This window comes from Balaenoptera ricei, chromosome 8 (assembly GCF_028023285.1).
Source record: "Balaenoptera ricei isolate mBalRic1 chromosome 8, mBalRic1.hap2, whole genome shotgun sequence".
Lineage (NCBI taxonomy): Eukaryota > Metazoa > Chordata > Mammalia > Artiodactyla > Balaenopteridae > Balaenoptera > Balaenoptera ricei.
The window spans coordinates 14,486,314-14,545,860 of NC_082646.1; the positions used below are offsets into that span (position 1 = coordinate 14,486,314).

A 59,547-nucleotide genomic window follows, 5' to 3' on the forward strand; every position below is an offset into this window, starting at 1 on the left:
TATAACAAGCTGTCTCCTCTGTCCAAGTCCCAGGTCCCAGAATTTCTTCACTTTTCATATAAGGAGGGAGCTGGGAGCCTTCTTTGAATAATTCCTCCTAATTACACTGTGTTGAGTGGAGAGAGTCCTGGAGCTGAAATCAAAGCAACTTGGAGGTACAAATTCCAGCTCAGCCGCTTGTTTGGCTCTGTGGGCTTAGGCAAGCCAATCTCTGTTTCCTCATATGTGAGATGGGTGTATCTAGGCCACACGTTGTTGCAGGATTAAGTGGGAGGATGCATGTAAACACACAGGGCAAAGTGACTGGCATATTAGGACCTCTCAACAAATGTTGAGTTTGCAACAAAAGGGCCAGATCCTTCACCTCCGTTATCACTTCACCCAGTAAGTGAGATAGGAGAGGGAAATTTGGAAACAACTCCAGGACTTAGGAAATTTGCCATTTCTCTCCATAAACTTTCCTCTTAGTCTCATAGCAATGGGCTGATCTTCCATGGAGATGACACTACCATCTGGGGTAGATGGCCGTCCCCTACGGGTGGCTTCTCTAAGTCATGGAGATGCACTGAATTGAGCTCACTCTGCTCTCTCATCACTTATGGGACCAGGATGGATTCCTGTCCCTGGCCCTGCTCTGGTGGCATCTGACTGCTCAGCCAAAGGAGCTGACAGTTCAGGGCTGTGAGGGGACACACATCCTCGTTCCCCATGGACTCCTCCATCCACGGCCATCTGGCTCCTGCCCCATCATGTCAGTGAACTGCCATGTTGCCAAATCTGATGGAACATTTTTAGCCCTCATCTTACTGGCACTGCAGCATTTAACTATTGAGTACTTCCTACTTTGTGAAATTGCCACGGCTTCTGTGGCACCAAGCTCTCCCAGTTCCCCTCCTGACCGTCTGGCTGTTCCTTCTGTCTTCCACAAGCTCTGTAAATGGTGTCCCCAGGACACCAGCCTCAGCTCTCTTCTCAGGATAAATGGTCACCCTGGGTCATCTCATCTATCCTTGGGTTTTCCAGCTAACTTCGGTAGAGCCAGTAGGAATTTGTTCCATGTCATTAAAGTATAAGAAATGTCATCTTTCTCTTTAAAAGCAGATTAAAATCTGACTTTGAACTGCTGCAGCCTGGCTGGAAAACATCTCTCATCATGTGCTTTCCCAGGAAGCTCAGCCCCAGGAGAGCCTGTCCACCGCTCTCCAGGCGGGGTGCTCAGCCTGCAGCCGTCACAGGCACCCTCAGGGGGTTTTACAGGTAAAGGGAGTAGCTCACAAACTCGCTGCTCTCTGTACCCCTAGTCTCAGGAACCCCACTGTCCCTGGGTCAGGCCCAGGCTGCTCCCTTCTCTTCAACCCCCAAAGCCCTTCTCCTTGCGGACAACTCAGGCCTGTCTCTTATGAACACTGTACAAAGGCCAACAAATTCTCTCTAGGGTCAAAGCCATTCTTTCCTGATGAGATCATGGCAGAAATCAAGATAAGCATAGATTTCAATGATCGTGCACAGATTTTCATGTGAACCTCAGTTTTCATTCCTCTAGGACAAATTACTCTAGGTGAGATTATGGTTACCATATGTTTAGCTCTATAAGAAACTGCCAGGCTGTTTTCAGAGGGGCTGTACCATCTTGCACTCCCACCTGCAATAGGAGAGTTCCAGTTGCTCCGTATCCTCACCAGTTCCTGGTATTGTCAGATTTTTTATTGTAGCCCCTCTAATAGATGTGTAGTGGTGTCTCACTGTGGTTTTAACTTGCATGTCTCTAATGACTAATGCTATTGAGCATCTTTTTATGTGTTATTTGCCATCTATCTAGCCTCTTGAGTGAAATGTCTGTTCAGATTTTTTGCCTGTTTGTTGGGTTGTTTCTTATTGTTGAGTTTTGAGAGTTCTTTGTATATTCCAGATACTAGTCTTTGTTGAATATGTGATTTGTAAATATATTCTCCCCATGTGGCTCGTCTTTTCGTTCTCTTAATTGTGTCCTTACAGAGCAAAAGTTTTTAATTTGGTGAGTTCCAATTTATCAATTTTTTTTCTTTTTGGATTGTTCTAAGAACTATTTGCCAAATCCAAGCTCTAGAAGATTTTTTCTGATATTTTCTCTTAAGAATTTTATTGTTTTATGTTTTACACTTGAACCTAAGATCCATTTGGAGTTACTTTTTGGATACCACTGAGTTATAGATTGAGGTTCATTTTTTGTTTGTTTCTTTGTTTGCAGATGTATGGCCAGTTGTTCTAGCACCATTTGTTGAAAAGACTGTACTTTTCCCATCCAATTGTCTTTGCATTTTGTCAAAAATCAACTGAGCATATTTGTACAGGTATATTTCTAGACTTTTTATTCTGTTCCATTGATCTACGTGTCTATCCTTCACCAATGCCACCCTGTCTAAATTACTGTAGCTTTATAGTATGTCTTAAAGTTGGGTAGGGTGAATCCTCCAATTTTGTTCTTTTTCAACATTATTTTGGTTATTCTAGCTCTTTACATTTCCATATAAGTTTTAGAACCGTCTTGCTTATATTTATAAAGAAGCCTGTTGGAATTTTGATTGGGATTGCATTAAATCTATAACCAATTTGGAGAGAATTAACATGTTAACTATTGAGTCTTCCAAACCATGAACACGATATGTCTCTCCATTTGTTTAGATTTTCCTTGATTTCCTTCATCTAGGTTTTGTAGTTTTTAGTATACAGATCCTGTTCCTATTTCATTATATTTGTAGCTGAGTACTTAATGTTAACAAAAATAATGTTTTTATTGAAATAATACTTTTTAAACAGAAAAGGGAGAAGAGTGGCATTGTTTTACATTTTTGCAACTGTCTTTAATGTCTGGCTGAATGAAATAGCTGGATTCTCATTTTTGTTTCAGTGTTCAATCTGTTGTGATATGTTGTTTTGGTTGAAATATATGAAGAAAATTCAATATCACACAGATATAGAGTTGGAAAGTGGAAACATAGTTTATTAGCCTTTTCAGGTAATTGTGGATACTTTTTTTGATACTTACTATACTCAAACTTGACAAGTGGCAGTTTTGTAAAGGTCAGTTGCAATGTGGAATCTAAAACCTGTCAATGAACTTTTTTACTCAGTTACATTAAAATCTCTTGGTCTGTGTTGCACTCCGAATGGGTCTTTTTACCCACGCCTAATATTGTAACATCATGCATTCGTCATTTGGAAAATATTGATTCTGAGTTATGAACATCTTCCACATGCTGACACACTTCAGTATGCAATATCAGAAATAATATGTATTAACATTACCACTGATCTCAGGACTTCCCGGGTGGCGCAGTGGTTAAGAATCCACCTGCCAGGGCTTCCCTGGTGGCGCAGTGGTTGAGAGTCTGCCTGCCAATGCAGAGCACACGGGTTCAAGCCCCGGTCCGGGAGGATCCCACATGCCGCGGAGCAACTGGGCCCGTGAGCCACAATTACTGAGCCTGCGTGTCTGGAGCCTGTGCTCCGCAACAAGAGAGGCTGCCATAGTGAGAGGCCCGCGCGCTGTGATGAAGAGTGGCCCCCACTTGCCGCAACTGGAGAAGGCCCTCGCGCAGAAACGAAGACCCAACACAGCCATAAATAAATTAAATAAATAAATAAATAATTAAAAAAAAAAAAAAAAAAAGAATCCACCTGCCAATGCAGGGGACACGGGTTCAAGCCCTGGTCCGGGAAGATCCCACATGCCGTGGAGCAACTAAGCCCGCGAGCCACAACTACTGAAGCCCGCACGCCTAGAGCCCGTGCTCTGCAACAAGAGAAGCCACTGCAATGAGAAGCCAGAGCACCTCAACGAAGAGCAGCCCCTGCTCGCCACAACTAGAAAAAGCCCATGCGCAACAATGAAGACCCAACTCAGCCAAAAATAAACAAATAAATTAATTTTAAAAAATACTACCACTGATCTCTTAGAAAAGTATTTAAGGATTGGAAATCAGTCAAGCTCATGGGAAGGATGCACATTTCCAAAATTCTAATTTTCAATTGAGAGTTTAAATTCTGTCCCTAGCAACAAATATTGTCTGTTGTTTTCCTTGCTGTGACAAGCTCATTTTGTTCATTTTTGAGAAAATGATTGCCAACTATCAAGTCTGAATAGTCATTTGTATGTTAATCTTCATTCAAGGAAAAATGGTATTTCACGAAAAAAAGTGGCTAGTTCAGCTTGCAGCTCAAAAATATTGGGTTGGCCAAAAACTTCGTTTGGGTTTTTCTGTAAGCTGTTACAGAAAAACCCAAACAAACTTCTTGGCCAACACAATACAAGGCTTTTCCTCAAGAAAACCTTAGTACTTTGGAATGCAGCAGAAGTGCTTTGTGCATACTTCCCATTTTTTCACACTGAATGTTAAAAAGACATTTATTCAGGATTGAGATTAAATAAAATGAATACTTTTCAATAATTAATAATTTCTACCACTTCATCAAAGATGTTCTTAAGTGAAACTGGCAAGAGTGTGCTGGCGAAGAACACAGTGACTACACACACAGTTTGGTGCCGTGGCCTTGATTCATGGTAAGGAGCCTTTAGTTTTGCGCACCATTGCTTTTGTACCATTGGTAAATGTCAACACAGTGAAAAATGCAAATGACATCATAGCATTATTATGAAAATAGTTTTGACCCTGCTGATCCCCTGAAAAATGTCTCAGGCACCTTCAGGGGTCCTCAGACCACACTTTGAGGACTGCTGTATTAGACCACACAGCAAGACAAAAACAGGGAAATCCGCAGGTATTGATTTTGGATAGGCACTTTCTGGAAATTCTACTGGAACCGTATCTTAATCTTACCTTCACTGCTCACTCTGAGGAAAAAGTGAACAATCTCTTTCGTGAAGGGGGCTAAGGCTAGTCAGCTTTATGTGGTGATGTTGGGTCTTGTTGAAGAAGACGGACGTTAATTTAATTGCAGTTTAATGAAGAGCTCAGTGGGTGGGAGAAAGAAGAGTGATTGGGAATTTGCATTTCCTTAACTTCCTGGGCTTGATGCATCCCAGGTGAGTGTGCTCTAATGTTAGAAACACTTCGATCATTCTGCCCGGGACTGGGGAAGCATGGCCAATAGCTTCAATATTGCAGGTGAAGTCTGTGTGGGGTCTGCTTTGGGGTTGGAACTGGAGATTAGAACTCCATCAGGTTCTTCTCTGATAATCCTTCTAATTGGACTAATAGATGCCCCAAATTCTGTTGAATTCAACAAATTATGACAAGCATTCACTAGTGCAAGGACTACATTAAGTGCTGGGAGCAGGACTTGAGGTTGGAGTGGAGGACACACATCTATATCATGGTGTTCCTTCCCTGCCCCTTTCTACTCTGGTCTTTTTTTAAAAGCTTGACTGTTTCTGTAATTTTGTAATTAACGCTCACTACAGGAGCATCTGAAAAAAATCCAAACAATCCTGAAAACTATAACAATAATATAAAGGGTACCATTTATTTGCCAAGCATAAACTCTCCACATCATCACATATTTTATTATCTCATTTAAATCTCTCAACAACTATTACAATAGTAGGTACTATTGCAAAGAAGAAAGTAAAAATCACTTTAAATCCCACCACCCAGAGGTAAATATTATTAGCACTTGGGTAAAATCTTTCTAGATCTCCATGTATCCATAGAGAGAGGTCTACAATTTTATATGAATGGGATCATATTATACAGATTATTTTGTATCTTGATTTCTTTTTTCTCAACAATAAGAGATAAACACCTTCCCCAGGGGCATGGATGTTATCATCTTTAATGGTTGTAGAATACTCCATTGTGTAGATGTATCGATTTACTTAATCTGTCAGTGGACGTTTAAGTAGAGTAGTTTTCAGATTTTGATATTATAAAAGTTAATGCCATAGATTTCTCTGTGCATGCTTCATTCTGAAGCAATGATCTCCTAAGGGTAAATTCCTGTAAGTTGGGTTGTCTACATATTTATCCAAAATGCTAAACTGTTTTTCAGAAGAGTTTAATTAACTTCTACACCTCCACAGTGTCTAAGTCTGTTACCCCATGCTTCAAATGCTAAAGGCAGACATAAAAGTACACATGAACGTGTTCTTACATGAATACCTGTGTGTCTATGTGAGCGGTCCACATGCATGAGGGGTTCATTTATTCATTTAACAAATATTTCTGAGCATCTACCATGAAGCAGGCACACAGCTAGGGATGGAACTGTGAGAAACTCAGCGTGATCACAGCTCTCACGGACTCAAACATACATTTTTTAAATATATGAAGAAAAATTATACAAAGATATGACCAATGTTGATGAAAAATTAATCAGTAGTCAATCTAAGAAAGAAATGGAAAATTTTATTTGCACCAATCTGGGGATTATAACCTAGGAGACAGTCTTTCAAAAAGTTCTGAGGACTGTTCCCCCCCCACCCAACACTGCTATTAGGCAAAGGGTTATATGTCAAAGGATTATACATCAAAGTAATATACTGACAGTTTACACAGTCCAGCAAGGTGAGTAGTTGGTCATTGTGACCCCTTACAGGATTAAGGAAGGAATGTTATCTCCTAAGGAGTTACCTCGCTGGCATGAGGAGGAAATTTCTTTTCTTTTTTTCTTTTTTTGGCTAATAAGCATTCCTGTGTCATCTAAGGGGATCTAGTTAATGTATAATGCAGATGCACAATGCATACTAAAGAGGGAGTGGTAGTGGCTCAAATAGCAGAGACAATTTTATGTTAAATTTTTTTCTTTTCTCCTGACTTAAAATAATTTAATTTTATCACCACCTATAATTAGACTCTGCCCTGGTCTAGTGTTGGTGGTGGGAGTGGTAGGGGAATCAGGGAAGGCTTCCTGGAGAAAGAGATGTGAGAACCTAGATCTGAGGAGTGGGTAGGCATTAACTAGACAAAGAGTAGTGAAACCGAGTCCCCCTAAAACTGAGTTTTCATACCGAGTTTAAGATTCATCTCTCTATCCAAAATTTTATTCTTTTTTTGTCCCCTCTGACCTCAGTTCTATGCTAACTGAACACTAATCAGAGTCAGACTAAAATTACTGCTGTCAATAACATAGTATACTAACATTGTTATTGGTGTTACTGAACCAAACCTGGGTCTGCTTGCCCACTGTGCAGCAAAGCCAATCTACTGACACCGGGTTGTGGTGAAGGAGAGTACAGTATTTATTGCAGGGCACCAAGCAAGGAGAATGACAGCTTATGCTCCAAAGACCTGAACTCCCTAATGGTTTTCAGGGAAGAGTTTTTAAAGGCAACATTTGAGGTGAGGGTTTGCAGCTCGTGGACTTTCTTCTGATTGCTGCTGGTGAGGTGAGGTATTAGGTGGTATTCAAGGAATCTTAATCATCAACCTTCTGGTTCCAACCAGTCTGAGGTCTACATGCTTGTGGTCAGCATGTAGTCACCATCCTCAACCCATGTGGGGGTTTAGTTTCTGCAGAACAACTCAAAGACATGTGTCAGATTGTTCTGTATATCCCTTGAGAAGGAACTAGGACTCTGCTCTACTGCTGAACTGTTGTTTAAGCTATCGTTACTTTTCTTGCTTGACTGCTTTTCCTTTGTTTCTGCATTCCCTCACTTCCCTAATTAGGACATACTTCAGTCTGTTCTTTGGAATTCAGGGAAGGCCTAGGAGACTAAAGCCTTTTTCTACAAACAAGAAACAGGAAACACGGAGGGACTTTTGAGGAGGGCCCCACAGGATCCTGCTCGGTTTCATTGCCCATAATGTTAATATACTAAGATTGCTATTATAGACATCATCATTAACATACAAACTCAGGTTGCTTCTCCAGGGCAAGCTGAGCTAACAGACCCCCAAGCCATGGACCACCTGGCCAGAGAATTGTAAACCAGAGGCATCCTGACTCCTGAAACTATGATTATGAAATATCACAAGACGATGATTAATCTCAGTCTTTTTGTTCTCCTTTTTAAAAACCGCTAGCTCAAAGGTCAAGTGGAAGTGGAATTGAGGCTTGTCTCCCACTCCCTTGCTCAGTGCCGTGCAATAAATCCTTACTTTGATGCAAACTCCCACTGTCAGAGTTTGGCTTTCTGCACCACAGACACACAAGCCTTTGCTCAGTTTCAGTAGGAGAAAGTGTGTTCCAGGCAGAGAAAGTTTTGTCTTCTCTTGTTCCACCCTCAGTGAGAAACATCTTGCCAGGATAATCTACTGCCATTTCCCACTGTCGACTGAAAGAAAAAAAAAAAAAAAACACACAACCTAAAAGTTGAGAATTATGTTTTATTCCGCAGACTTGCTGGGGACTTAAGCCCGGAAGACAGCAAGGAGCCAGGATATATAGGAGTTTTTGCAAAAAAAAACCAGGCAGCTGGAACACCAAAAGATTATTGTTAATTAAAGAAAAAACAAACAACTAAAGTTAATGAATTTAGCACTTTTCTATGTATGGGAAGATGCAAAAGTCTGGCTTAATGAAAGCATTCCTTTGATATGCACCTCCACTATCTAGGGCCGGTATCCTGTTCTTTTCCACCCTGAATCCCCTCAGTGTACACCGTCGGGGGCGGCTACAGTAGCTGATGGTGTGGTGGCAGGCAGCCTGTTTGTCTCCATCCCGAGTTCCCTCAGGGTGCACCTTCAAGGTAGCTGCAGTGGCTGATAGCTTGATGGCTGCAACATCCTCTGTTTGCTGATTCAGCAGGCAGCATTCTTGGTCCACACCTGACCACAGCACACATGAGCGTTTCTGCTTTGCTGCCTCAATTTATTGCTCTCCTACCTCTTTTTCCTCCTGAGGCAGGAGGAGCATGGCTTGAAGAATGCAGAGAAGACTGGAGATACTGAAGCCCAAAGATTGAGGGGGAGAGTGGGGCCAGAGGATGCTGAAGAGGTGGCAGGACCTGTGTCTGAACACGTATGTCTGTGTGTGTACTTGCATTGGAGCACACGTGTGAGTATCTTAGTGCTGTTGGTAGAGGCATTATTAGTGGGCTGGTTCTCAAAGTGCGGTCCCCTGGGGGCGGGGCCCAGCACTCTGTTTTAACAAGCCCTTCTGGTGGTTGCGGGGCTCGAGTCTCACTTACATTCGTGAACCCCTCCTAGAGGACGTGTTTGTCTGAACACACCTGTGTGCACCAGGCTTTGGGATATTTGACTTGCAGGTGGAGATTTGCATGTAGGCCTCCTGGCAGCAAGAAGTTCACTCCATCTTTCTTGACTTTGTCCTCTCAGAGCACTCCCGAGTCTAGGGCAGGTGCTCTGGGGCACTTAGCAGATACCAAATGATGACAATAATGACAGCAGCCAGATGTGTCTCCAGCCAAACCCTTATTTCTTACCAGTCTCTGGCTAGAGCAGCCACAAGGCACCCTTCTTTGATCACAGACAGAAATCTAATCTCAACAACACAGAAAGCAGGAAGTTCACGATGGGAGACCCAGGGAGATGGCCTATTCAGAGGGGAAAAAACTTCCCAGCACTTCCCCTAAACAGGTTGCTGGACAAAGAAAGCAATTTCCTGCCTATCCCTGGCTAATGGCTTCTGGCATGCAGAGAGGGCAGGGGTGGGTGCCAGGGCCTCAGCCCAACACGGGGCAGGGCTCAGGGGTGGCTGGTGGCTATGAGAGGGTGTCCTTGTGTCACAGGATCATGCATTATGGGAGCCCTGGGGATCGGGGTCTTCTCGTGGGGAGAAGGGGCCAGGAGTGCAGAACCCCTGGAAGCTGTGAGCCAAGGTTGCATCTTCACCAAACAAACCCCAAACAAGTACTTGCTTTGCACCTGGATTTGGGTCCTGGCTCTGCCACTGATCAACTGAGCAACTTTGGGAAATCGCATCATTCTTTCAGGCTCAGTTTCCTTGTCTGAGAAATGGGGACAAAAATAGGATCTGCATCGCAGGGCTGTCGTGTGGATTAAATGAGGGTGAGGCAGGAGATAGATGGGCTCCAGGCTAGACATTTACAACTGGCTACCTGTTCACACTTCTTGGGGCCGGAAAAAGATGGGCTGCAGGCCGGACATTTATTACCAGCCTTCTGTTTATATTTCCTGAGGCAAGAGACAAGTGGGCTCCGGGCAACATATTTATGACCAGCCTCCTGTCCTCACTTTGAGATCTGCACTTTGATATAAAAACAACAGGAATAGGGTAAATAGCCAGACATAGGACAATTTTATGGCAGGAACAGAGAGGGACTAAACCCTGTTTAAAAGATCAAGAGGTCACGTATTTCCCATCCTTGGGGCAAGGGAGACACGACACACGTGCAGAAAGGCTCCGTGGGGTCAAAAAGGCAGGGGACGCCAGACCATAATTAGTCTTGCCATCCCCCTTAGACGTCCTTGCGCTGAAATCCATCTTGGCTGAGGGGTCCTTGTGCACCTAGGGGAGGGCCCTGAGACAAATTAGCCATGGGGTCAAAGCAAGACGACTGGCCAAGAGAAAAACAAAGACCCAAAAGACTGTCCCCTTATAAAGGATCTAAACTTCCCAAAGGCATGACTCTAGCTACTCTCTCATTGAGTTCACCCATGCATCTTTCCCCATGTATTCTGCTTTTCTAATAAACGCTTTACTTTCATCTATACCTTCCGTCTCCTTGTCAGATTTTTCCTCTCAAGGCAGACAAGGACTGGGGATTTAGACCCTAGACGCTGGCCCCCATGGTCTAGCGGTTAGGATTCCTGGTTTCCACCCAGGCGACCAGGGTTTAATTCCTGGTCAGGGAACTAAGATCTCTTCCAGCTGCTGCTTACTGCAAGCTGGTGCTCCCTGCTGCGTGCACCTGAAATGAAGGGGATGTATGTGAACTCACCAGTGCTGTGCCAGGCCTGTGGTAAATGCGCAGAGGTGGCTGTTGGCATTTGTATCTCCTGCAGAAGCCTCTCTCAACCAGAGAATGGTATTCAGTTCTCTTGGTCACTCCCCGAGCCAGCTTGATGAGTTAAGTTGGATCGATCAGGGTCCCCCAGATATGGACAGGGTCAGCAGAACTTGGCACTTTCCTCCTTCGTGGAGCACCCAGTTTCCTGGCGACGTGCAAAGGTCCACAGGTCAGAGCAGGGGGCGTGTCCCTCTGTCCCTACAGTCGCTACTGTCTTGCATCTCTGCATCTGCTAGGACTTTTTGTCGCAATGGTCTGCTGCAGGGTGGAGTTCACAGGAAAATGGGGATCAGGAACACCTGGCACTCAAGGTTGTATGAGGAGGAGTGGGACATGCCTAGTTCCCTGCCTGGCACACGGTAGGTCCGTGATAGGTGTCAGTTAAAGTTCTCTGTTGGAGCTGGTCAAAGTGGGCTTGGTCAGTACAGGAAATCAAGAAACAAATGTCTATTGAGCAATTGTCATTGCCAGGCACTGTGGTAGGTATTTTACACGTGTTTTCTATACCAATCCTCATAATAATCCCATGGAATAGAGACTATTAATAATATGTCTTCACAGGTGAGGAAATTGGTGCCCAGAGAAGTTAAGTAGCTTGCTTAAGACCAACAGCACTCGATTCCAATCAGTGATTATCCATGTTTATTCTACGACTGGCTCACCGCCTTCCAGAAGAAACTGTTCTTTGGCATGGCGTTGTGGATCTCTCCGATGAGCAGGAATTATTTGCCGAGGAAGTAAATTTACCAACCTCGCTCATTTTGCCCACTCTGATCACAGGGGAGCTCTTCCCTCTATGGGCCTTGACCTCTCCTACTACAAGCAAAATCCCTTCTCTCTTGTTAAATCTTGGGCCAAGGGCAGTCGGGAACATATAAATTGTGTGCTCCATGCCTAGCAGTTCTTAGGAAAGAATGGGAAACTGAAAAGAAACTCATTTGGGTGGTGTCTCTGAGGTCTCCCCTAATGATGAAGGGGGGCTGGACTTTCAGGGGAGAGGGGGGCAGAGAATGGAATTCTGACACCAAATTCAGAAGCCCACGGCCTCACTGAATTAGCTCCTGGGGCTGGTCCTCTCCCAGGCCCTAATCAGCTTTCTTATCAGCACAGCGTGGGGCTAGATAGGGGTTCAGGAAGTCTGTGTCCAGGTCCCCCCACTTGGGCACCCGCCAGGCAGTCCTATCTCTCCTCCACTGGTGGAGGAACCAGACAAGAAAAACAGGCCCTAGATGGAAATTTACAAACCCCGGTGCCTTCCCGGCAGGGCTTCTAAATCTGCCAAGTAGATGGCCTGCACCTCCCTCACATCTTATTCCAACCTCTGAGCCTCAGCCTGCTCTCCCATCCCAACCCCCATCCCTCCTCCTTCAAAGCCCAACTCTTCCAGGAAGGTGGCCTTGATTAGTCCCACCTCTTATTCTGATCTTTCTCTTGGATGCTTTTGGTATTTCCACCTTAATTGGGACATTAATAATAGGCACTCAAGTACACAGCTTCGTTAATATTTTAAAATATTTTCCATGCATTTAGGAAAGTGTGAGTTTTCTCAGCTCCTCAGTTAGGACACAGAAACCCCGAGAGATGGGTGGGGCAAGGGAAGAAGGATAGGCCAGTACTCAGGAGACCTCGCTCTGGTCCCCACTGGGCCACTAACAAGCTCTGTGACTTTGAGCCAGTCAGTTCCCCTCTCTGGGCCTTGGGGTCCCAATTTGCAAAATGTTCTTTAAGGTCTCATCTGGCTCAAATATTCCATAGCTCTGTTTCCTTTGACTCTCCTCCTGTGTCTAGTTCACAGCTTCACACACAGAAATCTCTTGTGCCCTGTTTCTTCAAGACTCTGTATTTCTGAGTCTGTTTGATCTCTCTTACTCTGTGTCCCTGGCCTGGGTTCCTGCAGCTTTGACCCGCTGAGTCTGGGGTCACGGATGAAGCGGCCATGGGAGGAGTAAGGGGGAGACAGAACTCTCCTTCTCGGTGCCAGGGAGGGCCGGTAAAAATACAGATGCCCAGGTCGATCCCTGGAGAGTCTGATTCATGGGCCTGCGGGGGGCCCAGTCACCTTGTTTTAGTCAGCTATGGCTGCAAAACAAAACGTTCCCAAATTTTCTGTTTGTTTATTATTTACTTATTTATATATTTATTATTTTTAATACCTGGAAGACCCATGTTTCCTGGACTGAGAATCAGCGTTTTGGGCCTCAGCGTGCTCTGCAAGGGCTGTGACCTGAAACTTTTTAAAGAACCATCCACATTTTGGGGTAGCATTTCTGAATTGTCCATCACCAACCATTTCTTCTTGGATACCATCATGAAACACCTGTTTGCCAATTGGAGTTGTCCTTCAATTTGATGCACCTCTGGATCAGAATGAAACGTTAAATTGTCTTCCTTCTCCATCAGGCGTACAGTTTTTAAACTATCATTGGCATTTCAAGTCTTCTGAAAACAACATGGCAGTCTATGCGCCAAATTTTCTGTTTAAAACAACAACCGTTGCATTTACTTGTGATCTGAGGAGCAGGAATTCAGGCAGGGCGCCACTCAGTGGTATGTGGTCAGCATCGCTCAAGGGGCTGCCTTCAGCTCGGCTGGGCTGGGAATGTCCACGTGGTCTGTCTGTCTCTCTCTCTCTTTCTCTCTCTCCCTCTCTCTCCGGGGGGAGTCTGACTTCTTCCAAAGCAGATGGTCTCCAAGAAGTGGCATTCCAAAGGTCTAAGGCAGAAGTTGCAGATCTCTTAAGGCCCAGTCTAGAAAGTTACACGATGATAGTTCTGCCCCTTTCTGTTGCTCAAAACAAGACATAGAGCCAGCCCAGACTGAAAGGGGGAGAAAATAGACCCCACCTCTCAGTGGGAAGAGTGGTGAAGTTTCACTGTAGAAGAGCCTGTGGGATGGGAGAGGCCATCTTTGGAAACACAATTTACCATAATTTAAAAAATAGTCTCCTGGGACTTCCCTGGTGGTCCAGTGGTTAAGACTCCATGCTCCCAATGCTGGGGGCACGGGTTCAATACCTGGTCAGGGAACTAAGATCCTGCATGAAGCCAGGCACAACCAAAAAGAAAAAAGAAAGTCTTCAGATGAATCTGCTGTGCCCAGCGTCTGCGAACCGCGTCTCAGGGAGCCTGCTTCGCATCTCTCCCTTCCTCCTTCCCGTCAGACAAGGCACAGCTTCAGACTGCCTCACAGCGCCGACACAGGGGCTAATTATCGATGCGCGGTGGTTTTCTCTGTCAATATCATTCCTACCATTTGCATTCAGTAAATACTGACCGTACACTCATTATATTGGTGAGTGGGGAGAGGGTTAAAAACATAAACCAGACTCCCCTCCCATCTTCAGATCACTCACCATGTAAAAGTAAACAACTTCGTCTATTCCCTGGGTGAAATCATTGCATCCCTTCTCCTGATTCTGAAAAAGAAAGTTCTGAGTTAAATTTAGGAAGATGATTGAAGATTCTCTTTTTAACAAGGTCTCGGGAAAGAGTTGTGTGCCAAGGGCTATATAAATGTTTACAATTAGAGTGAATGGCCAGAATGGTGAGCGTTTTATACCTATCACCTCCCACCAGCTACATCTAAGTTTCCATACAAGGCCTGAAAAATGAAAATCAATAGAGATAATGCTTGAAATGGTGGACATCAAATATGCCTCTGGTCTGAGAGGCAATTACTTGAACAGCATCTTCAAAGAGACAAGTGAATTACAGGAGGGTTGAGAGGGACAGAGCAGTCAATGGTCCCAGGAGTCCAACATAAACAGACAGAGGCAGCGCCTCCATGACCACAAGTGGTCTGCTGACCTGCTCAGGATGCCAGGCTTCTGGCTACTGCCCTGCCCGCCTCGGGAAAAATGCAGGTTTGTCTATAGGCACCCGATTTTGCTCTGTAGGGAAGTTCCTCTCCTCATGGTAGTTAATCTGCAGGCTTCATGTGACTTCTTTTTTTTTTTTTTCACACACACACACTGTATTTTATTTTTACAAGAGATAAATAGACTGACACCAAGCATTGTACATGGATGACCACAACAAAAGCAACAATGATTGCAATTACCAAACATGAAACACACTCATACTATGTCATCATGTGACTTCTTTATACAGAAGTTCAACAGTCTGCCAGCCCCGAACCAGTTTTATTTCTTTCCTGAACTCCAGCTTGGGCTTTGGGGTGGCGGTGGGGGAAGTTGGGGATGTGAGAAGTAATAAGTGCAGTCAGATCAGTCTTACTTGCCCAGCACATGTGCCTAGACTAATGGGTTATTGTCTAGTTGCAAAGCTGGTTTAGAGACTGAATGGAGGTGCCTGCTGGGTCACTACAGTTCTTCCTGGCCCCCAAACTCAGCTACAGCCTCTGTTCTGAGCCTGGATCCAGTGGGTTGGAAGAAAGTGTATGATGATACACAGGTATCTCTCTCCATGAACGCTGGCTCCAGGCACTCAGGGAGGGGCGGGGAGTTCAGCCGCCTACTTATGCTAACAGGCTGTCAGCTTCTCTGTGCATAGGGATAACAGAAACACGAAGCTATTCTGGTCTTGTCTAGGGAGCCATTATGTATTGAATTTCCAAAGTTATTATCTCCAAAGGGCGACATCACTCAGTTTTCTCCCATTTGCATTCACTGGGAAAAGACAAATGGGTGCATATTTGCAGAGTGGAAAGGCTGGGGGTGGGGGGGAGTGGTCATGTGCTCTAACTTGGATAACCAGAGGCTCTGGAAGAAGTGTGCTCATAATTAGAGATCAGCACCTTGAGGTGACATTACACGCTTACAAGTTTAATTTAATCAGGCAGCAATTGGTTTTCCAGACTAATGGGATTGGGGTGAATTTTTCACTTAGAAACAAATCTCACCTATGCTTTGGCATGCCTTGTTTCCTGACATACGTCATAGTTTTCCTGTGGGAAGATAGGGAGAGATTTTATTTCAGACTTCCCCCGCCCTGACTGCCTTTGCTTTCTTCCTTTTCCAAAAATCAAGACCCAGATAAAGATAGCTAAGGAAAGGGACCATGCAGGAAGCACTCCACAAAGAGTGATGCTGGGATTTGTGTTTCTGATGTGCTGGTGTGTGTCAAGTGTGTGCCAGTGGGGCTGTAAGTGGCAGGTGTAGGTTTTCTAGGGGAGGAAGGCTTGTGCTGAATTTCTGCTTTCTCATGATGAAAGGCTGCTCTCCCCACTTGTATCCCTTAGGGGTGTGTTGGCTGCGTGGGACAGAAAACCAACTACAGTCAATTTATGTACTGGGGGGTACAGCCGGTGCCACCTCTGATAGACTCGGCAAGAAGAGCCGCTGTCAGCCTCAGCGGCCCCACCCCTTGGGGGCTCGGGCCCAGGAGCTTACAGAGGGAGGGGTGACCTGGCCTGTACAAACTCCTGCCCCCCCATCCCCGTGTCCTCATCTTTAAAAAAAAAAAATTCTCAGCCTGGAAAAAAAATTTATGTACTAGGAGCTGAGTTTTCTCATGTAACAAGAACTCTGGAATGAGGTAATTCAGATGTTGTTGATGGCTCTTTCTAGCTTGCTGCCCTGCCATCCTTAGTTGCAGACTTCTTCATGGTTGCAAGATGGCTGTTTCATCTTCAGGCATCCCATCCATGTTTCTGACAAAAAAAAAAAAAAGAAGGACAGGACATAGAAAACAAACTTACAGTTGCCAAAGGGGAAAGGGGAGAGGAGGGATAAATTAGGAGTTTGGGATTAACAGATACACACTACTATACATAAAATAGATAAACAACAGGAACCTACTGTATAGCACAGGAAAACTTATTCAATATTTTGTAATAACCTATAATGGAAAAGAATCTGAAAAAGAACACAGATATATATATGTATAACTCAATCACTTTGCTGTACACCTGAATCTAACACAGCATTATAAATCAACTATACTGCAATAAAAAAAAAAAAAGGAGAAGGGGGAGGAGGAGCAAGGGCAGGAGGAAGAAGAAGAGGAACAGAAGAAGGGAGAAAAAGAAAAGGGCAAAGGGCAAAAGGGACATATTACTGTGTCTTTCTTAGAATTCTTCCTGAGTATAATTCTGTTCCCATCTCCTTGGCCAGAACTGGATCATATGGACACCCCTAGTGGCTGGAAAATCAGTAGTTTAAACTGAACACATTGCAGCTGAATTAGAAAAATGTTCTGATAGAAGGGAAAAGGAAGGTGGGGAAGGGAGAAATTAGGAGTTTGGGACTGACATATACACACTGCTATATATAAAATAGATAACTAATAAGGACCTACGGTATAGCACAGGAAACTCTACTCAATACTCTGTAATGGGCTATATGGGAAAAGAATCTAAAAAAGAGTGGATATAAGTATATGTATAATTGATTCACTTTGCTGTACCCCTGAAACTAACACAACATTGTAAATCAACTATCCTCCAATTAATAAAAAAAAGAGTTCATTGATGAGGAAATGAAGAATTAAGTGAATTAACTAAAATCAAATAATAAATTACATTCTAAGGGAAAGAAAAAGAAGGGAAAAAGAAGAGAACGGACCTGGTCTAGGGAACCAGTGGTGTCTGCCATCCTACCCAGTCCCTAGTGCTCCACCCACAGTCAGAGAAGTCCTGCTTTTCAACCCCCAATGTCAGTGTCAGGGCTGCCTGCTCCTCCGCTCCAGGCAGTCTGGCCTGGGAACCCTCCTCTCCTCTGCCTGGGGCCTCAATAGCACCAGCTTCCTCACCCCTTCATCTTGGGAGGAGAGAACAAAGCAGCTGCATCTCACCTGCGTGGTCTGGGCCCAGGGTACCCGTGCCCAGGGAACCAGTTCTGAAGACCCTTTGGTTAAGCTGAGAGGTTGCTGGCTGGAGAGAGGGCATGGAAGAAAGTGTTCGGAATGCACCTGGAGAGGTGGGCTGAGGCAGGATCATGTAGAGTCTTGTGAGCTGCAATTCACTTAAATTCAACCAGTTGTAAGTGAGTCACCATGCAAGACACTAGGGCGTATAAATGGAGTAAGATGCCTGGCTGATCCCAAGGAGTTCCCATTCTACTTGGGCCGCACACACATGCAACTAAACACAGTAAAATTCAGACGATGATATGTACAAGCACAGATGAAGAGACGCAGTGCAGTTCATGACAGTGTGGACAAAACAGCTTTAATTTCAATAAGGTGATATCTGAATTTCACTTTGCATGGTAGGTATGATTCATGTAAGTAGAGAAGGGAGGGAGAGGATATCTTAAGCAGAGAGGATTATATGAGCAAAAGTTTGGGGGTGGGAAAGCAGGCAATGTATTTGGATAATTGTGAGTGGCCCTCTTGAGCTGGGGGACAGCGTTTGCAAGGACTGGGGTGACCAGAGTGATGAGATGGGGAAGGCAGGGCAGAGAATGGGTCGGAGATGAAGCAGAAAAGGTAGGTGCGTGTCAGGTGGTAAAGACTGAATGTTGGATTTTAAGAAGTTGGATTTTAACTTGTAGAAAATAGGGAGCCTTGGAAGGTTTGAATCACATCTGTGTTGCGGAAAATTATTACCAAACAAGAGTTACTGTGGGGTGGGGAGACTGAGGCAGAGGCACCAGCGGGAGGCTGGTACCTAGAACAGAAGCAGTGGGGGGAGAGGCATGAGGACGGTACACACTTTTCTGGATGAATAACTGAGTTGGAGCAGTGCCATTTCCAAATTCAAGGAAGATGCGGGAGGAGAGTCAGCTTTGGGGGGTCAGATGATGGATTCAGTATGGGCACTGCTGAGCCCCTGGAGATTACTCGTCTGGGTCTCCAGGGTAAGGACCAGGCTGGAGAGCATGGGGTCATCAGCCCTAAGTGGGTGGCAAAACCATGATTGTGGATTGGACTGTCCAGGAACTATGCAGAGTAGCGGACAAAGGGCCCAACACAACTGGTTGAGGGAGAAGCCAAGGAGTTTGAGAAAGAAAGATCAGGAAGGGAGGAAGGGATCAGGACCAAGGAGTGCTTTCGAAGTGAGCAGAGCTCATTCAGCGAGGGGCTTAGCATTCGCCCGAGGGTGGGAGAGAACACGCTTTCAAATCCCTGCAAAGTAAAATGAGTATGAATGGACCCAAGGTAGCAATTGGTGGACAAGGTCTGCTCTGCTTCTGCAGTCTGCACCCAAGGATGAAACAGCACCCAAAGCTTGCTGTTTCTACTAGGAACTGCTAGGAGGGGCAAGGTCTCCTCGGGTGACTCCTGGTCTTGCCCCTTTAATTTTCCCTGCAGGCCCTCTGCTTCCTGTCCATAGCTGTGTGACCTGGGTACTGACTTATTGCAGGTCTGTTTTTGCCACAGTACAAGGGAACTGGGGCAAGTGTTATCCAGATGGAGTTTTAGCTGCACAGTTGCAAGATACTTCGCTCAGCACAAGTCCCTTAAGCTCCCAACAATTACACTATCCTTCCAAACCCTACGTCTTGGCATGGATCTTATTCTGGGCATGGGGGGGGTGAGAGTGGGGAGGGTTTTAGAAATGGTTTCTGTGCTTTCGCGCCCTATGCCCACCGTGGCTGGGCACCCCTACCCCAGCTCTCTCTCTTTGCTCCTTGGCCTCTAGAGAAGCAGGCTTCCCTTCAGTTGGGATCCAAACCGATTTCTCAGCTTCATATGAGCACTGCTCTCCTGACAGCTCCTGATCCTTGACTGTAGGGTCCCCCACACCATGGAGCCAGCAACTCCCCAATTCTTGCTTGCAGTAGTTTTCTTAATGCCCTTCAGTGGCTTCCCATTGTCGGGAGAATAAAAGCTGGACTCACCCAGGAACCACCAGGTCTGCCTGGTCTGGCATCTGCTTCCTTCTCCAGCCTGTCTCCTCTGCTCCAGAGCCACTGCAGCTCCTTTCACTTTCACGCCATGCTCCTTCTGCCTCAGGGCCTTTGCGCGTGTGGCTTCCGTTCCCGTGTCAGAATCATTTCCCAGCCCTGCCTGTCACTCCAATTCCTGGCTCCTTCACCTCATCTCCTTAACACCTCCTGACCCTTCAGCTCGCTTCTCAAACGTTACATCCTCAGGGCTCTGAATCCTGTTTTAATGACACACTTGTCCATGGGATTATTTGATCAATCTCTGTCTCGCCAATTAGCTCTAAGGGACCATGACTTTCCTTTCACTGTGGAGCCTGGAGCTTGGCCCAGGGCTCACTGCCCAGTAGCTCCTCATGCCAATAAATGTGTTGAAAGAATGAGGCAGCTGGTGACCTTTTTTACTGACGCCCACATGTTTCATAGGGGCTAGATGTGTTTATTCCTCCCCTAGAAGGGAGCCAGGACTCCCGCTAGAACAAACTTGTGTGTGACTTCACAGCTGTGTCACCCCAAACTCCCTCAGCTGTGCCTCTGGATGGACTGGGAAAGAAGCACATTTGAAGGCCAAGCCAAGGTCCTTCCGCACGTGAATGTAGCTCCTGCTGCCCCTTTGCAGCCTTTCACTGCTAAGGGGGCATCTGAGTAATTTGGCTAAACACCTTGGAATTCTCTGGCAAGACAAGGGCTGGTACTAACAGGTGACTCGGCTTTGGAGTTCTGACCCCTGACCTGTCTTTCTCAAACAGACTTGCAGACCTGGGTTTGAAGTGTCCTCACCGGGAGGAACTCTAAGAGGCAACACAGTGAGATGCTGGCCGGCAGCCCTCAAGGGCGTCTGCGAGGGACTGATCTACTTGCCCAAGAACATGGGCCTAGCGAGTGATTTTCAAAGGCACCCACGGAACTTCGGGACTGAGCCAGAGAGACGTCCACTCTGTCCAAGGTTCTGTGCTCATGGAGTCCAAACTGTCCTCTCGAGGGTTCCCCACTCTTTCTCAGTAGCCATTCATGGCTTCCACATCTGTGCGAAGCCTTCTGGAATCCATGTATATTTCCTGTTTTGGGGTTTTGAGACTGGACCATTTATTAAAATAATTCAATCTAGGGTTCGAGCTGGAAGGGGCCTCTGGATTATCTAGCCCATGTCCTTCATTTCACAAATGAGAAAACTGAGGGCCAGGGCTTGGGGTGTTGAGGTAGGGCTGGGTCTCTTCCTGGCAGTACCCATCGTACTAGGGTTCGGGGTCTGTAAGGAAGTCCCTGCGGCTCCTCTCGGGCTTGGGCAGTTACAGCCTCTCTCAGGAACCGGCCCCCTCTCCCCCACCCCCAATCCTGTCGATCCCCCTCCTGGCTCAGGCTGGGCAGCCTCATGGCCGGCAGCATGGCTTCCTGGCTACCAACCGACTGGCCAGCCCTTGCTGTGTCCGTGGTTTCTGCCAGTGGCTGGCCTCGGGCCCTTGCTACAGGCCCTGCTCCGCACAGCGACTGCCGGCTTACGGAGCGCTCACTCTGAGCTCAGCTCCCGGGGGTCAGTGTTCTCACCGCCGTTTCACATGGAAGGAAACTGAGGCTCAAGAGTTCCCTTCAGTGCTGTGCTCAAGGTCACACCACAGGTGCAGTTGCGGAGCTAGGATTTAAATCTTCTCATTCAGTTTGTCGTCTCGAATTTGGACCTGAGGAGTGGACTGGGGAGGGGGCGGTACTGTGACCCGGCAGGAGCGGGACGAGGGGCCCTGATGAGGGGGATCTGGGCAGCAAATCTGTGGTTGCAGCGAGCCCCCGCCCTCAGCAGCCCCCCTGGCTCTTGCTGAAAATGACAACTCCGGCCAGAACCGGCTCGCGCGCCCACGACACAGCCATTCATGCTTTAGGTGCGCATCCCACTTAATTGTCAAGACTTCCAATTAACGTGGGTCTCTGTGTCTGGTGCTGGGCTATTTTCTCGTATTTTTCCGTCCCCCCTCCGCACCTCCCCGAGTTTACTATTTCGGAGAGACACTAGCTCTGTCATCGTGTTTGTCTCGCTCCCTCCCCACCCTCAGCAGAGGAAAACCGAAAAGCCACAGCTGGCGGCGGATGCGCGCCGGCGCTGGCCCGCCCCCCCGGCGGCGGTCTCCTGTTGCTTCTCGGAGCGGCCTGCGCTTTGAAAAAGAATCTCTCCCGCACCCGGGAGCAGCGGCGGCGCGCTCCGAGGAGCCGGCGGCGCGCGGCGAGCAGGAGAGGGTCTGCGCGCGGACGCCAACCGGAGGTCGGCGGACGGTGACCTCGCGGTCCTCGGAGCCCAGCCCCGGCTGAGCTCCCGCCCACCACTCCCCACCCCTGCAGGACGCGCCTCTCCAACAAGCCCCAACCCTTCCCAGCAGGGGAGGCGGGAAAAAAGCGAAAGCCTCGCCCACAGCCCTGCCCCCAGCCCCGCCGCTCCCAGGCTCCTCCGGACTCCGCGCACCCTCCTGGGATTGCCTCGGAGGGGACCGCGCCGTGCAGGTAAGGGGCTGCGGTGGTGGCAAAGTTGGGTTCTTCTTCCGGAGAGGGAGAGAGGCTGGGGTGGGGACCGATCGCGGGGCGCCGGGATGCTGCCAGGGTTGGTTTGTTTCGGTGGGTGTGAGCGGTCCTCGCCGGGCAGCTGCCGCCTGGGCCGCGGAAACCGGGTAGGGGATGGAAACCCGGAGGTGGTCGTCGGAAGAGAAGAGGAGCTGCCGAGGGGAGGCAGGCCGTGGCGGTGGGAGTGAAGGTGTTCTGGAAAGGCGCTTGCCGCCTACCTGGAGCTTGGGGCTACGGTTTTGGGAGAAGGGGAAAGGGCTGCTCTCCGCTGTGTCCAGGGGGTTTTCCTTTGTTACTTGGAAGCTTGGACTCTTAAGTGGAGTGTGCGGAGGTGAAGACAGGGAGGGGGCCGGCTGTGTGTGTGAGCACATGAGCCATACAAAATGGAACTTGCCGGCTCGGTGCTTGGGGGACAGGGAGAGCTGGGGCTGGGCAGTGGGCACTGGGAGTGGGGGCAGGTAAGGAAGGCTGATTCCAGGGCGTGGGGTTCATGAGAGCGTCTGCATCAATTTTCCTCTCCTCTTGTCTAACCAGTCCTAGCTTCTTCCAGGGGGGCTGACCACCCCCACCCCCCATTCCCTCCTTTCCTGGTGCCCAGCCCTCTTTCCCCAGCAGGGCTGGCCCTGGCACAGCCTTCCCCATTGTGTCTCTTGGGCTTCCGTGGCTACTTGGAAGGGCCGCCTGGGGCTACTGGCGCTGGCTTCTGGGCTCTTACAAGTGGTGGCTGGTGGAGGAAGCACCCGATGGTGGGAGCAGGGATCAGCCACACTGGAGCAATGGGCCTGGCTAGGCCCCTGCTGCCCACCTCCAGGCACGGCAGGCTGTGGCTGCCGGGGCTTCTCGCCACGAATGTGGCCTCTGTCTCCACTTGCTTTGTCTTCTTGGCGTTGTGCTCTCTGGCTGGGCCCAGATTTCCAGGTTTGGAGATGGATCAGTGGGCAGCCCATGTCCTCTGTGGAAGGATCCCACTGTGAGGGCCCAGTACCCTCATATTGTGTATGTGTGGATATGTATATCTGTTTCCGCAACTTAGCCTTTTTCACGTGACCTGCCCCGGTAGTTGCCATGGAAACCCCTCTTCAATTCTCAGCCTCCCTCCTTTTCCTGCCCATTCTTTACCTCCATATCGCCTCCCCTCCCCCCAACATGGTTGCCTAGATACTGGTTATCCCTGACTTCTCAGAGTAGGAGACCCTGGAGAGCTAGCTAGCTCCCAGCTCAAACTGACGTGGCCCCTACCCCATCCAGGCCCCCCAACACACAGTACACGTCACAAACACACCCCAAACATATGCACACTTGCCACACCACCTATACACTCACACACATACCGCACATCCTACTTGTCACACACACTGCATCAACACACTACACACACATATATCATACCACACGTACACCACATAACACGCCAAATACACCATACATATACCACACCACAACACACCACCCCCAATGACACACGTACACCCTGTCATCGCACTGTGTGTGTTTTCACACATACCAGCAATAACATCCCATTGCTTCCCCAACACACACGCAGTACTTCTTCGCAATAGGTCTCTGGCTGGAAGAGAGAGGGCAGTTTCCTAGCTCTGTGCCAAGTAGCATGTAGGGGAAGGCTCAAAAAGGCCAGAAGGAAACACCTCCCCAAGAACCCTGCAGAAGAAGGTGGAGAGAAATGCACTTCCAGATTCCTTCAGAGGGCAGCCCCTCTCCTAGGTGCTAGATGCAAGAGGCTGGGCATGGACCAGAATTTAAATCTCTCCGTGGCAGCTTTCTACCTGTCTTGACCCTGAGAAAGCCTGAGGCTCCTGGCCCCTCCTAGGAGTCTGGACTCTGCCGCTGAGTCTTCCTGCCTAGCAGAGGATCAGGCAGCTCTGGGACCAGCAGAAGGCTCTGAGCCTCCACAGAGGAGGGAGGAAAGGTTGTGACTGTGTTCGGAGAGCGGGGAGGGCAGGGAGAGGAGACAAAGCCTGGATGGGGGCTGGGAGGAGAGGGGAGCCAGAAAGAGAGGAGCCAGGTGAGTTTAGAAAGTGTAGGTAGGGTGATGGCGGGGAGGAGGTCCAGGCTATCCTCCCTCCCCCAGGTACACTTTCCTGCTTTCTCCTTGGCTCCGCCAGCCACATCTGTGCATCTAGGAGAGGAAGCGGGTTTGCAGAGGACTCCTGGATTGCCAGGGCTTTTCTAAGACCTGTCGCTTCTCTAGGGGTCTCGTGGTAGACACCGGAGGCAAGGGTCTCCTTCCTGGCTGCCTTGTGATCTCTGGACTGACTTAGGCCCCATTTCATTCAATTATTCAAGGAATTGTTTTAAGTACTTACAATGTGTTCATTGCTAGGGTCATGAGGGTGAGAAGGAAGACACACAGTCCCTGACCTCAGAGTCCTAGATTTCTCAGAGCCGGAAGGGGAACATCCAATCAGGACATCATGTAGATGAGGAAACTGAGGCTCGGGGTCACACACCCAGCTGTGGCTGAGGCCTCTGACTCTTCAGCCAGGATTTGTGACCCCCATACTTCCTGTGCCACATCACTTGCCTTCTTTTCTTTACTGCCAGCAATCCTCTGGGGACCAGGATCCCTTGCAAAGTGTGGGTGCCCTAGTGGGTGGGGAGCCTGCTCCATCCTATTTTCTGGGAGAATGTGGCCAGGAGTGGGGGGAAGGAGGAGCAGTTCCCTAGACCCTGGAAACTCCCCACAGCCATAGGGAAGCCAGCCCACCAGATCCCCCATAAGTCAGAGCCGAGCCCTGTTGGACCTAGCTGGCTGCCATCTGGATGGCACACTGTGCCAGGCAGCCCCCAGGACTCACTGTCTGACAAATCACCCACCAGCTTCTGCCTGAACACCCTGGAGGAAGGAAACCAGTCATGACAGGCACAGCCCCTGGAGGCAGAGAGCCTGTAGCAGAAAGGCTATGAACCTGGAGACACAGACCCAGGCTGTAGTCCTGGCTGTGCTCCAAGGGGAAGTGCATTCATCCCAGATATCTTTTTGGATGCAAACTGGGTTTCTGGCGAAAGTCAGAAATGGTTTAGACTGATCTCAAGCAACTGAAAGCCTCCACGATTTTAGACCTCTGTTTCCACATCCATCAGCAGAGGGGCTAGATTTCATGATTTCTAAGGCATTTCTGCCTCCTAATTTTTATAGATTGTACAGTCTTGAAAGAGATCCGTTTTCTCTCCAGGTGCCAAACTGTACTCATGATTTCATAACACAGGGTTGTAGCTGAGCTGAGCAGGAAAGGGGCTGGTCTCTGGTCGCTCCGGAGAAGCCCTCCCCTTTCACCCCGTGGGCCAGGAGATGCTCAGGAAAGCTCAGACCGGGCTTTTTCCTCTCAGGCTGCAGTAGCCAGTCCCCCTGGACACCATGTCCACCTGGTCTCTTCTGCCAGGATGAAAACTGGGGCTGGGTGGAGTCTTGGGAGATGTGGTCTCTGGAGAGGATGAGGTCCAGGGCCATCATTTTGGTGGGTCTATGAATCCTCTGGACGGAGAGCCTTGGACCAGCTGGAGAGCATGACGGGAGGTGCCGATCAGGGTTTTCTGTCTCTAATAAGAAGCAGGGTGTCTCTGGCCAAGACAAAAGCTTGGAACCAATTTGGCAGCATCTTCTCTGCTCTGGAATGGGAAGGAGGAGGGGCCCTCTGACCTGGGAAAGTATGAAGTCAGCTTGGAGCTCACACAGGAACACACTTGTTACAAAGATGCGCGGGGGAGCTGGAGGCTCGGGAGCGGGGCTGGGGCCCTGGGAACCAGGCCGGGACCATGGGAAGGTGGCTGCTGAGCTCAGAAGATCTGATTTGAAGCCAGGGATGAGGGAGGATCTAGTTGAAATGACAGTGCCCCCCATGCAGCTGGAGGGCAAAGCCAGGCCTGGGAAGGGACAAGAGGCGAGGTCTTAAATTCATACAAACCATCCCTTGAACAAATGTTAACTGAGTCCCTCCCCCATGCCAGGCGCTGTGGGCTTCCCAGGACCCACAGAGCTGTGAAATGATGTTTTCATTCACCAGAGCCCTCCTGCTCCGGTAGATCCGTCCATTAGCCCTGTCCCTCCCTCTCTCCCCAGCTGACCTCACCCGCACCTCCCACCGGGAAGGCCCTGCCACGTCCTTCTTCAACAAGCAGGGCCCCACACTTGCTCGTGTGTGCCTCACACTGGCACACACTCTCCCCTCCTCACGCATACATAATCTCCATACCTAACACACAGGCGTAAGCTCACAGGTTCCCGGGCACCCCCTCACCTCACCCCGGTGCGGTCTCTCACCCAGACCATTGTGACCACCTCTTCCCTTCCACTTTCTCAGCCCCCAACCTTTTACCACTGATCTTGTGGGCCCATATGTCCGACCTCTCCATTGCCCTTTTTTTTTTTTCATTAAAAAAAAATTTTATTTGTTTTATTTATTTATTTTTGGCAGCATTGGATCTTCGTTGCGGTGTGCGGGCTTCTCACTGCGATGGCTTCTCTTGTTGCGGAGCATGGACTGTAGGCACGCGGGCTTCAGTAGTTATGGCTCGCGGGCTCCAGAGCGCAGGCTCAGTAGTTGTGGCGCACGGGCTTAGTTGTTCCGTGGCATGTGGGATCCTCCCAGACCAGGGATCGAACCGGTGTCCCCCGCACTGGCAGGCGGACTCCCAACCACTGTGCCACCAGGGAAGGGAAGCCCTCCATTGCCTATTAATGAGGACAGGTGCCTGGCACTGGCCCTCGAGGCTCTCAGGAACTCGGCTGCAGCTATCTCTCCAGGCACCTTCTCCAGATGGTCATCCTGAGCCTTGTACTTCCTACGCTCTGCCTCCACTCAGGCCCCAACAGGAATGAGCTGTCTCACTCCAGCTTGCTGAGTAGGGGGTAGCGGCCTTTGGAGATGCACAGACTTGGGTTCTAATCTGGGTGCTGACGCTTCCTAGTTTTCTTAACTCTTCTAAGCCTCAGTTTCCTTATCTGTCAAATGGGCATGAGGATTGAGCAGGGGTAAGCAATGTCAAGTGCTTCTTGGTGCCTAGCATATGGTAAACACTCAGTAGATACTAGCTGCTATAATAATAACAATAGTAATAGTAATGACACATGGTTATTATTAGAATGACATTGTTGTTGTTATAGCATCCTTTGAGGCTCCTCTCCAGTGCTCATTCTTTCAAATAGCTTTTCCTAATTCCCAGTAAACAGACAAGCTTTCCTCTTCCTGGTACCCCTGAAATGCTCTGTTGATTCTTCTCTTAGAGTACACGCCTACTGAGCCTTCATTTATCTACTTATGTCCTCGCCTGTCCCCCATACCCGCTCCTACCTCTTCAAAGGCAAGGTCTGTTTTTTGCCCCAGACAGGGCCTGGCACAGTGTCAGACGTGGAGAAAGCCCAGAGAGCATCTTTGAACTGAACATATGTGGGAAAAAGTCCTCACCCACCAGGGCATGGTGAAAGCCCACTTGTCCTTCTAAGCTCTCTCCCACTGTCACTCCTACCCAGGTGCCCACCACACATACCTGAGGGGTACATTCCTTTATGCCCATGTGTCATTTCAGTCTGCCTGTTCCTTTGGTAGAATCTGAAAACTAAGAGTCAGACCCTATCGGAGGTCTGGAGGTGTTTAAGGGCTGAAGGCAATGGAAGGAAGCTGATTCATCACAGCGTTTTGGTGATTGGGCCTTGACGGAGACCTGGAGAGCCGGCTGGAGGAGGTGGCGGGGGGGAGGGGAGCACTGAGAAAGTTTTAAAATTCCTTTAAAATTCCACACAGATCCTCAGGTTGTTCTGGGCTTAGATTGGATTATGACTAAAGGCATAATGATGCTGAAGAATCCATTCATTCAGTCACGGGCATTTACTGAGCAGCTACTGTGCAAAGTGTTGGAGATGCAGAGATGCCTAGAATGTGCCTCTGCTTCCAAGGAGCTCACAGCCTGATGGGGGAGACACACATGGTCGTGATGGTGGTACCTGGAGAGAGGCATGGGCCTTGGCTCTGTGGGAATTGGGGCAATGAGGCGTGTGGCAGGAGGGAGGGGACAGTGCATTTCCCGAAGCAGAGACAAACAAGGTCGGGTAAACCTCCACGCATGCGACGGGACCAGGTCGGGCAGGTTTCCAAGTATGCAGGCCCATGGGTCAGGGTGCATCCCTGTGTCATTTCTACCCTCAAGCAAGACAACGTGAGCATAGACAAAGTGCCCTGTAGGTTCAAATGTGCCGCCCAGAGCTGTGCTTTCAAAGGAGGTGGGCTGTTGAGCAGAGGCTGGAAGGGGCAGGTACTGTGGTCTGGCTGTGGGCAGGGCTACTCGGGCCTGGCCCCTGGGCCTCTGGCCGCTGCTCCGAGTTTCTGTTTCTGCAGCTGGGACTGTTCGTCTGGCCTCTCTTGAATGGGCCGTTGTCAGTAGGCTGCCCACCATCCAGACTCCCTGGAACGGGACTGAGATCCCTTGGGGGGCAGGGGCGTGGGGCCCCTGGGCTGGCAGGTGGCAGGCCTAGTCCCGCTCCCTTACTCACTCTGGACAGCTGCATCACCGGCCTGTGCCGGGGTTGGCCGCACAACGCTGCCCTATGTGCCTGCCTCTGAGGGCTGTTGGGAGAAGCCCACAGGGTGATGTCTGGGATGGCGCTGCAAAGACTGTCATAGTCGGCAGTGGTGGGGGAGGGAGGAAGCAAGGCCCTATGACCCTGCTGGTGGGCCAGCTTCAGGTCTCTCCAGGGAATCTTTTTAGAAACCAGGCCTGTGTTTGTGATTTGTGAATTCGGTGTGTCCGCTTCTAAGGAAAGGGTCTTATTTCTTTTTGTGGTCAGGTCTTTTCTTCCTTTGCCTCAGAAGTAATCCCACATTAAAGAAAAAGGTGCCTCCGAGTTAAAATAGTAAGTTCTCTGTACGTGATAAAGGAGTTTTGTCCCTCCCACGCCCCCTGTGCAGCCGGGCTGGATTGGGTCTGGGCTCACGGAATGGGAAGAGCTTTGAGTCATAGGGACCGGCGGGCCCAGCCTCCAGCCTCCCAGCTGTGGGGTGCCCTCCTCCCTGAAGGAAGGACGGTGGGGCAGACCCAGGGATGGGGCTGTGCAAGGAGGCCCTGCCAGGCCTGAGGGCCCTGTGATGAGCGGGGCCTGGTAGGAAGGGGCCACCTTGGTGGGTGTCAGCAGCGATGATCGGGGCCAGAGGCCCGGCCCTGCTTGTGAGGAGGTCCAGCTGCCCTGGGGCAGTGCAGGGAATTCAGTAAAGTGACAGCGGCCACTGTGAGCCCCTCGGCCTATTAGAATGTCACCACCCTCTGCTCTCTCCTGAGTCCCAGGCTTTGACTTCTCTCTGCCCTTCAGCCTTTCTCTGGAATTTTATAGTTAGGCTAGTAAAGAGAATAATTTATGTTTAATGCTTATTTGATGAGCATTTATCAAATGCAAATCAAGGGAACACGTTGCATGTTCCTCTGAAGGCCACAGATCCATCAGCAAACTCTGGTTGGACCCAAAGCACTTGTTTTAAAAGGCAGCTTTAAAAGCCTTTGCTGGATTTTGGCTCTGGTCTGAACCACAGAAGCCCGGCCCCTATTACAGAAACATCAGACATCACCAGCGGGGCACAGGGCTCCACACCGCTTGCCAGGAAGGTGAGCAGATGTGGGGGTGATAGGGTGGGGTTGGGGAGCTGTTTTGTTTTTAAATGAATTTAAAATTTAGTAAATTATTTTTAATAGACCTTTTAAAGAAAAATTTTAGATTTACAGAAAAACAGAACAGCTAGTACAGAGAGTTCCAATATAACCCTCCTGCACAGTTTCCCCGATTACTGTCTTACATGAGTGTGGTACATTTGTTACAGTTGATGAAATAATATTGATATATTATTATTAACTAAAGACCATGCTTTATTCAGATTTCTTTAGTTTTTCCCTAATGTCCTTTTTCTATTGCAGGACCCCATCCGGATAACCACATTCCATTTAGTTGTTATGTCTCCTTAGGGTCCTCTTGGCTGTGACAGTTTCTCAGACTTGCCTTGTTTTTGATGATCTTGAGAGTTTTTGAAGAGGACCGGTCAGGTATATCGCAGGATACCCCTCAATGGGGATTTGTCTGATGGTTTTCTCGTGATTAGACTGGGCTTATGGGTTTGGTGGAGGAACATCACAAAGGTACAGTGCAATTTTTATCACATCAGATCAAGGGTACATACCATCAGCATGATTCATCACTGTTGATGTTGACAGCGCTGGGTTTCCAGTCCCTTAATTTAGTGCCCCCACTTAAGCAGAGTTCCAGGGCCTGGTGTTCAGAGCAGTGCTTTCCACTCCCCGAGACAAACATCAATCTGTCAACCAGCACTCGCTGGCCGTCTGCACCGCCCCAGGTCTTACAAGTTGTGGAGTAGCACAGAGACTTTCCAGGCAGGAGAACCTTATTAAAGAGAGCATTAAACCAGAATGTGCTGTGTGGCAAATCAGTGCTAATGACAGGTCACAGGTGCTCTTAGTCTGGAGAAAGAAGTCAGCACATGGGCTGGAGTGGCAGTTGGACAAAGATAGCATTTTTCAACCTTGGCTACACGTTAGAATGAGTGGGGAGATTCTAAAAATTAGTGATGCCTTGGTCATACCCCCAGAGTTTAGAATTTGATGGGACATAGTTGATCCCCATTATTATTATTATGAAAAAGCTCTCCATGTGATCCTGAGGTGCAGCCAGAGCTGAGAACTGGAATAAACAGAGGAGGGAAGGGCATTCTAAGTGGAGGGAACAGAATATACAACGGCCTGGAGGTCGAAACACACGTGGCAGGGGATGGGAGTGGACCATCTTAGCTGAAAGTAATGGGAGAAAATACTGAAAGGGTAGAAAAGGGATAGACTTAGAGGTATTTATATGCCAGAATAAAAAGTTTTGATTTTTTAAAAAATAAATAGACTATGGAAGCACCATGATACACTTGAGTTTGGGAGAGAAGTGATCAGCCTACCAACAGCCCAGGGGAGCAAGGATGAGGGTCTGAACTAGAGCGAGCAATGGAAGAGAAGATTATAGAGATAGCGCAGGAGTCAGCGTGGCTGGGACTTTGCCGCAGACACCACATGGAGTTCGGCAGGCGGGGAGGAAACCCTGTGGACTCAGTTAAGACCGTAGGCTCCATGAGGCAGAGAATGTGTTGCTGCAGCTCCCCCAGTGATGACTAAGGTCCTGGGCAGCAGTAGGCCATCAAGAAATGTTTGTTCATTTGGTTACTGGAAGGATAATGATGCCACTCTTTCCAAAATTACACCTTGTTCCAAAATTATCCTCCTCTTCTCCACCAATTTCTCCACCTAAATGCAGGCGGATCTCAGCTCTTTGGAAAGCAATCTGATTAAATAACTCAGGCCGAGATATAAATAACTGTTAGGAATGGAAGTATTTACCTTTTGGTGGAATTAAGAACTCTCTCCTTGGGAGAATGTTGTGGGTGTGGATATATTTTTGAGTAGGGGTGGTCTTTATTTCAATTCTACACCCTAATCTAATTCTGAACCGTACCAGAGAAGAAGGGGATCTGCAGCTTGGCAGCCTGCTCTGAAAGGCTGTCAGTTGCTGGGCTGGTAGCTCTGTTGGCCTCCCCTGTGAGCCTAGCCCTACCGCTGGTCTGGGATGCTGTCTTGCTCCCGCGTAAATACACTGATGTTCCGCTAGGCAGAGAGCATCAGGGTGCCCAGCAGCTGCTGTGGGGAGACTGGGGAGGGAGAGAAGAGAGCCCGTGCTGGTGCTGAAGCTCAGCTGGGAGTGACGGGAAGACCTGTGAATAGCTGGGGGCCAGTGATGGCTGAAGGATATGCCAGGCCTCCTCCCGCCTCCTGAGGGGCTCCAGGGTCCCAGCCTTCACATCAGTCGTAGTGGACAGAACAGAGTTGAGCAGGAAACTGTGAAAGGGAAAAAAATGACATAATACATGCCAAAGTTAAATAAAACTATTTAATTTTATTTGGGTTATTCTCTCACCCTGGTTTTTCTCCCCTGGCCTGGGTAAGAACACTCTCGTCCGATGAGCCCTGCTTGGTCTTGAGTCAAGGTCAGCATTTTGACTTCCCTTAGTCCCCATGCATTGCCACATTTGCCAGGGAGGCAGCGAGGAAGAGTGGGAAGAGCCTAGCATGTGGCATCCACAGAATTAGGAGCCGATGCCAGCTGTGCCATTGTTAGCTGCAGGGCCTTGGACGAGGTAACCTAACTCGGAGCCTCACCTTCTCTAATCTGTAAAATGGCAGTGATATCCAACATCGCCCGTAGTTGTGATGTTCCTTTGAGCTAATGCTTGTGAAGTTGCCTGGTGAGTCGGGTGTCTTGCAGATGTTTGGTGTGATCAACATCACCACCATCGCCATCATCCTCCCCTTCAGCCACCGTGGGCAGGCAGCAGGAGCAGGGTGGGGTAGAGTGTACACAACACCATCGGTCCCCCTTTGTCTTAACGACAGCCACAGGTACACTCGAGGGTCTGGGGCTGTAGGACAAGAGTCTCTCTCCTGATATATCTTGCCTCAACCTCCCTTAAATCCAAGAGGCAGGAGGACCAGGGTGCACAGTATCCCAGTCTAGCAGAAGTCTGCTCGGCCCTGCCCAGCAGGCTGCTCGGACAGCAGAGACCCTGTGTCTTCCACTGGGCAGCTGTCCTGCAGCCAGGGAGGGGGGTGAGATGTCTTCTCCCAGGAGCGCAGCGGTCCGTTGACTCTCCTCCCCACGCCCTGCCCAGGGGCATTTTCCTTTGTCTGCTCTGTGGAGCACCGGTGTGACTGGGGCAGGCAGGGTAGGGAAAGGGGGCAACTGGGGCCTTTCCCCAGCTGTGTTCTCTGAATCTCTTCCCCATTTCCCAAGAGAAGCTAGATAATAAAGGTGGAAGCTGAGGAAAGAGTTGGGGGGATGATGATAGTATCAACAGTTGATACTTACAAAGCAGTTGCTATTTACCAGGCAGAGTGCTTGGCTGTGATACGGTAGCTCTTCATTGCAAATGACCCAAACAACACTGCATCTGCTTGGGGGCAAGGCAGGGATTACCGGTTCATAGAGCCAGCCTGTGGGATGGGCAGAGCAGCGCTGGGCTGGGGACAGATGAGCTGGAGCACACCCAGCCAGGACCCTGTCCCCATCTCTTCTCCCTGCTTCTCTCCCACGGGCTCTTCACCTGTGCGCTGCTGCCTGACTCCCCCCGCCAGATCCCCCCACCCCCAGATTTCACAGCTTGGCTGCTTTGACCCTTCTTCCCTTGCTTCCGGAAGATGTGACAGCCCCTGGGGGAATACTGAAGTCTCAAACCCAGTCCTTTTAGCAACAAGGGAGGGGCTGCGATTGGCAGCCCCCAGTAGACCTATAGTGCTGGAGTGGGGGTGGAGCTGTCTCCCCTCCAGAGGGGAAGGTGTGGGCAAATAACTGCCCATGCACAGAGGCTAATTCATCTAGTCCTCACAGCTCCTGAGATGCCTGTTATTATTCCTGTTTTACAGTTTCAAAAGCAAAGGCTCTGAGAGGTAGAGTGACTTGTTCAAGGCCCCAACGCCACCGGGTGGCAGAGAGGCAGGATGGTGGAGTGGTTCAAAGCGAGGACTCGGTCTGCAGGGCAGAAATAGAGGCACAGATGTAGAGAACAAACGTATGGACACCAAGGGGGGAAAGTGGTGGGATGGTGGTGGTGGTGGTGGGATGAACTGGGAGACTGGGATTGACATATATACACTAATATGTATAACATAGATAACTAATAAGAACCTGCTGTATAAAAAAATAAATAAAATTTAAAAATTTAAAAAATCAAAAAAGTGAAGACTCAGGAGCAAAGACTTTAGCCAACTTGCTTAACCTTTCTGGCCTCAGTTTCTCCATCTGTATAATGGGAATGATCATAATCAGAGCCATTTCCTAGAACTACTGTAAGGATTGAATGAGTTAGTACATGTAAACCACTAAGAACAGTACTTGGCATGCCATGAATGCCTAATAAATATTAGGTATTGTTATCACAGAGCTTCACAGTTTACAAAGAACCTTCACATATATTATCTCACTTGACCTTTATAATAGCCTTGGAAAGTAGGCAGGGGAGTTGGCTGATCCCCCACTGCCCCCGACGCCATGCTCTCACCTCTGACCTAATCAACTGCATAAATCCCATAATCTGTTACAAAAAAAAATCACCCTCTCCAGTGAACAGCTGTCTATCCAACAAGGGAATAGAAATTCTCTCTTGGGGGTGAGCTGGCAGGCACTGTCCATGCTGCTGTCTCTTCCTCTCGTGAGTATGTATGAAGCCAACAATGTTAGAGGGCTTGCTTGGTGAATGTTCACCCAGAGACAGGAGCCCCCTCTTTGCAGAGTTCGTTTGATTCTCTCAGGGGGCTGAGCCTTGCAGCCTAAGCCCACTGGACTGGGCAGGAGTAAGGAACAGGGTGGCAGTTGCTTGGGAGGTAAGCCCTCTGGGAGCAGCAGTGCACGTGGCCCATCATGGCCCTTTGCCCCTGAGTGGGTGTGAGCCCTCCCCTGGGATGTGGGGCTGGGCGGGCTGGAATCCAGGGCTCACAGCAGGAAGATTACCCTTCCTACCCCCAGCAGGGAGGCAGACTGAGCTGGGCAGAAGCCTGGGATCCAGCTCTCACTCACCAGGGGACTGCTCTTTCTCTGCCTCAATTTGTTTTCCTTTAAAATGGGTTTGATGGTAACACATATTTCATAGGCTACTTTTAAAGATTAAATGAGAATGAATATTTAAAGTAGTAAGAATAGCACCTGACCTGTATGCTGTTTATCGTGATTATTATTATCATTTCTTATATCCAATCCAGGCCCCAAGCTAGGCTTCAAATATGGGCTTCCCATCCCAGAGTTTTCATTTCCTCTCATTTCCTTCTATAGTGTCCATAGAATGATTCCAGTGCCGCGGGCAGAGCCCTGTCCCCACCCCCAAACTCCCACCAGCACCTTGCTTATTCCCACTGCCAAGCTCATTGCTGGTCGACTCACCTAAAAGACTCACGCGTCTTGGCTCCACCTTCCCTTTCACACTGCGGTCCAGGCTGCTGCCCCCGGAAGTATGCAGTGTGAGTGGGGCTGGGCTTGTGTAGCCGCAGGAGCTCCAGCCCTGAACATCCCTGGGGTTCATGTCCTCCAGCCATTGGCTCCAGGGTCCTGCTTCATGCAGATGGACCTGGGGTCTCAGGCACACTGGCCTGGGGGGCAGCATTGCACGGGGGCTTTTACAGGCCAGTAGGCTGCAGCTGCTTCTTGCAGCTATTATGAGGAAAGGGAATTCTGAGCCTTCCAGAAGGAGCCAAGATGGAGAAGAATCACCTTGCATTTTACAAAAACAGATGATGAAACTTGGTCATGGCTTTGGGTCACTGTTTGCTTCGAGGTCAGAGGGTGTAGGGCACACAGTGGGGGTTTGAGGCCATGGTGCGGTCCCTGCCTCTGTTCCAGGCCATTGGTCACATGGGTCACGAGGTGAGGGGCAAATACTTGCCATCCTGAAAGCAGCCTGGTGCAGAGAAGGTGGAGAGGAGTGCTGGGCTCAGCCAGGAAGGACCCCGAAAAGCCCTCTGGAGCGCTGCCAGACAGAGCAGTCAAGTAGGTGATGACTGTCCTTTTGTTCTTTGCTTTCTTTTTCTCCTGTACATAAAACCCCAAGAGAACTTTGAACCAAAGCATCTAAGTTGGGAAGCAAAAGGTGCTGAGCCGTTTAGAGAGGAAAAGAGCAGCTGCGTGTGAGCGGAGGCGATGGTTTGCTTGAGTGCCGAGGACGCCTGGCTGCCCGAGCAGGGATGGGGAGCAGGGGGCTGAAGGGGTGCCAGAGGAGATCAAGGGGAACATTCCAGCCTGTCCAGCCTGGAGGCATCAGGACACTGATGTTCTCATAAGAGCTCAGCGCGTCCCAAAGCCAGCCCAGGGGGTGGGCCTCATCTGTTTGTGCTGACCGCTCCCCCAAGCCTCATTCCTGAGCACGTGTGATCAGGACCGAGACTGCCATTCACGGTGGGCACGCGCGGCCCTTTCATAGAATCCGAGGCTAAAGAGACCTGAAAGGGCTGCTGGAGCCAGGCCCCTGTCTCCAAAAAGATCTGAACACAAATAGATCAGACTCCCTGCCCTCTATTTTCCTCCCAAACAGTAAGACTTACTAATGTCTTAGGAATATAAAGAATATATACCTCTTTGCCCATAAATCAGACCAGTTTGTCTGTGATAATTTTTGGTCCTGGGCCTTTTCTGTTTTCAGTCCCTAGCCTGGTCTTAGACCATTCAGATCCAAGCTACAGGGATACCTACCTGCGCCAAACTCACCCACACAGCACAGCCAGGATAATCAGAAAGGACTATTCTGACCATCTCTTTGCCCCCTGTTGAGAGAGTGAGGCGTTGGGCTCCAAGCCTTCTGAAGGCCCTTTCTGCACGTGGTTCCATTACTCGCCTTCCCTGAAGCCAGCACTGCCCCCCGACATCTGACCAACCAAAGGTGGTCTTTTTTTTTTGGTTGTTTTTTTGGCCATGCCATGCGGCATGCAGGATCTTAGTTCCCCGACCAGGAATCGAATCCGTGCCCCCTGAAGTGGAAGCGTGGAGTCCTAACCACTGGACTGCCAGGGAATTCTCCAAAGATGGTCATGGAGAGCCCAGGAGCCTGGAAGTGCTCCTCTTCTCCCCGCCTCACTGCCCTCGTCACCCGCATTCCTACAGGTGCCTTGTCTTCTTTCCTGGCTCCGGCTGGGCTGCCCGAGGACTCTCAGGCACTGCCCAGCCTTCCCTGCTGCCCTCACTGTGCTCCTCTCCTCCAGCCCTGGCCTGCCCACTGCCCTATCCCAGCAGACCAGAGCAGTAGGCAGGGGCTGGAGGCATGGGTTCTGGGGCCGGCTCTGCCCCTGACTAGCTGGATGAATTGGCTGTCATCACTCATCTTGGGGCCCCAGTCTCCTCAAAAAAAAGGTAAGAGCTTTCATCTCAATCATTCTAACTCACTGGCATTCTGTGATTCTAACTCCATCTGGTAAACCTCAGATCTTGGTTATATCCTATTTATATACAGTGGAATTTTCTTTTAACCAGCTTCTTTGTCGCTAAGGTTTGGATACGTCATAGGCTAAATCATACAATAACGTGTCTAGGGTAACCTGTTAGCCTAAACATTGGGGGCTCAGGCATTCTGTGACCCCATAAAAGGCTCCCTTCTGGCATGTCCTGTCTGGAGAGGGGGCCTCATCTTTCTTTGGGGATCCTGCCAGTACTCAGGCCTTGATGATACCCCTGGGCATGTTTTTGATGGGCTGAACCCAAAGGAAGGCAAGCAGGTGGGATGGGAGGGATGGGAGGTGAGGCCTTGGGGGCTGAGTGAGACAGAGAGGAGGTTGGGATAATGATGTACCACTGTAATTTGGAGCCTATGCATTTTAAAGGGAGGTCATTTCTGAGTTATTTTTACAATAGAACTGGGTATTCTGATCTACCTCACTGCTGCGTGGAATCAAAAATAATATAGCATGACGCTATATCATCAACTAGTGGCTTCTCTTTCTGAGCAGCTTTTACCCAGCAATTATGTGAAATTATGTGACTCAGTATGGAAAGATAATCACCGGAGAAACTCTTCTGATTGCTTTCTCCTGCACATGCAGAAAAGCAAGTGTGCAGACAGCAGAAAGATCAGGGAGGAAAATTATCATGGATGTGCTATTGCCACCGAAAGTGTCAGCTGTTTACCAATGTAGAGATAAATGAGAGCATGGAAAGGAACAGAAAAATGAATGGAAAATCAATTTTTTCTCAGACGATGCTACAGAGGAAGCAAAATGTGGCTGGTTCCATTTTCTAGATGGGGATGATCTGAATGGTCTAGAGTTCAAGACCCCCCATCTAACAGTGATGATTTCGCCAGAGCCCCATCCCAGGGAGCTAGGTCCTCAGGCACCCCCAGGTAGGGGGTCCATGACCTCACATGCACAGGAAGCTAAGGTAATATTCCCGAACCCCCTCTCCCAGCTCCACCCAATTCTGCCTTGCTTTTCCGTCTTCCAAAGATCCCTCCATCCTTTCTTCCATCTACTTCTTAAACTCTATGGCCTGGAAATGAGATGTACCACTTCTACCACCTCTTAATCTCCCCCTCCCCCTAGCCAGCCCCAGGCAGCCCAGCTTCCTTTCTGAGATAAAGGAATGTGTGGGAACCGGGAGGGTGTAGGACACTGAGGGGCCGTTGTGTGCGAGGGAGGGAAGGCAGAGAGAGAGTCCCTTGGTGCATCAGTTCGAGAAAGGCGTTTTGTGTCCCGTCAGAGGCTCTGTATGTGTACTTGGCCACTCGACTCGGGGGCAGTGCCAGGGGTACCAACAGGATTTTAAAAAATGGGTGTGGGGAGCCAAGAGGCACCCTGAGGAAGCTTGTGCTGAGGTGTGGCTGGTATAGTCCAGGCCTGGGCAGCAGCTTGAAGGAGGGAAGTTGGTCCCTTTTCAAATCTGTAACAGTATTTCAGCTCACTGTAACTTGATCTGGAATGTTTTCTTTAGAATACAAAGACAGGTCTTTACTCTTCAGCCTGGCATTCAAGATCCTCTAGAGGCTGTCTCCCAGCTGTCTTATCAGAATTCTCACCACCCACACCCTCATGCTTTACACAACCCGATTATTCACTGTTTTGGAAGGTATCTTACTCTAGAAATGGCAAATACTTTGCAGATGGCTGTCACGGCCCCCTCCAGCGCTATGTAGACATTACTCATGGATGAAGGCCCTCTCTCCTGCCCCACTTCATTCAGAATCCTTCTGAGGAAGCCACTTCAGGCGACCACTATTTTTTTTTTTTTTTTTAATTTATTTTTGGCTGTGTTGGGTCTTCATTGCTGCGCGCGGGCTTTCTCTAGTTGCAGCGAGCAGGGGCTACTCTTCATTGTGGTGTGCGGGTTTGTCATTGCAGTGGCTTCTCTTGTAGCGGAGCACGGGGTCTAGGCACGCGGGCTTCAGTAGTTGTGGCACGTGGGCTCAGTAGTTGTGGCTTGTGGGCTCTAGAGCGCAGGCTCAGTAGTTGTGGCTCACGGGCTTAGTTGCTCTGCAGCATGTGGGATCTTCCTGGACCAGGGCTCGAACCCGTATCTCCTGCATTGGCAGGCGGATTCTTAACCACTGTGCCACCAGAGAAGCCCAGATGGCCACTACTGAATGAAGTACCTTGAGGTGCCACTTGAACCGAACTTGAACTTGAATACTATTTGTTATCCCCGCTTCCCATTTTCCCTTCTCACTGCCTTTGCTCATGCTGTGTCCTCTGCCAGAATGCCCTTCCTCTTGTCTCTTCTTACCCCTGTCCATCAAAATCCCATCCTGCTTTCCAGGTTCAGCTGAAATGTCAACTCCACCATGGAAACGTCCCAGGTCTCCTGTTGTATTCCCTGCTCCCCTTTTCCGTGCCCTGCTGGCTGATCCTTGAATGTAGTCTCTGCCTCTTGTGAAGCTCTCTTCACACTTGCTGATACACCAGAGCCCTCTGCTTTCAAACCTTGCCGCCCTGTCCTGTTCACCTGTTTATCCCTTGCAGAACCCGGGATCGTATAACCCCGTCTAGGAATTCAGTGTGTATGTGTGGGGGGGATTAACTTGAACGTGAGCATCTATGGAGGTGATTGGGGGGAGCTGAGGGGAAGGTGTAGCAGTGACTAGTGGCCTGGTACCCTTGATATGAGTCCTTCCTACTCCCAGGAGGGGCCCTGCTTGCCTAATAACCCCTCTCCTGGCTAGAAGCAAGTCCCAGCTGCTACCCCCGTTCAAGGGGAGGGCATTACACAAAGGTTTGAATGCTAGAAGGTTGGAATTATTGGGGATCACATTAGAGTCTGTTCACCAGAAGGGTGAAATTATAAACAAAAACTGAGTTTATAACTAATAGATCTTCATTAAAGAAAATTCTAAAAGATGTTCTCCAGGAATTAAGAAAATGGCTTGATGGACGTCTGAGATTCAAAAGGAATCATGAACAAATGAGTTAGTAAATAAGTTGTATTAGTTATCTGTTGCAACATAACAAATTACCCCCAAACTCAGTAGCTTAAAACAACAAACATTTGTTATCTCACACAGTTTCTGAGGGTCAGGAGTCAGGCAACAGCGTAGCTGGGTGGTTCTGCTCGAGGTCTTTGACGAGGTTGCAGTCAAACTGGCAGCCAGGGTGGCAATCAGTGAGAGGCTGGAGAACCTGCTTCCATGCTCACTTACATGGTTCGTGGCAGCCTTACTTCCTAGTGGGCTTTTGAACTGCGGCTCTCAGTTCTTTGCCACGTGGGCCTCTCCACAGGGATGCCCGAGCATCCTTAAGACATGGCAGGTAACTTTCCCCAGAGCAAGCAATCCGAGAGAGAGAGAGCAGGAAAAGAAAGCTGTGGTGCCTTTTATAATCTAATATTGGAAGTGACGTATCAGTTCTGCCATATATTATTGGTCACACAGACTAACCCTGGTGCACTGTGGAAGGGGACTATACAAGGATGTGAATACCAGGAGGTATTGGGGGCTCGCTTGAAGGCTTGCCACTATACATGCGGGTGAATCTAAACAAATGTTCTTTCCAAGAAATAGAAACACTAATATCTGTTTCATAGGATTAAGAAAAGAACTGAAAATTTGTACAGTAATAGCATATATATCATGAAGGGGGCGATTTGTATTTTTCAAGAAGAGTATTTTACCTAATAACTATTATACATTTTAACTTTAGACTTTTAAAATCTTTGTTAAATTGAATACTGTTTTGGTCTGTTCAGAGGCTGCTATAACAGCATACCATAGACTAGATGGCTTATAAACAATAGAAATTTATTTCTCACAGATCTGGAGGCTGGAAAGTCCAAGATCAAGTTGCCAGCAGATTCAGTATCTGATGAGGGCCTGCTTCCTGGTTCATAGACAGCATCTCCTCACTGACCCCTCACATGGAAGAAGGGGCAAGAGGGCTCTCTGGGGTCTCTTTTAGAAGAGCACTAATCCCATCATGAGGGCTCCCCCCACTCATGGCCTAATCACCTCCCAAAGGCCTACCTCCAAATACCATCTCATTAAGGATTAGGTTTCAACATATGAATTTTGGGAACACAAACATTCAGTCTATAGAAAATATAAATGGTAAAATTCCGAAGGTAACCACTAAAAGACTAGAAATAACTTGTGTAATTTCTCAAGCAGTAGAGGGAGAAAGTGAATAAGAAAAAAAAAAAGTCAAAAGAGAAATACACATAAGAAAAGTAGGGAAAAACAGATGGTAGAAATCAGACCAAATATGTCAATAGTCACAATAAAGTTAAATGGAGTAAACTTGACAGTTAATAATCAGGTTGAATTTTTTAAAATCTAGCTCTTTACATTTATAAGATGGTAAGATACACACAATGCATAAAGACAGAAAGGTAGAAAGTAAAATGGAATTTAAGACAGGATCCCTATATAATCCTAAAAGATCCAACTCACAGGACAACGTAACAGTTTTAAACTTTCTGTTACAATATTGTGAGAAACACAGGGATAAATTTATATATCCTTCCTCACAGTGGTAGATTTTAAAGCACCTATCTCAGTTTTTGGTAGGTCACACAGTCAAAAACTGAGAAAATATATAGAAATTTAAATAACACCATTAATAATCTTAATTTAATGGGCATATAGAACTTTCTTCCCAACAGTGAAGGAATTACACAGAATATAATTTTTGAAATAAATAACCATATACTAGATCATAAAGCAAGTCTCAGTAAATTTCAAGGTATCTATATCCAACAGACCACATTCTCTGACCACAGTGCACTTGTTAGAAGTCAGTCACAAAGGCAAATTAAAAATCACTATACATTGGGACATTTAAAAAACATGCTTCTTAATGCACAGGTCAGATAAATTATAATGCAAGTCTAAAGTACTAAGAACTAAACAATAATCAAAAAGCCACATTTCAAAGCTTATATTTGGAGTGACTTAGAGGGTTATATAGTCTTTTTATTTATTTATTTATTTATTTATTTATTTATTTAGGGCTGCATTGGGTCTTCGTTGCTGCATGCGGGCTTTCTCTAGTTGTGGCGAGCAGGGGGTACTCTTGGTTGCGGTGCGTGGACTTCTCATTGTGGTGTCTTCTCTTGTTGCAGAGCATGGGCTCTAGGCGTGCGGTCTTCAGTAGTTGTGGCACACGGGCCTCAGTAGTTGTGGCTCGCGGGCTCTAGAGCACAGGCTCAGTAGTTGTGGCGCACGGGTTTAGTTGCTCCATGGCATGTGGGATCTTCCTAGACCAGGACTTGAACCCGTGTCCCCTGCATTGGCAGGCGGATTCTTAATCACTGTGCCACCAGGGAAGCCCTGGTTATATAGTCTTAAATGCTGATATTAGAAAACAAGAAAGGCTAAATACTAATGAACTAGGCATCCAACACAAGATAAATCTAAAGAAAAAAACAATAGAATAAACTCAAAGAACCTATAAGGGCAGAATTAAGAATAAGTTAAAACACACTATAAAGAGGATCAATAAAACCAAGAGTTGGTTCTTTGAAAAGACTAATAAAATAGTTAAATCTCTAGTGACACCAATTAAGAAAGGAGTTGTCACAAATAAACAATATTAAGAATGAAAAAAGGACATAACTACAGATCCAACAGAAATGAATGATTTCTAATGATAACTAGAAAATACTATAAACAACTTTATGACAATAAATTTGAAAGCAGAAAAGGACAAATTTCTATAAAGATTATAACTCACTAACTATATAAAAGAAGAAATAGAAACCTTAAGAGTGTCATAGCCATTAACTAATTGAATAGGCCAGTTAAAATCATCCCACAAAGAAAATACTAAGTCAGATGATTTTACAGTTTAGTTCTACCAAACATTCAAAGAACAGACTATTCCAATCTTCTGCAGACTCTTCCAGGGAATAGCAAGAGAGGAAATACTTGTTCTGTGAGGCCAGTACTACCATGATACCAAAACCAGACAAGGTAAATACAATAAAATAAAAATTGCAGCTCAATCTCACTCATGCACATAAATGCAAAAATCGTAAACAAAATATCAGCAAACCAAATCGATCAGTTTATTAAAAAGATAATACAGTGGTTTCATCCCAGAAATGCAAGGATGATTTAACATTAGATAATCTGTACATACAATTTACTTCGTTAATAGATTAAAGGTTAAAAAACATAGATGTAGAATACTTGTTCATAATTAATATAAAACAGAAACATCTTGGAAACCCAGGATTAGAGGGGAACTTCTAAAGCATTAGAAGAAATCTATTTAAAATTAGTAATTTAATTTTTTATCCCATTATGCACACACACACGCACACACATATATCACATTTTCGTTATCCATTCTCACCACACACAAACAAAAGGTAATTATGTGAGGTGACAGAGGTGTTAACTAATTTTATTGTGGTGATATTTTGCAATATATGCATGTATCAAATTGTCACATTGTACACCTTAAACTTACACAATGTTATAATGTCACATCACAGTAAGCTGGGGAAAGATTAAAAATAAGCACACACACAAATAAAAAAATTGGTGATAAGACTGTATGTGTGTCCATGTCTATTATCACTGCTTCTATTCTATATTTTACTATAAGTTCTAGCAGTACAGTATGACAAGAAATAGAAATAAACAGTGTAAGTGTTGGAAAAGAAGAAGCAATCCTATATCATTTACAGATGATATGTCCACAGAAAACCCCAAAGAATCTATAGGTAAATTATTAGAAATAGAAAGAGAACTTAGCAAGATTATTGAATTTAAGATCAGCATATACAAATCAATTGCCTTTCTCCATACCAGCAAAAATTAGAAAACACACACAAGAGATAGCACTTAAAATAGCAATAAAAATTATAAGATACCTAGCAGTATATCTAACAGAAGATATAAAACTTAGATGAAAGACTTAGATGAAAGCATTTATTAAAACTTTATTAAAATACATTGAAAGGACCTAAACAAATGAAAAGATTTATTTATAGAGAGGAGACTCAAGATCACAAAAATGTCAATTGTCCCCATATCGTTCTATAGATAGATGCATTGCAATTCCAATGAAAATCCCAACGATTTTAGATGAATTTGACAGGCTGATTCTAGAATTTATATATAAGAGCAAAAGACCAAGAATAGCAAAGACATTCCTGAAGGAAGAGGCAAGAGAGGCAGAGAAGAAAGGAGAAAAAGAAGAGGAAGCTTCTCCCACCACATGGGGAGATTACCATAAAGCTGTAGTAATTGAGACACTGATTTTGTTGCAGGTATAGACAAACTGACCAATAGATCCAAAGAGAAAGCCCGGAAACAGACCCACACCTGAACAGAAACCAGATACAGGGCACAAGTGGCTGTGCACATCATGAGGGAAGATGTCGCAGACGGTGCCAGGACAACTGGTTGTCAGATGGAAAAAGCAAGAATTAGATCCCGACCTCATGCCTTCCATAAACATCAATTCTGGATGAAATACAGATTTAAATGTAAAAGACAAAACTTTAAGCTGTTTAGAAGAAAATTCTTTGACTCAGGGTGACAAGGAATATCTTTAAACAAAACACAAAGATCATTGCATTCAATTACATTAGAATTAAATTCTGTTCATTGAGAGACAATAAAAAAGTAAAAAGGCAAGGCACTAATTGGGAAGAGATATTTGTAATAGTTAATGACAAAGATTTAGTATCAAGAATAATAAGTGAACAATAATAATGTCAACCCGTTTGAAAAATTAGCAAAAGACATGAAAGGCACATCACTGATGAAGAAACAAGAAATGCAAATAAATAATCAGAAGCCCATCTCCATTACTAAGTAATCAAATTAAGACCATATTTTACACCTCTAGAATGGCAGAAATTAAGCAGTCTGATAATATCAAGTATTGATAAGGATGTAGAGTAATGGTAACAGTCATATGCAGCTGGTGGGATTTTAAATTGGGGGTGGTCACTTTGGAAAACAATTTGAAATTATTCCATAAAGTTGACAATTTGTATGCTATACAACCCAACAACCTCACTCCTAGGCTTATCTCTAGAACATAATTTTTCAAACTGCAGAGCAACCCATTAATTAATTAACAGGTCTAGGGACTTACCTGGTGGCGCAGTGGTTGAGAATCCACCTGCCAATACAGGGGACATGGGTTCTAGCCCTGGTCCGGGAAGATCCCACATGCCATGGAGCAACTAAGCCCCTGCTCCACAACTACTGAGCCTGCGCTCTAGAGCCCACGAGCCACAACTGCTGAGCCCACATGCCACAACTACTGAGCCCACAAGCTGCAACTACTGAAGCTCGTGCACCTGGAGCCTGTGCTCCACAACAAGAGAAGCCACTGCAATGAGAAGCCTGTGCACTGCAATGAAGAGTAGCCCCCACTCACCACAACTACAGAAAGCCCGCGCACAGCAATGAAGACCCAACGCAGCTAAAAAGAAAAAAAGAAAAAAATTAATTAATGGGTCTAGCCATTAATTGACTTAGCCACTTTTTTAAAAAAAGAAACAAAGTAGAATAGAAAATATCAGAGGCCATCATTTGTACCGGATTCCAATGTAAAAAATATTTCATGTGAAAGTGATAGTGAAAAGATTTGAAAAACAGTGCCCTTGGAACTCCTGCCTGTGTGTGCTGGGCAACAAACACAAATACGTTAAAAAAAAACTGCATTATTTATAATAGCACAAAATTGGGGGTAGGGAGATATCCATTGATAGGAGAATGGACCAATACATGATAATGTTTACCTGCACAATGGAATATTACACAACAATGAAAATGAATGAACTATGTTTATGAATGAATCTTAGAAATGTAATGTTGAACAACAACAACAAAGCCAGTCCCAGAAAAATAAACAGTAATATAGAGCTCAAAAATCTCCACCAAACAATGTATTATTTAGATATATATGTGATAAATATATTTTTTAAAAGAAGAACAAGGTATATATCCATACAATGGAATATTATTCAGCCATAAAAAAGTACTGATACATGCTACAGTATGGATGAACCTTGGAAACCTTATGCTAAGTGAGAAAAACGATGCAAAAGGACATGTATTTTATGATACTTTTATATGAAATGTCCAGAGTAGGCAAATCCATAGTGACAGAAAGTAGATTAGTGGTTGTCAGGGACTGGGAGAAAGGAAAGATGGGAAATGACTGCCAGTGGGTACCAGCTTTCTTTTTGAGATGATGAAATGTTTCTTAGTGCTGATGGTTGCACAGTTTTGTGAATATACTAAAAATCATTGACTCGTACATTTTAAAAGGATGAATTTCATGGTATGTGAATGGTATCTTAATTTAAATTTTTTTTTGAAGAAGAACAAGGGACTGATTAAAAATATATATTCAGGGTATTGTTTACTTCTGGGAGTAAGGCAGAGGGATGGGTTGGAGGAAAATAGAAGTAAATGTTGCAGTACGTATAAAGTTCTAGTTCTTAAGTTACTTAATGGGTGTTTCCTTTATGTTTCATTACATGTGTGTTACATATATTTTTGTACATATAAAATGTAATAGGAAACTTAAAAGAAATACAAATATTAAATGAAGTAGCATTCAAGGCAGATGACTGCCTTGTGAGAAATGCTCCTTGAATTGGGAGTCCAGAGTTCTGGGTCTGTGCCTTGGCCTGACTCTGGATGGAGCTGTTCTGACCTCTGCTGGCTGGGAGGTGAAGGGCAGCTGGGGGCTGCTGGCTGCAGGGCCGGAACGGAATATGGCGTGAACCGACAGAGCAAGCATGGTCCTGGCCCCTAGACAGTGTGCAGGGGGTTAGGCCGCTGCCAGTCTCACCCCACTAAGAAAGAGCAAGCAGCCTTGGGCTTTCGTGTTTCGAGTTTCATTCCCCTCTCCTCTCTGGCTCTTTACCACACTCCTTTAATTAAGCGCAGGAATGAGGTGTGTGTAACTGCACCGAAATCCATCCCTGGGAGGGACCAACCGGCCCTGCCCTCTGCCTCCATCCAGGGGCCACTGACCCCAGAGACCAGGGCCTTGAGCTCATGAGCAGAAGTCTCAGGCCCCTTCTGGGGAAGGAGAGGTCAGGGCGCCGATGCTCAGAGAGCATGTCTCCGTGCTCCCTTTGTTTAATCAAACCACCTATCTGGAGGATTATGAACTAAAGTCTATAGGAAGAGTTGACCTGGGCACTTTGGAGGTGAGAGCGTGCGGGGTACCTTGATGGAGAGCTGTCAGCATTTCAGGGTTTACTCTAAAGAGTCCAGGAAACAGCAGGCCTTCCTCCCCAACCCCTGGCTGGACTACGGGGGCATTGGCTTACCTGCCCCATTTAATCTGATAGAAAGAAGAACTTCCACCAGTGGGTCTCGGTTGTAGGGAACCAGGCCAGGAAGTCCCAGACGTCTTAATGAGCTAGAGATGGCCACGTCTCTAGGTGGCCCAGAGAGGAGGACACAGGTGAGGTGATCTCCCAAGCCCTTGGGGTTTTATAGCTTTAGCACCAGAGAGGCAGCCGGGCAGAGGCGTTCCTGAGCTGCGTTGGGATCCAGACTGTGCCGCTCGCTACCGTGAGTGTCCTTTCACCTCCTTAAGCTCAGTCTTTTCACCTGCAAAATGGGTCAGTCACAGTGCCTGCTGGTTGAACTGATTCTGTCGTAATTGAACTCATGCATGCAGAGCACTCCGTAAGGAGTCTATAAATGTCAGCTGCTTTGGCTTTGTTGTCCGACCTCACACCGTGTGGAGAGAGCTCAGAGTCGGGGTGGGAATCCGACTGGGGCCCTCGCCGGGCTGAGGGTTAGAGTGGGGAGTCTCCTACCCAGAGAGTCATTTCCCTCCCTCGTCCCCAGACGCCATGGAGGTGGTGCTGCTCTTCCTGTGTGGCCTGCTGGCCCCGGCGGTCCTGGCCAATGGTAAGTACCCCTTTCTGGTGGAAGGTCCAGGCCCTTTGGGACACTAGGGTTGGGGAGGCTCTCAGATTCTACACGTCTGACCAGCTGTCCCGCCTTTAGTCAGCAAAGAAAGTCCTGGAAGGCAGCAGCTAACACAGCCCCTATTCCAGCCTGCCCACCTCTCCCCACGGGCTCCAGCCCTCAAGCCCACCAGGTCCCTGTAGACTTTTAACCTGAACTTTGGGAGTCAGACTTGCACCTCAGTCTCTAGATTGTGCAAGTCACATGTCCTAACGTGGTCTCGGTTTCCCCACCTATAACAAGAGGAGAATAGACCCTGCCTTTTGATGATGACGTAAGATAAAAAGGAGCAATAAATGTGGATGCTGTGAATGCAGACTCTGATTGGTGCTCTGAGCTGCACCTGCCTTTGGCTTCCAGGCTGGCCCTGGCGGGCAGGCCCACCCTTCCGTGCTTCTCTGGGCATCTCTGCTTCATGGGCCCTGTTTCCCAGGAATTCCTTTGTGGGGAGTGAGGCCTGTAAGACAAGGTAGGATATTTGGGAATCAGGATGTGTAGCTGTCTCCCTCTTGTCCACACCTGTTTGTTTTTCTAGCAGCTGAGCAGGAGAAAGAAAAGGACCCTTTTCATTACGGTGAGCAGGGACGGCGACCCTGGGTGGGGAAGGGGAGGCACAGCCCCATCCAGGGGAGGGATGGACACGCTCTTCCTGGCCCTTCCCCTCTTCCATCTCTCACTCTTGTTCCGTTGGCAGACTACCAGACCCTGAGGATCGGGGGATTGGTGTTTGCTGTGGTCCTCTTCTCGGTGGGGATCCTGCTTATCCTAAGTAAGTTTGTTTGTTCCTTTGTTCACTCTAAGGGCGACGTCTGCGGCTGTGAAGTGAGTGGCGAACAGTGTAAGAGACTGGCGGTTCTCTTTCCTGGAGAGGGAAGGAGCCTGTCTGTCTTCCTAGTTATCTCCAGGGCCTAGTACACTGCTGGGCACATAATAGGTGCTCAGTGAAACAGTGAAGAATGAACAAAATCAGTGCTCGATGAAAACAAGCACAGATACGAAGGGGCGGAGGTGGCTGTCCCGGTGCTGTACCCATCTGGGCGCGGGTGGGGGGGTCACAGGAGAGGGGACAGGGGCTGTCCTTAGAGTGCTCCGAGGGGCGTGCCCCTGCGTGTGTTTCCCCTCGTGAGCCTGGGCTGCACGCAGCTGTCTGCGTTTACGTGGTCAAGCTGACGGTGGTGCTGTAGCCATCCAAGCTGCTGACGGTTGAACCCTGGCCTCCGAAGAGCCCTGCTCCAACCAGGGATCGCCGCACGCAGCTGTGCAAACCGTGCAGTGCCCAGGAGTCGGGGCTGCTGTTCGCACAGTCCCACAGACTCACCGGGCAGCCCTGCTGTGGCTAAGCCAGGACATTGACCTTGGATGGTTTCTTTGCCTTTCAGGTCGCAGATGCAAGTGCAGTTTTAACCAGAAGCCGCGGTAAGGATGCCATGGCTGTGGACATCTGGGGTGATGACGCTAAGAGGGGACAGGGAGGGGCCTGTGGTGTGTGACCCCAAATGAGTGTGCTTTGGGATTCTTGTCTCAGAAACAGGCTGTGTGTGTTGGGTTAGAGGTAGAAGTTTTGAGGATTGTCAGGCAGCCTTTGGGGCAAAGGAGAGGTCAAAACATCAAGGGTTAGCCCATCCTTTTTTCTGATGTATGTGTGGGGTGGGGGAAGGGGGAGAAGATGCTGGATCCTTGTCCAGAGGCCCTTGAGTTGGGCTTGGGAGAAGGGAAACAGAGGGCCTCCGGACCTCTCCTGAGATCTGTCTCCTCTCTTCAGGACTTGTGACACTGCCCTGTGGTCACCTGCTCAGGAGGTTCTTTGAGCTTTGTGGAATCTTGGGCTTCCTTTCACCCACCCTCTACCTCCACCTAAGGGCACAACCCATTAGCCCACCATGGTGACCCAGGGCAGCGCTGACCTCAGGAGTCCAAAGTCTGTGGCAGGACACAACCCGATGCCCCATGCAGCCCTAGGCCATCCCTTCCCAGTACTTAGCTCTCTCAGGGACCGACATTGAAGGGTGCCTGTAAGTTCCCCTGACTACATCCCCTTTGGCCCTGGCCTCCCCCGCCCCATGAGCCCCATGGTGGAGAATGATCCACCATGACTTGGAGGAGACGGATCCCAGGGCCCTGGAGAGTGAGGGCAAGGTGAGTGGCGATGCTCTCTGGGTTTACCCTGGAGACGTCTGACGGGCTTGTCTTTCATCCTCTTGCAGGGCTCCAGGGGACGAGGAGGCCCAGGTGGAGAACCTCGTCACTGCAAATGGTAAGTGTCAGGCCCACCCGCCCAGGTGGGATGGAGGGAATGGACAAGGGTTCTCCTACAGCTTGAGGGTGGGGGACGGTTGCCAGGTGCCGTCGTCTCTTGAGAGCTGGCCGGTCAGACGTGCTCCCATAGTGCCAGAGTGGGGGGTCCCCAGGGCCTCTGCTCTGCATCACTCCCTCACCTCCACCAACAGGCTGCTGCTCCTGACGGCTGCTATTTACAGGGAATCCACTTAGTGTTTGGCATGATACAAAGTGCTTCACTTCTCATTTAATGGGCGCACAGCCCCATGAGGTAGGCATCACTCTGCACATTTTACAACCAAGGGACTCAGAAAAGTTAAGGAACGTGCCAGGTTCTCTAACAAGCGAATAACAGGACAAGGATCTGCCCCAGGTCTGTCTGACTCGAAATCCACATGAGTCACCTTTGCGGTTCGGGTCAGGCTCCCCCAGAGACAGGCACAGTCACGGCTGCTGCAGGGGGTGGCCCGCTGGGGTGAGGGGTTCATTCACTACCCTCCATTCTGGTTCTCTTTCCAGCAACGGAGCCCCAGAAAGCAGAGAACTGAAGTGCAGCCCTCAGGCACAAAGGTGAGATGCTGTCTACCTGCATCCTCCTGTCACCATCACTGTTCTGACTGAAGTCTGGCCGAGGAGTCATCAGGGAAGAATTGGGCTAGCTTTTGCAACGCGCACAGCTTTCACTATGAGCTGTGCTCAGACGAGGCTCGTGTCTGAAGAGTGATGAGACAGACGGATTGAAACCTCCCAGGTGTACCACACACACACACAGAATGAGCAGTCGGGAAATAGAGCTTCCATACAAGCCAGCGGTCAAGTTGATAGGGGGCCATCCTAGCTACCACGTGGGCATGACTTGGGAGAGAATTAGAGTCAGTGAAATACTCCTAATATCAAAGTAGCATAAAGACAATGGCTTTCAGTGATGATTCAGAGAGTACCTTCAGGCCGCTTTTTAAAGTTAACATTTTATTTTTAAACTTTCCAACCCTACACAAAAGTAGGGAGAATAGTATATGACCCCCCCCACCGCCCCACACCAGCATTATCAGTTGACGTTTAGGGGCACTGTTTTTCGTTCTATTTAGTATCCATTTCCATTGTTCATTATATCAACAGTAATGCAGGAAAGTAATAACTTAAATGCTTTACAGTTTTCAAAATGCTGCCACAAACACAAACTCACTCAAGCCTGCCAGAAGATGTAAGAAGGACAGGTAGGGTTTAGCCCCATTTTAAAGATGAAGAAACTGAGGTCAGAGAGAGTAGCCATACATATAGTAAGTAACAGGCTGGAACTCGAGCTCAGGGCTTTGTAGTTGAGTGCTGCATTTCACTACACCCCTCTGCTCCTGCCCGTCTCCCTTTATGACATACCCTGGCATATACTGGGGCGTGGCGGGGATCAGTCTTCTATCAGCTCACTTCTGCCTTCTTTTCCACACAAATAAGGGATATACTTTATCCTAAATCGTAAGTTAAAGGAGATTTCTGGATGTAAAATGCCTGATACACCAGCTTTTACCGTCATGGTAATAACACAGGGTACTTGTGGAGCATTTGAATTCTTTCCTAAGGGTGGGCAGAGCGGGGCTCATTACCTCCTATCTTCTAGCTGGGCCTCGGGAAGGTTAAGGATGCCTCAGTTTGACGTGGCCATAGATCCAATCCAGGAGGCAGGCATCCCAGCTGCAGCTCGGTGTTCTGTCTATGTCGTGGCAGCTGGCAGCTCGGAATCTGGGGAGCAGTGTGGGAAGGCTCCAGGGAGGGAGTCTTGAGCCAGCAGTTGTCTTTTTTTTTTTTTTTAACTAGAACTTCCTCGGAAACCCTGTTTTCCTGAGTCTCAGGGCTGTGAGCAATTCTTGGAGGTGTCCTGAGATAGAAACCCCGGGTTTAACAATTTCCTTTCCACATCTCCCAGGTTCCATCCCCCTGAGAGAGCCCCTCTCCTGAGCTCCACGCCCTCCTCCACCTTCATCTCTTGGCCCTGCTTCTCAGGCTCGTCCTCCTTGATTTACTGAGAACAAGGCACTTAGAGTGGGTCTCATCGTGGGAGCTTCCGTGGGCAGAGGGTCTGTCCTAATTAATGTCTGGGAGAAAAGCAGGTAAAGAGTTTTGAAAGGAAGCCAGAGTTTCGTTTTAATTTAAATTCTCTCTCACTTCAACCTCCAGAACCTGAAGGCAGCTGCTTGAACCTTTAGATGCAAATGCTGATGCTTAAGAAAACCGGCCACTTCAGCAACAGATCTTTCCCCAGGAGAAGCCAAGAACTTGTGTGTCCCCCGCCCTCTCCCCAACCCCTCGACACCTGTCCTCAACTTAACGATGCAACCCCTGCCCCTCTGCAGCCTGTGGTCTCGTCCACCTCCTGTGACGTGTGTCTGTGTGTGTGTGTGTGTGTGTGTGTCTGATAACTGTGGTCTTCGTGGCTGCTTGTTCGTGGATGACACTGTATTTTAGTGAACCTGGCCCCACTTTCCTGGGCAGGAGCTCAGCCATGTGGCTGTCAGCTCGTCTCTGCTCTCCATGGCCCCATCACCTTCCACTCCTGGGAGTCTGCTTTGTCCCTAAGAGACCAGTTCCTTCTCTTGATTTAGGGGTGGATGGAGGGGTTGGGCACGGGCGGGAGTCTCTGATTGGCTTGGGACTTGGGAAGGTTTACATCACCTTCGTGATCCTTCTACATGGCCCGTCTTCACTCCTTTTATAAGAACCTTGCTTCCACATTTGTCCCTGGACCAGCTCTGTTCTGAGGTCCCTTGGCAGTGGGAGGTTCCCAGCAAGGAGCTGATGAGCCCACTTTGCCCTCGGGCAGCTACACCCCTTCCCTGGTGCCCATCTGCCCCACCTCACTCTGCCCCTGGGGAACGTGCCTCTTGCATATCTTCTCAGCAATAACCCCGTGGGCTCTGGAACCCTACCCCCTTCTCCAGCCTTCCCTGCTCCCAAGACGCCCAGCTCTAGCCCAGCTCGTCTGGACTCAGACTCCTGTCCCTGACCTGGGGCTCTGGCAGGTGATGGCTGAAGGGGTGCATTCAGCTGGGGCCAGTGCTCTGGGGAGGGGCAGCTGGGAGAGCAGGGGTCCTTTGCTTCTCTGTCCACATCCCATTGGCCAGGCAGCAGCGGGGGCGCCTGCACCCTCTGCTCGCCTGTCACTGGCCAGAACGGCAAGTGCAGCGGCTGTGCTGCGGGTTAGGGACCCGGCAGGGCTCCACGCAGCCCTGCTGCAGGGGGAACGGCACGAGGTCGAAGCTGGTGAAGAGAGTGGAAAATCAGACCCCGCCCCTCCCACTCATCGTGTTCTCGTGGAAACTAACCAAACCGTGCCGCTGTGACCAGGACTGCTGTTCTCTGTGTCGTGATCTCTCCTCAACAACGACGAAAGGAATAAAATACCACTTGTTTCCTAGTGGCTCTGAGGTGCTTTCCTTTCTGTGAAAGAACCTGAATATTTGTAGGGCCTGTGGTGCTTGAAGGGCTAAAGGGACCGTGTCCTTGGTCAGAAGGAGGAGGTGACAGCTGCAGGGCCAGCCGGGAGGTGTTTTATTTCCGGGGATGTGTTTATTTCTGCTGCTTGACCACTTAGCTCCTCCCCTGCTTCTCCTCGTGCCTCCCCTTCCTCTCCCCTCCTTTACCCGCACCCCTCCTCCTCACGCCTTCCTCCTCCTGCTTCCACCCCTGGTCAGTGGGTTCAGGCTCCACCCCATAGCTGGACCTGTGCCTCCCACATGCCCTGGAGAGAAGGGAATCACGATGGCTTGACCGAGGGCTTGCTGGCCTGGAAGGAAAAGTTCTCACCTGTCCCTTTGGTCAAGTCTGGGGCCACTACCTAAGGACTTGACAAAGAGGAGTGTGGGTAGGTTACTTGGGTTATGATCAAAGCCCTTTTACCCTTTCATCTTTCTCTAAACCCAAGTACCCCCTCCTCTGTGAAGCCTTCTTGGACTTAAAGTAGATGAGTCCCTTCTTTCTGTGCTCCAGTCACACTGGTTCCTGCCTTTATCTTCATGCTGAATGCTCTGTGCCTTGGATCCCAACTGCAGAGGCCCGTTGGGTAATGTCCATCTGGTAGTGACAAAACAGATGGGGGGCATAGGGCAAAGACATTCCAATTCAGCTTTTTAAAAAGTACTGTTGGGCAAACAAATACAGCTGTGAGCTGATTCCCTTGGAGGATGCCCATGTGTGGCCCCCACCTCTATGTGTTTTATGTGTCTATCTTGAGACCCAAATCCTAGAGGGCAAGGGCTATGTCTTGTTCTGACCTAAGAATGCCTGCAACACCTTACGTTCTCAAAAAAGTCTTCATAGGGTCTGCCTCGATTCTTTGAGTTGTTTGGAGCTGCAGACCCACAAGGCATGGGTCCTGAGGGACTTGGGGGTCCAGTCACTCGCCCCTGGCTACCCCTGGGACATCCGTGTTGCCTGTCCTCCTTCTCCACTGCTTGTGCCCTCAGTCCCCCAGGTCCTTGAAAAGACTGAGGCTTATAGTTGAGATCAAGCTCAGCATTGTCAACCCAGAGATCATGGTGGTTAAAACATCTCTGGTCATGCTTAAACTTTGGGAATAAGCTAATGACCCCCCCCCAATCATGGAACACTCACTATGTGTCATGGAATTTGTAGGCTTTGCAGCAATTTCAGAGGAAGGCTGGATGAAGATCCTTAGAGGCTCCAGGTACACAAAAGTTGGTGGGTACCTCCCCACATTCATTTGAAAAGAAAACATTAAACTACAAAAATAAGTGTAAGGAAGTCCAGCGGGGAGGTTCTGATTTTTCTCATAATAATTATGTTAATAATAGAGAATGGTAGTTCTCATCTCTAGCATAGATAGAAAATGGTTATCCCTACTCTGGCAGACTCTGAGAACCTACCTATTTTTCCTCCTGGTAATCCAGCATGATCTCTGAGCTAGATATTCACATTTTAGATTCTCTCTGATAAATTTGTGACTGGTCTAGGGCCACACGGCTGGCAGGTAGAGGAGCTAGGAGTTGAGCCCAGGCTGTCTGTCTCCAGAGTTCTTTATAGTACACATGTGGCCTGGCTTCCTTCTTCAGGAGGCTGATATCCAGATAGAGGAAGAGGATCATCTGGGCTGGTGAGGCTGCTTCTGGAGCCTGGCGGTCCCTTCAGGGCATAAACTAGCTGAACTGTGCTCTGAGGAGAGTCCTGTGAGAGGTGAGTGGTCTGGAAACAAGACACGTAAAGAACAGTCAAAGAAACTGATGATCAAAATAATAACAATAATGAATAAATGAATGCAGCTAACATTTTTCAAGCACTTACTATGTGCCAAACACTGGGCTGAGGTCTTCACGTATACCAACTCATTCAGAACTCACAACTCTGTATGATGGAATCCCTATTTTACAGATGAGGAAACTGAGGCTTGGTGGATCTTGCCTGAGTTTGCACTGCTGGTGGCAAAGCCAGGGTCTAGCCCAGGCCCATCAAGCTCCAAGCCAGTGCCACTGACCCTCTGCCACAGAGGAGAGGACCCAGGCCCATCAGGTGGACGTGAGCAGGAGGTAAAACTTGGCCTATTGTGAGTGAGTGCTTAGTTCCCAGGCTATGGTGATCCAAAACTGGAGTGAGCTCCCGGTCACTGGAAGTGTTCAAGGTGAGGGAAAATAACCAGCAGATGGGATCCCCTAGGCAACATGGACTCTGAGAACCCACCCAGAATGACCTAAGTGTCCGGGCCTGAATTGCCGACCCCCTCACCTCCCAGCCAATGGATGAACTGCCTCTTCCTCTTTGGTCTAGCACTGCAGGGCCAGGGCAGAAGAATCCAGAATCCAGGCATGGATCACTGCTTAATGTGTGTCTTCCTTCTGGACCAGCACTCCATGCAGGCAGGACCGCGTCTGTCCACTCAGCCTCTAGGCACGCAACTTATATTTGTGATTTGGTTGAATATAGCAAATGTAACTCGGTTGAACGGGAAAGCTGTCGTGCTGGGCCAGTTCCCAGGAGGGTCTCAGACAGAGATCTCAGGTGTCCTGCACACTTCACCTCCCGGCTTCTCCCCCTACTCCCCACCTCCCCATGAATTCCACGCCAAAGATTTTCAAGTCTATTTGCATGAGCTCTTTGTGCTACTTAACACCACATAAAAAAAGGTCAGTCTGCCTTCTGGGTCCCCCTGGGCTGTGGCCCTCCCCATCCCTTTTTTTTTTTTGCACGTTGTGCATAGGAACTTGCCAAATTGTTCTTGGAAGAGAGCCAGAGGCACAGTGCAAGCAGCAGGGAGAGAGGGGTGGGTGAGGGGGGTGCCAGGCTGAAGCACACCCCAAGGTCACCGGGCTCCTTCTCTTCTTGTGGGGAGGAGGGTTCTGCCCTCCCCAGGATCGTGGGCTGGCAGGGGTGGCTGGCAGAGCCCGGGTGGGAGAGCTGTCCAGCTCTGTCTGGTTCACCCAACCTTGTCCCTGGTTGTTCTGCCTCACCCTGGGCCCAGAGAGAGTGAGACAGATGGTGGGGGGTAGGTCAGGTGTGTTTGCCTGAGCCAGGGGAGGAGCCTTGGAAATACCTATCTCTAGGCCACAGAGAGGGAGAGCGGCCACCTCTCACCATTAATGTGATTCATTGCTGTCACAGTCGAACTCCAAGGGGCCAGAATCAGCCAGCTCAAGCCAACCGGCTGCTGATTTTATGGAACCAGCCCCAGCCCCAGCCCCAGCCCCGTGCCTGGTTGCACAATAGTGGGGCACTTTCCAAGGCAGGGATCGCAGAGCAGGTGATGGCGCGATCAGGTATCCTGAAGGACTTGGGGTGTTAGGGGCTGCCAGGTGGTGGCCCCCCTGCACCATCCAGAAGAGTGGGTTCCTGCCTCCCAGCCAGGCTTGGAGGTGGCCTGGTGGAACAGAAAGAGGCTCAGGACATTCCCTCGTGTTCCCTCTAGCTGTGTGATCTGGGGCAGACCCCAGTATCTTTGTCAGTTTCCTTCTCTGCAAAATGAAGTCCTTCCTAGCCACGGGGTAAGCTGGGCTCCTGTGTAACCCTGAGAGCCTTGGTTTCCTCAACTGTCCAATGGGCCTATCAATATCTTTCCTGGTACCTCACAGGGTCAGAGTGACACAATGGACATAAAAACACTGAAAATTTTACATGTAGAGATTATGTTATTGTCGACAATAACACGCAACCTAAAAGTTGAGAATTATGTGTTATTCGGGGGTATTACTGAGGACTATGGTCTGGGAGACAGCCTCTCAGATAGCTCTGCGGAACTCTTCCAAAGAGGTAAGGGAGAAGCCAGGATATATAGGAGTTTTTAACTGAAAAACAAACTAACAAAAAAATCCATGTACAGCTAAACATGAAAAGATTACTACTAATCACAAAAACCAGGCATCCCAAGTTAAGGATTTTAGTGCCTTTCTATGTATGGGGAGACGACGCATGAGTCTGGGCTCATCGACATTATTCCTTTGATATTCATCTTAACTGCCTAGGGCCAGTATCCTGTTTTTCTTCACCCTATATTCCCCTCAGGGTGCACTGTCACCGGCAGTGGCCGATGGTTTGACGGTGGGCGACATTCATTGTTTACTAAAATATGGCAGGCAACATTTTTTTGTCCACGTTGTTAATATTTATATTACCATCCAGTTCCTTATGTGCTCTTTCTTTGATAGCAGAGTTCCCCTTCTGTCTTTTAGACTGGGGTTCAAGTTTTGACTCGTCCACACACCATGGGAGATTCCTCTTCTGTAAGATGGGTATCACAAAACTTGCTTGACTAAGTCGTTGGACGGAACGAAGCAGATCAAACAGGCAAGAGTTCTTTGGAACAATCAAGAACCATAAAATGGAACGAAGCAGATCAAACAGGCAAGAGTTCTTTGGAACAATCAAGAACCATAAAATGGATGGAATTGTTATCAAGTGAGCAGAGATGGGCACCAGACTCAGTGAAGACAGACATTTAACAGACCTCATGATCTGTGTCCTCGAAAAAGCCAGAATAGACTTGGTAGTCTTGTGAAATAAACGCCAAAGATGATTACAAAGCCAGATGTGAGCCATTTGGGCCATGTCAGTGGAATCCAGACTGTCATGGAGGAAGGGCAGGAGAAGCAAGGGGTAGGCTTGATCCTGGATGTCTTCCTGGAGGTATTGAGTCAGGACCTGCTTTTCAGAGGTAAGGAGGGATGTGGTTACTGGAAGGAGAAGGGCTGCAGCTAGAGAGAAACAGCCTCCGTTCTAGTTCAAGCCCAGACGTGACTTCTTAGAAAAGTCAAGAATGCATTTCTCTCCAGGGTATTCACTGTGGGAGAAGTGGGTCAAACGGGTTTGCCCTTGTCACCAGCTGTAGAAACAGAAGAGGACGTCCCCATCTCCTGCCTGCTCAGGGAGCAGAAAGACCTGGGCGACCTTGACTCTGAGTACATTGCCCTTTGGCAGCTCCCAGGACCTGTGTGCCCCATGGCTTGCGCCATCCTTGAAGCCAACAATTAAGGAATGGACCCTCCAGGGCCCACCCCCTCCCAGCCCTGCCTTATAAGACCCCAGGGACCCTGGCATCCACAGTCACAGCAGGAGACAGGAGCCAGCGTTCCTTGGGGTTCGGGACATCTGGGCAACACAGATGGGACCTGAGAGTCACCACCTTCCCTGATGAGTGACCACGCATGCCATGCAGCTGAAGACGGACCTGAGCCGGGGATCGGGGCTTTCTAGGGGCTTCTGGCTTCTCTCCAGCTGTGAGCCAACACCAGGAGGACTGGCTGGGGGCCTGGAGTCCAAGGCTGTGCCCTCTGCTGTGCAGGCCCCCACACCCAGGGCAGGTGGATCTGGAGGATCCCGTCTCAAGGAGACTGGTGATGAGGGCCTATGCCTCATTGCTGGCTCTTGAGCACCAGGGAGACAAAGCTCAGCCGACATCCCAGTCTGTTAACTCCCTACCCCACCAGCCCAACCATGACCACCCCAGACGGTTGCCCAAGGCTGAGGAGTCGGGAGACAAAGGAGGCCTGCTGGGGGGAGACAGGAGAGGCTGAGGCCCGGCAACTGAGGACACTGTGCCTCTGGACAGGCAGCACTGAAGGAGGGGTCTGGAAGCTGGGACTGCCTCTCCACGCCTCCCAAATTGC

General features: G+C 48.4%; 1 protein-coding gene across 4 annotated transcripts; it reads left to right on the top strand.

Moving 5' to 3' along the window:
- The first annotated feature begins 21,841 nt into the window (after positions 1-21,841).
- Positions 21,842-53,858, top strand: FXYD6 (FXYD domain containing ion transport regulator 6). 4 transcript variants are annotated; one of them, XM_059930311.1, is made up of 9 exons: positions 21,842-22,148; positions 35,638-35,784; positions 48,047-48,109; positions 48,705-48,743; positions 48,864-48,938; positions 49,549-49,585; positions 50,374-50,423; positions 50,966-51,016; positions 52,619-53,858. In XM_059930311.1, exons 3-8 carry the CDS (start codon positions 48,052-48,054, stop codon positions 50,992-50,994), a joined length of 288 nt encoding a protein of 95 aa, XP_059786294.1. In that variant the 5' UTR covers positions 21,842-22,148; positions 35,638-35,784; positions 48,047-48,051; the 3' UTR covers positions 50,995-51,016; positions 52,619-53,858. The 4 variants fall into 4 exon arrangements, with proteins under 4 accessions (XP_059786294.1, XP_059786291.1, XP_059786292.1 ...); XM_059930308.1 differs by lacking the exon at positions 35,638-35,784 and having other exon boundaries at positions 22,068-22,148; XM_059930309.1 differs by lacking the exon at positions 35,638-35,784 and having other exon boundaries at positions 22,068-22,148; positions 48,708-48,743.
- Positions 53,859-59,547: the final 5,689 nt, after the last annotated feature.

Coding starts and splice junctions, on each gene's coding strand:
- FXYD6 (XM_059930311.1), top strand. CDS start 48,052: ATGGAGGTGGTGCTGCTCTTCCTGTGTGGCCTGCTGGCCCCGGCGGTC. Junction 48,939..49,548: donor GGGGATCCTGCTTATCCTAA/GTAAGTTTGTTT, acceptor TTTGCCTTTCAG/GTCGCAGATGCAAGTGCAGT. Junction 49,586..50,373: donor AGTTTTAACCAGAAGCCGCG/GTAAGGATGCCA, acceptor ATCCTCTTGCAG/GGCTCCAGGGGACGAGGAGG.